Source organism: Arachis stenosperma, chromosome 9, assembly GCF_014773155.1.
Source record: "Arachis stenosperma cultivar V10309 chromosome 9, arast.V10309.gnm1.PFL2, whole genome shotgun sequence".
Taxonomy (NCBI): domain Eukaryota; kingdom Viridiplantae; phylum Streptophyta; class Magnoliopsida; order Fabales; family Fabaceae; genus Arachis; species Arachis stenosperma.
This window is the reverse complement of record NC_080385.1, coordinates 2,747,947-2,820,035: the sequence shown is the minus strand read 5'-3', so window position 1 is coordinate 2,820,035 and position 72,089 is coordinate 2,747,947. Positions and strand designations below refer to the sequence as shown.

Here is a 72,089-nt window from a genome sequence, read left to right as displayed (position 1 = left end):
ACTGAATAGCATAAAGAATTAGTTGCACGTCAAAGAAAATTAGAAGGAGTGAGAATTTATAAGATGAAAGACCATTAACGTGATGCCGTTAAGGTTTTGAGTGTTCAGAATCTCTGAATCTAAATCTATTTTCTTAATTTCTGGATGATGGGTTCAGAAATCAGAATCACAATAGGATGGTTGAAAAAGTTAACTGAAGAGAGATATATAGTAGTCTTTTCTGTCATTATTTGAATTTTACTGTTTGGAATGAAAATGAGTTAACCCTTAATAAACAATACTATACAAGCTTGAATTACAAACATGTTTTTCCATTACATAAGGAATCAAATAATGCCAATGAGTATGGGTCTCACACACACAAATAATAGATAGAAAACAACTCGAGATACACGCTTTTTTTTGTCTAAGATTCTTAGATGCAAATCATGATCAGTGTGGGTCACACACACACATACACGGACCCTTATTATTTAAATGTGGTAACTAATTTTTAGGAGAATGTATGGTATACCATGTTTGAAGAACAGCGAGAATTAATCCTGAAAGTGCAGCCAGAAAGGCAAGCAGAGACCAGGGAGAATTGAAATAAGTACTCCGTGTTTCAGCCAGAAAAGTTCTCCATCTACTCGAGTAATGTTGTTGAATTTGATGCCTCACTTGGATATATTTCTTACGAATGGGGATAGCATCGGTGGTGTATATTTGATTGCACATTTTAGCGGGAAAGTCATGCCCAATATCATTAAAGAATTTGGCCACTTCCTCATCACTTTGAACCAAATTTTGGATAACACCAGCTAATCTAAGCTCCTTCACATCCTCAGCATTATCTATCAAGGAATCCATGAAAGAAAGGTAGTAACCACATTCGAAGCTGTTGTGAAAGTCCGGACACACCTCGTAAGCAATCAAGTTTCGAAAAAAGTAAGGCGTGACACTGCTGAATACCAACAAAGGAAGTGTCAATTCTCCACCAAACCATCTTGAGGTGAAAGTGATGTCATGCCACTTCCATTCATCACTCTTGTTTACCTTAACCTGGATCCCTGATTTTTTCAGATCACGTATGTTCTTGTAAGTTTGCCTAACTAGGGAGGAACGAGGACGAGGAAGAGGAGGAGGAGGAGGATGAGGAGGAGGCATCTGAATACCACCATTTTGGTTTGGGACATTCTGTTCAATCTCTGTATGAAAGTAGGAGGAGCGAAGAAAATCAAGTATATGATTTCTTATAGGGATTGTGATCGTTGTCATTCTACTCCGCTTTCCTTCGCCCATGCTCATAAAATTTGTGATTAAATACTCCAAGTCAGCACCTTGTGTTTTGCTCAGCAGTTGCAGCAGTTTTATTGGAAGTTGGTTTTCCAGCAATGGAATATCTCTGCCAATATACATCAGTTGATCAAGCTTTAGCTTCAGTTCTTCTGGATGCTCAGCATCAACGTGGTCCATGTAATAGAGCAAAGAACATCCATCCTCAAACAGCATCCAAGTCAGTTCTTCATCATTATACCCTTCAATTACATCCTCAGCAAACAGCTCCTTCAGTTCCACAATGTTATCTCCTACAACTCCATACAAATAGTTTCCTGCTTCTTGCTTGTTACCATTACAAGGACCTACTTCTTTACTGTATTCTTCAATGTAGAGGGATGTCCATTGAGATTTCAAGTGTTGTCCTTGTTGCTTCAGATTTTCGTTGCCATGATGAATGGGACCAAATGATATCATTTTGGGTATGCAATACTCGTAGAAGCTGGTTTTTTGACGCCAAAAAAGAGGAACTCTTTGTATCTTGGGAGTTGAAGAAATTTGATTATTATGATCAAATGTTTGATTGAGTAGTTGGGCAAGCTTGGCTTCCCTTGCCACCTTTGCATCCTCTGCCATTGCAAATGATGCAGCAACACTTGACGTTATTTAATTTGTAAGCTGCTCGCACCACAAACAAAAAATCAATTTATTAACACTCCAAATTATTATTTTAGTAAAGTATTTTTTATCAACTCATGTAATCAAACAGATAAGGAAGGTGCGTGTGTATTTAGTTTAGGAAAGAACTTTATTTACATTGCCAAATTCTTATGTCTAATATCATCTTTTATTTTGTTAGTGTATTATGTAAAATCATATTAGATATATTATATATATAAAAATAAAATTGGTCTTACATCAAATAGACAATATTACTTTTAATGAAAATTCAATATGAATTTGTCGTTTGTATAAATATTTTGATAGAATAATTAAAAATAATATAAAATTTAAATTGAGATTAAAACTAGTATTAGAGTTCTAATAGGAGAAGAAAATATACATCTATCGCTAAAAAGTATATATGTACGTCATCGTTTTATAAACAATTAAGGATGCAAATCAATAATTTAATGAAAAGAAAGCAAGGAATGCAAAAGAATGGTTTCTGAGTTAAATAATTAATAACAAAAGAAAAAGATTTATAGGAAGATAGAAGAATAGGGTCATAACTTGCCTTGTAATGACAGGAGAGAGAAGTTTGGACACATATATTATTGGAGAAATTAGTAATTGGAGAAGCATGCATCTATCTGTATAGGAGAGCCTACACACTCATTCATATACTTCATTTTAGGTTGCTCCATTGGCTTTATTTTATTCTCTATATACGGACATCCTTTACCCTTCTAAGCAAGCAATGTGGTGCCATGCTTAATTAGGTAAAAACTTTACACTAGTTTGATTTAAAACTAAGGTTTTGAAAATTGAGCTGGCTATTAAACTCTTTTGGTTATTAATTTATTAGTTTAAAAATTTAATTGTGGTTAAACTAAAATAATCAAATTTTAATAAAATAATATATAAAATTATAAATAATCATATAAAAATGTGATTATATTAAAAGTACGACATCAATTAAAATCTTATAATCTCATGTAAATATAATACAAGAGTCAAATAACAACAAAAATATCCAAAAAAAATATTGAATTATATATATATATATAGATAACAACAAAATATATTTAATTAATTATATATATTAAATTATAATACGAAAATCAAATAACAAAAAGAATATTTAAATAAAATTTTTAATTATATAAAAAAAAGCATCAACTAATTTAATCAAGATTCAACTGTATAAATGTCGGATTATAACAAAATAAAATATTTATATATTTAATTGTATACATTAGATTATAAATAAAGATAAAAAAATCTAAGATAATAAGTTATAAAATAATTAAAAAACTATTTAAATATAATTCTAATGAACTACTTATCTATTTTATTAACGGGCCTGCTACACATACAAGCCTACAAGCAAACAAGTTGGCCCAGTCCAAACACGAATCACGCACATGAAGAGAGATAAGATGGCGCGTCAAAATCACGCGCTCAACATTCGAACGGTTACGTATGGCAGACTCTTCCACTTCTTCCACTTCTTCCATTTCTCAAGGCACTTTCAAAACAACGAAACCCTTTCATTTTCGAGCGAAAATCAAGTTTCAAAATATAGAAATCGTAGTTCGAAAACTGCATCAAAACACCATCAACCTCTCTGTGAAGAATCTGAAGAAAAAACAAACCAAGAATACTCAACGTAAGTCCATTAAAATACTGTATATTTTACTTTTCTTCTACGTCGTTCTTCTAGGGTTTACTATTACTCTTGCTTCTTTGTTAAACGTCGTTCTTCTAAGTTATACGTCGTTCTTCTAAGTTCTACGTCGTTCTACATTGTTATTCTAAGTTCTCCTGCTATTTTTGTTGATTTTTGGGGGTTTATTCCGTAGATTCGGGGGTGTAACCTGCTTAACCTTGTAATGTGGCTTTATATTGAAGCATGGTTGAATGATATCTGTCTGATATCTATATGGATGTATCTGAATAATATCTATGGGTGTATCTCACTGTAATCAATGGGTATATCTTCTTTGACATCTTTGGGTGTATCTGAATAATATTTATGGGTGTATCTCACTGTTGTCAATGGATGTATCTTGCGAATATCTTTGGGTGTATCTGACTCATATATATGGGTGTATCTTACTGTTATCAATGAATGTATCTTATTGTTATCAATGGGTGTATCTGAGTCATATATATATGGGTGTATATTACTGATATCTTTGGGTGTATTTTTAGTTTCAGAGAAAATGGCAGCAAGAAACCAAACTAAAGACCTGAAATGTGCCACACATCTCCTGAATGATAAGTTCAGAAACATGACTGAGGAGAAGAAGGCGATTGTGAGGGATCTTGGATTCGGTGGGTTGATGCACATCCCACCACTGAGGGTGGATCACCAACTCTTAAGGGAGCTGGCAAACAACTTCAAACTTGGGGAGAACAAACTGAAGACAGGATATGGTTCTTTCCATATAACCCCAAAAAAAATAGGTGATGCGCTTGGCATCAATGCAACAGGTATTTAGCTCAAAATTATAGATGTATATTAGGTTGTTGCTTGGGTGTATATTAACCTGATGCTTGGGTGTATTTGAACCGACTTGGATGCTTTGTTGTCTTCCTTTTTGTAGGAGATCTATTTCCTGAGAAAGTTGACTATAAGAAACTTTCTGATGATGACAAAATAATTTATAGAAGATTCCAGGGTAAGACCCTCAAAAGTCTTACCGATGAAATGATGGACATCGGCGTTGGCAACGAAGAGGAACGCCTGATGTTCAAGAGGATATTCATCCTCTACATACAGATGGCGTTCCTTTTGCCAACGACGATAAACAAAATATCGCCCGTGCACCTGGTCCCAATTTTTAAGATGGACGGCATAGAGGAGAGAAACTGGGGGGGCATGTTTTGACCTTCATGATCAAGGGCATAACAGACTATCAAGAGAAGAAGAAGAAGGCAATCAATGGCTGCCTCTTCGCCCTGATGATAATTTACTTTCATCTTTCAAAAAACAAAGGCAAGAACAGGGTTGAAAGACCACCAAAGCCATGGATTGCCAACTGGACTAAGGAGCAGTTGGTGGAAAGAATGAATGCAAAGAGAGAGGAAATTTTGGTGAGTAATCATAATAAGTTGGTGTATTTTATTTACCCGAATGGTGCTAACTAAAATATCTCATGTTTCAGGGGATTCTGAATTTGGCAGAGACAAAAGAAAAAATGAGAAAAAAACAAAAAAAAACAAGAAATAAAAAAAACAAAAAAAAGGAAGGCGAGCTCAACATCGTCTTCGGAGACAGAAACTACTGACAGTGACACTTCTACCTCTGAGTCTGAGGCTCAAGAAGACTCGGAGGATTCGGGAATTAAACACCCCGGCAAAAAGGGGAAAAAGTAAGATACTTGGGTGTAATTTCTTTTTCGGTTTGGGTGTATTTTGTTTGTCCACGTTGGGTGTATGTAGCTTATTAAGCAGGGTGTGTTTCGTTTGCTGTTTTGGGTGTATATTGTATATTTAGTTGGGTGTATCTCGTGAATCCATTTGGGCGTATTTTTAGTATGTTCTAAATGACAATTGTTTGCCTGCAGAATGGACTCAAGAAAAAGAAAGCAGAGGCAAGAGGACTCAGATTCTGATTCAGAATCTGAATCTGAACCAAGTGATGAGTAATGTCCTGAAATTATTACTCCTTTCTTTTGGCTTCTTTATAAAGATTTTGTGTATTAACTGAGGTGTCTTTTATTGACTTATAGGAGCGAAGAATCATCACCTGGGAAGAAGGAGAAGAAAAAGAAAAAAACAAAAACAACACCAAAAGAGTAAGCACTTCTTTCATTAATATTCTGTGATAAAATTAATTTTTTATTTCTGATTGGTACTGTTTTTTTTTCCACCCAAAACACCACAAAAAAAAGAAAAAAGTAGTTGTGGAGGATTCACCTCCTGAAGAAGATCAATACTTTTACGGGTACAGTACCTCGTAAGCTATACTACGGTCTTTCATCGTAATTATTTTTGTTAACGTCTTATTTTATGAATGTAGTGAGACATATGAAATATCAAGTGACGAACTTGATGAATTGCTAGGGGAAAACGTTCATAAATCTGCTGCAGAGGGGTATGTCTTGCTGTGCTGTGTATTTGAGATTTTGGTGTCTTTTGTTTGCTAATAATTGTATCTTGTTTTGCAGGGACAACCAGGCTGACCTGCGATCGACAGAAGGTCGCTATGTGTCCTCTGAAACGTAAGAAGCTTTATTATTTAATAAAATCTTGTTATCATGATTTGGATGTATTCTGTGAAACAATATGCGTGTATTTTGTGGATCAAGTTGGTTGTATCTTGTTTACTAAGTTGGATGTATATTTCGTTTGAATAACATGAAATCTGTTTAGACTACCGGCTGTGAACTTGGGAAGTGATGATCCTTCCTCTCAAGGACGCACAGAACAGAGTAGTGTAAACCAGCCGTCTCAGAGCATGTAATTTCTCTTTCAAATAACCGTTACTTTTGTTCTTCTAATAACTTCTACTTCTAATTCTGTATATATTTTTTTTAGAAAAAAAAGCCCTTTATTATTTTATTCAAGAAAAAAAAGGCAGCAAAAAAAGCAAAAACTGCAATTATGTAAGTTCTCAAAAAACAAAGCCCGTCTTCTTTTTGAATTGTTCGGGTGTATTTTTTGACCTTCTTTGGGTGTATTTTAGGTTGACTCCGGATGATTCGAATATGATGGTTGTTAGGGAACAAACGCCGTCGGAAGCGCTTGCAATGTGAGTTATCCAAGAATATTTCAACCTTATAACCTTATTATTTTCAAATACGTTGTTAACCTTTCATTTTTATTCTTGTTTAGAGTCCCGATCCAGTTTTTTGTGCCGCCATCCCAGCAAACAACCACTGACGCAGATTCCGAACCAACCCCTATGCTACAGATTGAAGGGGCTAGAGAAACGTAAGAAAATAGTATTGGGTGTATATTTGTTTAGGGTTTGGGTGTATATTTGCTAAGAGTTTGGGTGTATACTCTTCCTGATCGATTTTGTGTAACTGTGCAGCACTCCTGAAACCCCCAAACAACTTCAAGAAACAACACCCAAGCTTCCCCCAGCTCCAACAAAAATGTAAGTTAATTAGACTAGAATCAATCTTTGCTTGTCATCCGTATATTCTTATTCTTACTCTTATTCTTATACATAATGATGCAGTCATCCAGACGCCGAAGACGCTGCTGCCCTGCTGATGATGGCATGGACAGCAAGCTATGTTCCTAAAACAGATCCGGGGATGCCATCATTCAGCCTCGGATTGACAGATTCAAGCCAGGAGGGGGCGTCGACGCAGGAGACAGAAAGGGAAAAATCTCCAGAAACTGCAACTATGCTAGAACAATTGGACAGTTTGGTCCAAAAGTTAGCAAGCAGTGCGTCAAAGGGAAAAGACGAAAGTCCACAAATTCAGAGGGAGACTGGGGGAGAAAGTTCTGCAAAGTTTGAAACCCCGGGGGGAATAAATCAAATTCCGGATGATATGAAAGAAAAGTGCTACATCTGGGGGACGAGACTGAAGGAAGATGCAAAGGGCAATACTGACGAGTTTGAGGAGATATGCACTCTGACTGGCCAAGGAGAATACATTTTGATGAGAACGCACCTTGCATCCCTCCAGGCAAAAAGTGATATAGAATCTCAGGTAATTTTAGACTAACATTAATGTTTTTACACCAAAGTCAACTGCAATGTTTATTAATTTAAAATTGATTTCTAGATTGTATCTGCCATCTGCCTCATCCTAAACCAGAAAAAGGAAAACAGGTTTCAGGCACAAATATACTGTCTCCCCCCCGATATTATGGTAAGTGTTACTTCTACGAACTTTGGGTGTATTTTATGGATTGATTTGGGTGTATTTTTTTAGCTTAGATTGGGTGTAAGTTGTTTATTTTCATGTTTTCATGTCTTGTATTGCAATTCTTGCAGAGCATGGCACTTTCGGATCACCCAAGGGGGGAATTCATATCTCCGAAAACGAACAGAGAATTCAGGGTGGAAGCCTACCCGAGTTTCATTCACTTCATAGATAGAAAAAAATTAAGTTCGCATCCATATGTAAGTTTTTGTTTCGTAAATTTGTTAGTACGCTTATTTACTTATATGCCAAATAAAATAACAGACTGTTGAAATGTGGCAATCCTTCAGATTTTTGCTCCTGTTTGCCACTCGGGACATTGGTGGTTATGGCTAATAAATACAAGAACACGGAAATGTCAAATACTTGACCCGCTACACAAAAAAGCTCCAAGCGCTGAGAGAAAGGACATTAATAAATTCACTGTAAGTTCCCTCTGTCTTCTTTACTTTAATAGATAGGTCTATTTTGAAAGTTGAGTTGGGTGTATATTCCATATTCAATTGGGTGTATATTCCATATTAAGTTGGGTGTGTCTTGTCCATTCATTCGGGTGTATTACTGATTTGTTTTGGTATTTAAGGGATATGTATTTTCAAGATTGATAACATATGCCGGCGGGAAACCTCTCGAGAAAGGCGAGAAGGAGAAGGAAATTAAAGCACCATATGTTAAAATTTCAGGCCAAAAAATAAGGTATAAATTTGTGACTCTGAACATTAAACTTTCCTAAATGAGATTTGTAATTTATTTTCTTCGTTTTCAGCTATGACTGCGCTACTACGTAATGAAGTGGCTTGAGTTAATAGAGCCGAAAAACATTAAAAAGGGGAAGTATGAATGGGATAATTGGACACAGGTAACTGTCTTTAGAACTATATAACTCTGTATTACTTTACTGAATTAATATTTCTGTTTAAACATAACATACTTTTTAATTGTAGGAGGAGGTGGACCACTATAGAGTGGAGTATGCTTCCTGGATACTATTCAGTGAGTTGAATACACAGAGAGATCGGGCAATTAGAGAGAGTAGTGCCATAAGGCTGTCAAAGCCATTCTCTGTATTATTGAGTCCGTTTTGTCATATTAATTCTACTGATATAGAAACTGGGTAGTTTGTAAATTGAACAAATGATTTAAATGTTTGCCATTTATCAACAACTTCTATTCCATGTATATTTTTTCCCATAGTTAAACTATCTGTGCTGATAAACTGTCTGTGATGTATTCAAAAACTGTATTACAGGTGGTAAAACATAAAGCAAAAAGTCAAAGCATACGCATATTATAAACTGTTACACCCAACGCAAGTCTAATAATACACCCGAGGTTGAATAAAATATACACCCAATTGTCTGTGCTGTATTCAAAATGAATGAATTACATGTACTAAAATATGAAAAAAAAACATCAACTGAAATATACGCCCATAACCTGTGAATTTTTACAGCTTTTGTTCTATATGTATCTATATATGTGTCTATATGTAAATTGTCAATTAACAAAAATACACCCAAAAGTAACAGTGATTTTACACCCATACTCTTTATAACTATACACCCAAAGAGTTATCCCCTGCTGCTGGTACCCTGAACTGATAATTTATAACTTGTCCCTGATATTGGCTGCAACTTGAATGCGCCGCTGATGCAGCATCAAACAGGTTTATCTGAATATAACACTCACGCATTAGCTAAACTATTAACTAGAAAAATAAACTCAATCGCCACAAATTTAAAGAACATTACATTTACCTCGCTTAAAACTTTCGTCTTCTTCTTCTTTGTGGCATTTGCAATCTGTTTCTCCAGCTTTGAACCTAGCCTGTTTTTTGGACGTCCTCTTGTTCGAATCCTTGGCGGGCTTTGAAGCTCGTTAACGGATTCCAAGTTGGCGTCTTCGTGGGATAAAGAAGATGTCCCCTTCCTTTTGCCTTTTATTGCTTCCATCTCGGCCATGACGTTATCGTACGCACGGTGCAGAATTGCAGTCAGCTCCTCCGATTCGGAGGCAAATTCGCAAATATTTTGCGAACGAAAAACCAATTGGTCGAACCTCTTGCTTCTTGGCTCCATTAGTGGCTTGTCGTGGCTGCTCTTGATGTGTGTGTGTCGCCTCTTTACCTTCTTGCTCCATCGTTCCAGTATGTATCTAGGGGACACTTGGCTTACTTGTTCGAAGCTTAAAACGCTTAGTGCGTGACGGCACAGTATCCCTCTCGACTCGAATAATAAGCATTGGCATTTTACCTCGGCTGCAACTGAGTCGTAGGTAACCGTGAACTTGTCGAATATTGAGCTGGAAACTTGTTCTCCGACTTCGTATACTGAATAGCCTAGAGCGGAATTCTTTAATCTGGTGATGCAATTCGCCTTTCCTCTGAATTGGGCTTGGACTTCCCTAAACTTTGCGTGGGTGTACGCATCTTGAAACTGAGCTTCGATGGAGGATTTGGTTGCACACGGTATGACCGTATGAAAATCTGCAGCATCTGATTCTCTCTCTGCTTGCTCCCTGCTTCCGAGGCAATTATCGTACTGTTTGACGAACTGAATGAGCGAGCTGTTCCGGGTGATGTACTTGTTAAAAAATGAATGCATGCTCTCGCTCCTTTGTGTGCTTCTCATCCCTGCCCAGAAGTTGTGGTCTAGATAGATAGGAACCCATATGTGACGGTCTTCGTACAGATCTGCATAATACACCCAAACACACACAGTAAAATACACCCGAGTGATCCTACAATTTACACCTCTGCTGCAGATTTTAAAAACACATTACCTGAAAGCCACTTGTTGTCCGCAAGACCAAAATTCACCAGAAAATCGTTCCAATTCATATCGAATGAGTCTTTGCTGTGAGAGTTCCAAACAACATGGCTCATTTGTTGTTCGATATCGGCATGTCCCTTGTACCCGTTTAATTTGCTTGGAATCTTCTTCATGATGTGCCAAATACACCAGCGGTGAACTGTTGTTGGCATACAGGACTCTAAAGCCCTTTTCATTGATGCGCACTGATCGGTGAGAAACCCTTTCGGAGCGTTTCCTCCCATGCAACGAAGCCAGCATTGAAATAACCATTTGAATGATTCAATTTCTTCGTTCTTCATCAAAGAGCATCCGAGAAGTGTTGACTGACCGTGGTGATTCACCCCGACAAAAGAACCACAGACCAAATTATACCTGAAACGAATTACCATGGTCCAGAATGCAAAATCATTAGGTACACCCCCAACAAATGCTTCGAATACACCCAATGAGACAGCCAATATACACCTCTGCTGCGGATTCGTAAAAATAAATTAATTTAGCATCATAAACAGGGACATTTTGTTACCTGTTTGTATTGTAAGTGGTGTCGAATGAAATGACGTCTCCGAAATACTCAAACGCGGCTCTGCTTCTTGCGTCGGCCCAAAAAGCCAGCTTAATCGATTGATCCTCCTCGAGTTCGAGCTCAAAAAAGAAATTCGGATTCTTCTCTTTCATTCGTAACAAATATTTCCCGAATTCCTTTGCATCTTCTTGTTCGGAAACATTCCGCACTTCCCTGGTAATGTAATTCCTCACGTCATTTTCGATAAAGTTTAACTCGCGGTGACCCCCGGCAGCCGCAACAAATGATTGGTAGGTTTTGCTTGGTCTGATACCGGCCTCGTCGTTATTCTCTATCGTACGACGAATGGACATGCTTAGTTCCCTGTGCTGTTTGAGCATCTCTGCTTTGCTTGGACAGCAGGGGTGTGAATGATCCAGCACAACCTTTGAAATGATCCAAGCACCGACATCCTTCAATGTGTGTATATAAATTCTTGCAGGACAGTTTAAACCGGCTGTCGGATTGGTCTTCTCGGTTGGAGATATTTTAGATTTCCATTTTCCCTCTCTGCTACATGTAATCAGTTGATTCTTAATCTCGTTTCCCTTCCTATTTGTGCACCGAACTCTTGTAGAGAAACCTGCAGCCTTGGCGTAGTTCCTGTAAAATTTTCCGGCATCTTCAAGGGTCGTAAAGGTCATTCCGACCTTCGGAACAAGCTCGTCATCAACAACAGAGAGAGGCTGCAGAATACACCTGGTCAGAACTGTGAATACACCCATAGATATGATAAAAATACACCCAATCATGTCTAATATGATACACCCGAACCGAAATAATTCAACTACAGAATGACCTTTAAAGCCATAAACTGTCAATACACAGGCTGCAGAATACACCATGTCAAAAAACTAAAAACACACCCAATCATGTCTGATATAATACACCTGAACAACAACAACTCAATTAAAAATAACAAAAAACCAGTAAAGTGTATTTACACCCACACTTATAGCTAAAATACACCCAAAGAAGAATTGATCTACACCCGAGCGTCTGCTATAAATTCCAGGTAATTAAACAATGTTCAGCAATTTTTAAACTACACAATGCTATACAAATTACTGTAAATCAAACCTCAGGAACTTCGTTAGATTCAAATTCATAATCCACATCGCCTGGATTCAGCGCAGAATCTGAGCTTGAAGGATCCATCATCTTCAAAACGAGTTCGAACTTTGATTTCAGAAAACAACAAATCAAAAGAGAAAACGAAGCTGGAGTTGCAGAGAGAGAAAAAGAGAACGTAAACGAAGAACATACCAGTGAGAAAAGAAGAGGAAAAGATCGATGGAGAAGAATGAGGGAAGACGCGCGAGAAGAAGAACAACCAAATCTCAAAATAACGAAAACGAAGAAGGAAACAAATATTTTAAATTTGGAAGTTAGATATACGCGGCATATTATATAGCGCGTGTAATCAACGAAGGTGGAGGAGCGCGTATTTTAAATTTATTGTTTAATAAACTTGTAAAGCATACAAGCCCTAATGGCTTGTATGCAGAACTTTTCCGTTTTATTAATTGTTATAACTCAAATACTATTTTTATATATTTTAATCTACGTCTAATAAAATAAACCAAAAATAAAACAAATAAAAAAAATGTAATTTTCCATTTCTTCTGTTTTTGGTGGTCCGTGGTTTGTAGTTGGACTTTTGTGATTGTCTAGAAAGAAGGGAAGTAATGTCAATAATAGGCATATGCCCCAAAGGCCTAGCAACATAACTTATAACTTTGGAAAATCAGCCGCCCCTTTTCTATTACGTAGAGCTATATATTTAAGTATTTTTAGTAATTAAATTCAATTAAATTAATCTAAATTTAATAAAAATCATTTTTATTATATCAACATGTATCACATACGCGTTTCAATAACACAAAACATATTTTTTTTTTTTTTTTCATCTTTTCTTTTTTCTTCTTTATTTTTTCTTTCTCCTCCTCCTCCTTTTAAATTCGCACACGTAAGTTCTTTTTTTCTTTGCGCACGTAGGTTTCTCTTTTTTTTTCTTTTTTCGTTATTGTCATCATCAACGTAACAACACTAACATTTTGCTAACATCTAGGGCTGAAAGTGAGTCAAACCAACTCATGAGCCAACTCGAACTCGACTCATTAATAGCTCGATAAGCTAAACTCGTGAGCTGGTGAGCCGAGGTTGAACTTGAATTTGAGCTCATAAATTAAATGAGTCGAGCTTGAGCTTGGATAAGCTCAACTCATTAGCTCGTGAGCTGGCTTGATTATATATATAATATTAAAAGTATAGATTAAATGTATATACAATATGTGTATTAATAATTTAACATATATATATATATATATATATATATATATAAAATAGTAATATATAATTTTACATATATTAATATTTTTAATTGTTTAAAATTTTATAGTCTTTTTTTTATATATAATTTTGATGTAGGATATAAATAAAAAAAATTATAATTGATAGATAGACAATATATTAAATTAATTTTTTTAATATTTTTTAATATATATAAATTATAATTTATTGATATAGAATTATAGATTATGTTCCTATTATTTGAATCAGCTCGTGAGCTCGAGCCAGCTCGTAAGCTTTCGTTGAGTTGAGTTTGAGCTTACAAAATAGGCTCAATTGTTAATGAGTCCAGCCGTGAGCCAAGCTTAATTTTCGTGAGCCGAGCTTGAGCTTGATCTAGCTCAGCTCAACTCGGCTCACTTTCAACCCTACTAACATTTTTATTGTTTCTAATTTTTTCTGGTACTATCATTAAATAATTTCGGTTTATTTTTTAGTTTATTTCGATTTATTTATGAAATAATTTTGATTCATTTATGTGTTAACTGAGGTTCAACTGATGCTGCTGATAATTATTATATATCATTAATCACTAATATTACGAAAAAGCACTTGCCAATACGTGGAGAATATGCTTCAATTCTCTCTATAAATTAGACTTCTCACTAGGCTCACATTGTTCATACATACAGAGATATACTAGAAGAGTAAGAGAAATACAGTGTATTAACGAAAAAGTTCCTGAAATTTTCATTTTTTGGTTTACTGCCCACCAACTCTCTTATGTGCTATCATATATGCTTTCTTTTTTTTTCAAATAAACGTCAATTAAATTAAAAAATGAATCCACATTACTTAAAAAATAAAAAATTTTGTCAATACTTGTGAGCAGCATCAAGTGAACAGCTCAATTAGCACACATATGAACCGAAATTAGTTTCGATTTGAACAAACAGTTAAAAAAACTCAATCATTAACAAAAATACATCAAATTCATTTATGGATCCAAATAAACCTCAATTAAGTTAAGAAATAAATCGAAATTACTTAAGGAATAAAAAATTTAGTCAATACTTATCAGCAGAATCAAGTGAACCTCAATTAATACACAAATGAAGCGAAATAAATTAAGAAATAAACCAAAATTATTTAATGATAGCAGCAAAAAAATCAGAACCAATATAGATGTTTGCAAAATATTAGTGTTATTGGTGACGACGATAACGAAAAAAAGAAAAGAAAAAGAAGTCGCAATATTGAAGAAGAAGAAAACGAAAAAGAGGAGGAGAAGAAAAAGGAAAGAAAAAAAACCTGCGTGCGTGAATTTGGAAGAAGAATAAGAAGATTAAGAAGTAGAAAGAAGAGAAGAAAATGAAAAAGGAGAAGAAAATGAGAAACGAGAAGGAAAAGAAAAAAGAGGCGCGTGATTTAAAAAGTTGTTATAACAACTTGGTTAGATTAGTTAAGTATTTTGCTTGGATATAGAATTTTATTCTTTCTATTATAAGTTCAAAATTTATTATAAGTTTAAATGTGCTAAATTAATGAATGGATATATAATCAAAAAAATATTAAAATTAATATCATTAAACTTATAATAAATTAAAACAACTTATAATGTTGGAAAGAGTTTTGAACAAAAATTATTTATGTAATTGAATAAAGAGTGTACTTTTAAATGTTCATATAAATCACGATAATTTATTGCAATCTTATAGTTACGTTATTTATAACACAAAACAAGTAGTACTTATTAGATATTGAGAAAATGTATGTGTATTTTTAAAGGGTAATGTTAGAGAAATAAAAAAAAAAGTCAGAATTATCTTATTTAACATTTATTAATTGCCTTATTAAATCGAAGTGAGTTAACCCTTAACAAATAATACTATACAAGCTTGAATTACAAACATGTTTTTCCCTTACATAAGGAATCAAATAAGGGAGATTTTATGGTGTTTACCCAAAAAATTTTATGTTGTCCTTATGTGTTAATTGTCGAGGATTATTGGAGGCTATTTTTTTTTAAATGAAAAAAGGGAAAAAAGATTAAATTAAAGTAATACAATAAAAATTTTATTATAATAATAAAAATATTGAAAAAAATTTTAAATAAATAAATTAAATATTTTATTTATCAAAATATATTATTATAAAAATATTTATTAATAATGTAATATTATTTATTCTATTTATATTTAAAACAAGATGTATATACATATATTTTATTTATACTATAAATAAAATAATATAAAAAAATATTAAAAAAATTTATTAATATCTGAAATAATAATAATAATAAGTATAAAATAATTAAAATAATAAAATATTTGATATTTTGTTTAGCTATTTTTATGTTTTAACAATTTTATAATAAAAAATATCAAATATTTATTATTTTAATTAATTTTATATTTATTATTATTATTTCAGATATTAATAAACTTTTTTAATATTTTATTTATAATGTAAACAAAATATATGTATATACATCTTGTTTTTAATATAAATAGAATAAATAATATTATATTAATTAATAAATATTTTTATAATAATATATTTTAATAAATAAAATATTTAATTTATTTAAAAAATTTCTCAACATTTTTATTATTATAATAAAAATTTTATTGTATTACTTTAATTTAATTTTTTGTTCTTTTTTATTTTAAAAAAAATTAGCCTCCAATCATCCTCAACAATTGACACATAAGGACAGAGTTTTTGGGTAAGCACCTTAGAATCTTCCATCAAATGGATAATGCCAATGAGTATGGGTCTCACACACATAAATAATAGATAGAAAACAACTCGAGATACACGCTTTTTTTTTTTGTCTAAGATTCTTAGATGCAAACCATGATCAGTGTGGGTCACACACACATACACGGACCCTTATTATTTAAATGTGGTAACTAATTTGTAGGAGAATGTATGGTATACCATGTTTGAAGAACAGCGAGAATTAATCCTAAAAGTGCAGCCAGAAAGGCAAGCAGAGACCAGGGAGAACTGAAATAAGTACTCCGTGTTTCAGCCAGAAAAGTTCTCCATCTACTCGAGTAATGTTGTTGAATTTGACGCCTCACTTGGATATATTTCTTACTAATGGGGATAGCATCGGTTGTGTATATTTGATTGAACATTTTAGCGGGGAAGTCATTCCCAATATCATTAAAGAATTTGGCCACTTCTTCATCACGTTGAACCAAATTTTGGATAACACCAGCAGATCTAAGCTCCTTCACATCCTCAGCATTATCTATCAAGGAATCCATGAAAGAAAGGTAACAACAACATTCGAAGCTGTTGCGAAAGTCCGGACACATCTCGTATGCAATCAAGTTTCGAAAAAAGTAAGGCGTGACATTGCTGAATACCCACAAAGGAAGTGTCAATTCTCCACCAAACCATCTTGAGGTGAAAGTGATGTCATGCCACTTCCATTCATCACTCTTGTTTACCTTAACCTGGATCCCTGATTTTTTCAGATCACGTATGTTCTTATAAGTTTGCCAAACTAGGGAGGAACGAGGACGAGGAGGAGGAGGAGGAGGAGGCATCTGAATACCACCATTTTGATTTGGGACATTCTGTTCAATCTCTGTATGAAAGTAGGAGGAGCGAAGAAAATCAAGTATATGATTTCTTATAGGGATTGTGATCGTTGTCATTCTACTCCGCTTTCCTTCGCCCATGCTCATAAAATTTGTGATTAAATACTCCAAGTCAGCACCTTGTGTTTTGCTCAGCAACTGCAGAAGTTTGATTGGAAGTTGGTTTTCCAGCAATGGAATATCTCTGCCAATATACATCAGTTGATCAAACTTTAGATTCAGTTCTTCTGGATGTTGAGCATTAACGTGGTCCATGTAATAGAGCAAAGAGCATCCATCCTCAAACAGCATCCAAATTAGTTCTTCATCACTATACTCTTCAATTACATCCTCAGCAAACAGCTCCTTCAGTTCCCCAATCTTATATCCTACAACTCCATACAAATAGTTTGCTGCTTCTTGCTTGTTACCATTACAAGGACCTACTTCTTTACTGTATTCTTCAATGTAGAGAGATGCCCATTGAGATTTCAAGTGTTGACCTTGTTGCTTTAGATTTTCGTTGCCATGATGAATGGGACCAAATGATATCATTTTTGGTATGCAATACTCGTAGAAACTAGTTTTTTGACGCCAAAAAAGAGGAACTCTTTGTATCTTGGGAGTTGAAAAAATTTGATTATTATGATCAAATGTTTGATTGAGTAGTTGGGCAAGCTTTGCTTCCCTTGCCACCTTTGCATCCTCTGCCATTGCAAATGATGCAGCAACACTTGACGTTATTTAATTTGTAAGCTGCTCGCACCACAAACAAAAAATCAACATTTATTAACACTCCAAATTATTATTTTAGTATATTATTTTTTACAAAAATACTATTTGTACACCAAAAGCAGTCATTAAAATCAGCTACTAATATATTTATAATGTGTATTTATATTTCAATATATATTTTATACTAGTGACTGACTTTGGTAGCTGATTTGGTGTATAGGTAGCATAATTCTATTTTTTTATCAACTCATGTAATCAAACGAATAAGAAAACTGTGTGTATTTAATTTAGGCAAAATTTTAGGCATTCTAAAAAATAACAGTGTTTTAGTAATTTTAATCCTTTATCTTAATTATAATATATATAATATAAATTAAAATAAATCACTACTATTAGAACATTAAGAAAATGGATTTTTTGAATTGTTAAAAAAAATTAAGAGAATAAAATATAATCTTTAATTTTTTATTGCTCTCTTTCTCATGTTTTTTCTTAGTCTCACTTATAAAATTATTGGTGAGAGATCACACTTTACTCCTTCAATTACCCTCAATTATTAAAAAAAAATTGAAAGAATCTACTCCCGAATATTCTTGACATATTTAAAAATTTTTTCATAGTTTATTAAAGGCTGAATTTTAGTGTTGGGAAAGAACTTTATTTACATTGTCAAATTCTTGTGTCTAATAATGTCATCTTTTATTTTGTTAGTGCATTATGTAAAATCATATTAGATATATATAAAAATAAATTCTTAAATAAATTATTGGTATAAAATTTATATTAAAATATAAATATACATTAAAAATATAAGAAATAAAATATGTATATATACAAATACATAATAATTAATTTAGTCACTGATTTTTTATATACACATGTTATTTTCATCTCATGATCACCTTCTATTTCTAAATTTTATGTTCCATATAAAGTACATTTTACATAAACCTAACATCTTCATCTTATGCATCTTTATTCCCGTCCCATACATTTTTTATTTCTTACTTGAATTTTTTTCAAAGAATTAAACACATATTTTAAAATATATTCACAATGACAATATCAAAATTATAAGATAGAAAAAAAGGATTATAATTCATTATTCATATATATTATTTTGTAAAAATTAAAATAAAAATGGATTAAATATCATAAAATCATTTATCCTAAAAAATTTAAATTGATAGAATGAGATACATAAATAATTATATATTTATCACACTATTCTCTCACAAATTCTTTTTATGGATTTGCATAAATTTTTGTATAGACATTTTTGTTTATACAATTCTTTTCTTTTAGAATAACAACAATATAATTCTAAAATTTTAAATTATCAAAATTTTAATATCATGTTATGAAGTTATTTATTTTAAAAATTAAAATTAAGAGCAACTACAATGACATATTTTTAGAATATCACTTTTAATATTTACAAAAAGTGAACTAATTTGAAATTAAAATTTATATTAAAATTGAGACGATATCATTTTAATGAAAAATCAACATGAATTTGTCACTTATAATATTTTGATAGAATATAGATTAAGTATTGGAGTGATAAATTTTATATTTAATTTTAAATTATTATTTAAAATATGTAATTTCATAAAGACTAAAAATAATAAATTGAAATTAAAATTAGTATTAGAGTTGTTCTAATAGGAAAAGAATATATATATCTATTACTAAAAAGTATATATGTACGTCATCGTTTTATAGACATCAATTAAGGATGCAAATCAATAATTTAATGCAAAGAAAGCAAGGAATGCAAAAGAATGGTTTCTGAGTTAAATAATTAATAACAAAAGAAAAAGGTTTATATGAAGAATAGGGTCATAACTTGCCTTGTAATGAGAGGAGATAGATCAGAAGCGGGAGATCAGGTATTGTGTTTTAAGTTTGGACACATATATCATATTAATTAGTAATTGGAGAAGCATACATACATACATATATATATATATATATATATATATATATATATATATATTTATATACTTCATTTTAGGTTGCTCGATTGGCTTTATTTTATTCTCTATATATGGACATCCTTTACCCTTCTAAGCAAGCAATTAGCAATGTCGTGCCATGCTTAATTAGGTAAAAACTTTACACTAATTTGAGTTAAAAATAAGGTTTTAAAAATTGAATCGGTTATTAAATTTTTATTTTTAATATTGGACATAAATTGGTGTAATCCACTAAAATATTCTAAAACTTATATTTGACGCTATTATGAGATTTTTATGGTTACAGAAAAATGTCATCACCATTTTTTCATTTACGTTACTATCGTTTCAATAAAATATTACTGATATTTTGCACAAAACGTCACTGACATTAAAAAAATAAAAAATATATAAAACGTCGTTTATATATAAAAATTTTATAAAATTCTTTTAACACAAAGCGTCAATGCTATTTTGTTATTATTTAATTAAAAATTATTATTAAGTGACAAAACGTCATTCACGTTTTGTTCTTTTAAAAAAAAATTGAATCAATGCATATCACAAGTTTATTTATAATATAGAAAAAAATGAGCCTCAGCTATTAAACTATTTTAATTATTAATTTATTAATTTAAAAATTTAATGGCGGTTCAACTAAAATAATCAAAGTTTAATAAAATAATATATAAAATTATAAAAAATCATATAAAAACGTGATTATATTAAAAGTACCATATAAAAAATCAAAATCTTACATGTAAGTATAGCATAAGAGTCAAATAACAATAAAAATATCCAAATAAAATATTTAATTAACACGCTAAATGTAAACCCCGATTAATTAGTAGATAATTAGTTAATAAATTAGTTTTTAATAAGGAGGATTAGAAATGTGAATATTATATCAAATTAGGACAGAGCTCATCGAAACGAGAATTTTGACACCAATTTCGAAGAAAACGGTCCAAAATTGGACCGAACGGGCCGGACCGGTTGAACCGGACCCAAACCGGGCCCGTGGGCCCAACCGGCCAGCATTTAAATGAGCCTAAAAGCTCATTTCTCTTCATTAACGTAACAGAAGCAGCAACGCTCCCAGGGAGGAAGAGAACGCCAAACCTAACGGCAACCTTCAACATGCCGTAACTCCTCCGTCCGAACTCCGATCGCCGCACCGTTTGCGGCCACGCGTTCACCGCGTCGAGCTCTACGTTTCTACCGGAACAATTTCATAGGTAAATTGCTATTTCACTTCAGCCTCTCATTTCCCCAATTTTCGAGTTTTGAGAAGGGGTATTGAATTTCTTTGATTTCTGATGTTTTAGGATCCAATTAGCTTGAGAGAAACGTTCACTCTTGCTTATGTGAAGCTTGGGTAAGGTGAGGATACGATAATTCTATTTTATTTTCTTTGAATTTGAGCTTTGAGTATTAAATTGGATATATATGTGTTATGAATGTGTATTAGGTTGTGAATAAATAATTGGAGCTTGAAATTGTGAATATTGGAACTTGGAGGAAGCTGATTAGTTGAATTTTGAAGGGGCTGCCTTGGTTTTAAATAATTTGCTTTGGTCGTTACGGGGAAATCGGCCAAGGTATGGTTTAGGTTTCTTGCATTTAATATATAATGTTCTGTGAAAACTTAGGCTAGATGACCATAGGATAAGTTGGAATGCAGGTGTATGTTTAATGTTTAGTAATTTGTTGATGAATATATTTAGTTGAAGTTTATTGGATAATTAGTTACTAACTTTGGATGGTGAATGTTGTTATGTTAATTTGGAGAGAATTATGGTTGAATATTATTGTTGATGAACATGGTTGGTTTGGTGTTTGTTGATTAACTAATAATTTGGTGAATTATTAATTTGAGGTATTTTATGTTAAAAGCCTAGGATTTGTGAACTATGACTCTTAGTTGAATTTTGGTTGTTGGATTTGAATATTGTATGAGTTTAATTGTTGATCTGAAGTAGATTTTTGTGGAGATTGTTATGATAATGAGGAAGGGTATGTTGAATTGAAAAGAAAGCAGGTTTGGACCCGAAAAGGGTGGCAAAGTCCGAGTTTTAGAGGAGATGCTGCCGAAATTTTATAAAAATTAGAGATTTTGTTTATATGATTATTTAAAAAGATTTAGATTCAAAGGTTATATGGTTTGATTTAGAGTTATTAAGAAAATGAGCATGTTTTAAGTTTGATTCATTTAGAAAAGAATGAATTATATTTTGAATTGGAACTATTGATGGACGGAATGGGAGGTGTGATAATGAAGGATAAGGATTGATATGATTGATGTATGATGATGAATGAGATGTGAATGAAAATGATGTGGTTGTTGATGAATTATAATTGAATTATTTATATGGCTTATGAATTTGAATGATCTGAGATACGAGATTCCCTGGATAAAATGCCGTGGCTTGCCACCACGTGTACCAGGTAGAAAACTCGATACTCTGTTGACCCTACGACGTAAGTGTGACCGGGCACTATATAAATTCCCGGGAATGTTACCCCCATTGAGCAATATTGATTATTTGAGAAAAAATCTATGCATAGACTCTTGGGGATGCACGTCGAGGGACAGTCTAAGGACAATTCAGACTTGTCGGGTTGGCTGGATAACCGACAGATGAGCCTCATCAGCCATAGGACAGGCATGCATCATATGCATATTACTTGAATTACTTGCTTGTGTATTAACTGGGTGTGCCTAAATGTACTTGCCATGTTAAATGTATATTTGTTATCTGCAGTAATTGTAACCTTCTTGTGTTTGCCTTTATCTGTCTATTTGTCTGTGAAAATACATGATGGAACTGGAGGTATGGAGGAAAGGCAGTATGGGACTTAGAGATTTAAGGTTAAGTTAAGTTAGGTTTAAATATCCTTAGTAAACCACCTTTTATGGCTTCTGTTTAATACTTTAAGCTCTATAATCTGAGTGTCGGTGTTCTAGGATTGCCTCTGGCATTCCCAGGACCTTATATATTATGTGTGTGGCACCTTTACCATACTGAGAACCTTCGGTTCTCATTCCATACTATGTTGTTATTTTTCAGATGCAGGTCGAGAGGCATCTCGTTAGGCGTCTGGACTCTTGAGGCGGAGTGGTTACTGGGATATTTTGTTATGCTATGATGTATATATATGTACTTAGCTTTCTCTCCGCATGACTTATTCTTTTTTATCCTCTTAGAGGTTTATGGAGAGGCAGGATTGTGTATATGTACTTTTGGGTTTTTGATATGTATGTATATATGTGTAAATATTCTCCGGCCAGTCTTGACTTCGCAGGCTGAGTTAGGAGCTTGTTATTTTGTATCTTTGGTATTCTACCCCTACTTCTGTTATCTTATGTTTAATAGTTATGGTTTTCTTAGCACGCAGGTTAACTCGTTCCTTGAGTGTTGCGCTTTTATTTCGCGATTTTTGTTTCCTCTATTCTTCAAGGCTCCTAGCATATTATAATTCTTCCGCTATTATATGTACTTATTTTATTCAGAAGTCGTAATACCACACCACCTCTGTTTTACGACTTAAGCGTAAAACTTAGTGTGGTAGGGTGTTACATTATGGTATCAGAGCAGTTCGTTCCTATAGAGCCTGAAAGACGGACTGATTGTACTTCTGTGCATTCTCTGTATATGTGTTTATGTGCTATTAGGATATCTGACTGATATATATGGCATAAACGTTTGTGAGCATGCATTTGGAACTTAAAGCATTAGACCTGCGATATTGAGACTGATCAACTTAATATCACTTGTTTGGTGTGTATAAGGACCAGATGTCGACTCGCAGACGCGGTCGCGGGCGAGGTAGAGGTAGGATAGGCATCGTTACTCCTAGCCCGGTAGGGAATGATCCAGTAGACTTTATGGCTGCCCTGGGAAATATGGCTGCAACTATGCAGGTGACAGCCAAGGCACTGGGTAATAAGATAAACCAGGGTAATCACGGGAACAATAATGATGAGGACGGTCCTATGACACTTGCAACGTTTCTGAAAGTTCACCCTCCTACTTTTAGGGGAACCTCAAATCCCACTGATGCAGATAATTGGATCCAGGCTATGGAAATGGTGTCGCAGGTTCCTGAGGAGCATTGGGTTGAGTTTGGAACTTATCAGCTGCAAAGCGAGGCTCAGCATTGGTGGTAGGGAATACGACGTATCCTGTAGACAGATGATGCTAGGATAACCGGGAGGTTGGTTATCCAAGAATCATGTTTTGCTTGATTGTTCTGAGAAGTTAGTACAGTTTATGCCAGAAGGGTCAGAAGCACCGGTTGTGGTGAATAGTTACTATTTGAATTCTATGATAGTAAACTGTTCTGGAACTGGATGTCAGGGTGTTATGTTATTAACTGTGGGAGTACCAGGTGATGATCAGAGTTTAGAGCAGATTTCGGTTGCATGTGAATTTCCAGATGAGTTTCCAGATGATATTAATGAATTTTCATCTAACCGAGAGGTTGAATTTGCAATCGAGTTGGTACCTGGATCTGGTCCAATTTCAATTACTCCTTATAGGATGTCACCTTTAGAAATGGCTGAACTGAAAGCTCAACTGGAAGATCTATTGGGTAAGCATTTTATTCGACCAAGTGTTTCTCCGTGGGGAGCACCAGTGTTACTAGTAAAGAAGAAGGATGGGAGTATGCGATTGTGTGTCGACTATCGGTAGTTGAATAAGATCACTGTGAAGAACAAATATCCATTGCCTAGAATCGATGATCTAATGGATCAGTTACAGGGTGCCGGTGTGTTTTCTAAGATTGACCTGCAATCCGGGTATCATCAGATAAGAGTTAGAGATGAGGATATTTCAAAAACTGCTTTCAGGACACGTTATGGTCATTATGAATATACGGTGATGTCTTTTGGATTAACTAATGCTCCGGCCGTATTTATGGATTATATGAACAAGATTTTCCGACCGTATCTGGACAAGTTTGTTATTGTCTTTATTGATGACATTCTTGTTTATTCTAAGTCTGAAGAGAAACATGCTGAACACTTGCGAACTGTGCTGCAAATTCTGAGAGATAGGAAGTTATATGCTAAGTTATCTAAATGCGAGTTCTGGAAGAGTGAAGTGAAGTTTCTCGGCCACGTGGTGAGTAAGCAGGGGATAGCTGTGGATCCTGCTAAGGTGGAAGCAGTGATGAATTGAGAGCGATCAACTTCAGTGACAGAGATCAGGAGTTTCTTAGGTTTGGCGGGGTATTATCGCAGATTCATTAAGGGATTTTCACAGCTCGCCATACCTTTAACTAAATTGACTAGGAAGGATACGCCTTTTGTCTAGACTCCGGAATGTGAAGAGAGCTTCCAAGCATTAAAGCACAGGTTGACTACTGCACCTATATTGGTATTACCTGAACCAAGTGAACCGTTTGAAGTGTATTGTGATGCATCTCTGAAAGGTTTGGGGTGTGTTCTAATGCAGCACCAAAATGTTGTAGCATACGCCTCACGGCAGTTAAGGCCGCATGAGATGAACTACCCGACACATGATTTAGAACTTGCTGCTGTTGTGTTTGCTTTAAAGATCTAGAGGCACTACCTCTATGGCGTTAAGTTTCATGTTTTCTCAGACCATAAGAGTTTGAAGTATCTTTTTGAGCAGAAAGAGTTAAATATGCGTCAGAGGAGGTGGATGGAGCTTCTGAAAGATTATGATTTTGAATTGAATTATCATCCAGGAAAAGCGAATGTTGTGGCGGACGCTTTGAGTCGGAAATCTTTATATGCAGCTTGGATGATGCTACAGGAGGAAGAGTTACTGAAGGCATTCCAAGGTTTGAATTTGGGAGTTAGAGAAGAATCTGGAATCCTGTGTTTGAGTCAGTTGTAAATTTCTAGTGATTTTAAATCAGAACTTCTGAAGGCTCATCGAGATAGTGAAGCGTTACGTAAGGTATTACCAGCAGTTGAACAGAAAAAACAGTGGAGAGTGTCAGAAGGTCAGGATGGTTTATGGAGGTTCAAGAACTGGATTATTGTGCCTAATATTGGAGACCTGCGACAGAGAATCTTGAAGGAAGCTCATAAGAGCGGGTTTTCAATTCATCCAGGGAGTACTAAAATGTATCAGGATCTGAAAGCGATGTTCTGGTGGCCAGGGATGAAGAATGATGTGGCATTACATGTATCTAAATGTTTAACGTGTCAGAAGGTTAAGATTGAGCATCAGAGACCATCAGGGACCCTTCAGCCTTTAGAGATTCCACAATGGAAATGGGAGAGTATCGCAATGGACTTTGTGATAGGTTTGCCTAGGACCCGATCTGGTTGTGACGCTATTTGGGTGGTTGTGGACCGATTGACGAAATTAGCTCATTTTCTTCCTATCCGAATAAGTTGCACAATGGAAGAATTAGCTCGAATGTATATTAAAGAGATTGTCAGGTTGCATGGCGTGCCTTCTACCATTATATCTGACAGGGATCCTCGGTTTACATCAAGGTTCTGGGGAGCTTTTCAACGTGCATTTGGAACTCAGCTAAGCTTGAGTACTGCGTATCACCCTCAGACAGATGGTCAGTCAGAAAGAACTATTCAGACCTTGGAGGATATGCTAAGGGCTTGTGTTTTGGATCAGCCTGCGAGTTGGGATCGGTATATGCCATTAATTGAGTTTGCTTATAATAATAGCTATCATGCGAGCATCGGAATGGCTCCATATGAGGCTCTGTATGGCAGAAAATGTCAGTCTCCACTATGTTGGTATGAAACTGGAGAAAGGAGTTTGTTAGGGCCTGAGATGATAGCTGAAACTACTGAATAGATAAAGAAAATTCGTAGTCGAATGCTTATAGCCCAAAGCCGCCAGAAGAGCTATGCTGATCAAAGGCGGAAGCCTTTGGAATTGGAAGAAGGAGAACATGTCTTTCTGAAAGTTACACCAACCACTGGAGTGGGAAGAGCTATTAAGACTAAGAAGCTGAATCCCCGTTATATTGGACCATTTGAGATCCTGAAGAGAATTGGGCCAGTGGCTTATAGAATCACCTTACCGCCATATCTTTCGAATTTGCACAACGTGTTCCATGCATCACAGCTTAGGAAGTACACTCCTGATGCAAGTCATGTTCTAGAACCAGAACCAATCCAAGTAAGAGAAGATCTAACACTTCCAGTAATCCCAGTGAGAATTGATGATACTAATATTAAACGATTACGCGGAAAGGAAGTGTCATTGGTAAAAGTAGCTTGGAGTCGAGCTGGGATCGAAGAACATACTTGGGAACTCAAATCAGATATGCAAAAGGACTACCCACATCTCTTTTCAGGTAACTGAATTTGAATTTTGAGGGCAAAATTCTTTGTTAGGTGGGTAGAATGTAAACCCCGATTAATTAGTAGATAATTAGTTAATAAATTAGTTTTTAATAAGGAGGATTAGAAATGTGAATATTATATCAAATTAGGACAGAGCTCATCGAAACGAGAATTTTGACACCAATTTCGAAGAAAACGGTCCAAAATTGGACCGAACGGGCCGGACCGGTTGAACCGGACCCAAACCGGGCCCGTGGGCCCAACCGGCCAGCATTTAAATGAGCCTAAAAGCTCATTTCTCTTCATTAACGTAACAGAAGCAGCAACGCTCCCAGGGAGGAAGAGAACGCCAAACCTAACGGCAACCTTCAACATGCCGTAACTCCTCCGTCCGAACTCCGATCGCCGCACCGTTTGCGGCCACGCGTTCACCGCGTCGAGCTCTACGTTTCTACCGGAACAATTTCATAGGTAAATTGCTATTTCACTTCAGCCTCTCATTTCCCCAATTTTCGAGTTTTGAGAAGGGGTATTGAATTTCTTTGATTTCTGATGTTTTAGGATCCAATTAGCTTGAGAGAAACGTTCACTCTTGCTTATGTGAAGCTTGGGTAAGGTGAGGATACGATAATTCTATTTTATTTTCTTTGAATTTGAGCTTTGAGTATTAAATTGGATATATATGTGTTATGAATGTGTATTAGGTTGTGAATAAATAATTGGAGCTTGAAATTGTGAATATTGGAACTTGGAGGAAGCTGATTAGTTGAATTTTGAAGGGGCTGCCTTGGTTTTAAATAATTTGCTTTGGTCGTTACGGGGAAATCGGCCAAGGTATGGTTTAGGTTTCTTGCATTTAATATATAATGTTCTGTGAAAACTTAGGCTAGATGACCATAGGATAAGTTGGAATGCAGGTGTATGTTTAATGTTTAGTAATTTATTGATGAATATATTTAGTTGAAGTTTATTGGATAATTAGTTACTAACTTTGGATGGTGAATGTTGTTATGTTAATTTGGAGAGAATTATGGTTGAATATTATTGTTGATGAACATGGTTGGTTTGGTGTTTGTTGATTAACTAATAATTTGGTGAATTATTAATTTGAGGTATTTTATGTTAAAAGCCTAGGATTTGTGAACTATGACTCTTAGTTGAATTTTGGTTGTTGGATTTAAATATTGTATGAGTTTAATTGTTGATCTGAAGTAGATTTTTGTGGAGATTGTTATGATAATGAGGAAGGGTATGTTGAATTGAAAAGAAAGCAGGTTTGGACCCGAAAAGGGTGGCAAAGTCCGAGTTTTAGAGGAGATGCTGCCGAAATTTTATAAAAATTAGAGATTTTGTTTATATGATTATTTAAAAAGATTTAGATTCAAAGGTTATATGGTTTGATTTAGAGTTATTAAGAAAATGAGCATGTTTTAAGTTTGATTCATTTAGAAAAGAATGAATTATATTTTGAATTGGAACTATTGATGGACGGAATGGGAGGTGTGATAATGAAGGATAAGGATTGATATGATTGATGTATGATGATGAATGAGATGTGAATGAAAATGATGTGGTTGTTGATGAATTATAATTGAATTATTTATATGGCTTATGAATTTGAATGATCTGAGATACGAGATTCCCTGGATAAAATGCCGTGGCTTGCCACCACGTGTACCAGGTAGAAAACTCGATACTCTGTTGACCCTACGACGTAAGTGTGACCGGGCACTATATAAATTCCCGGGAATGTTACCCCCATTGAGCAATATTGATTATTTGAGAAAAAATCTATGCATAGACTCTTGGGGATGCACGTCGAGGGACAGTCTAAGGACAATTCAGACTTGTCGGGTTGGCTGGATAACCGACAGATGAGCCTCATCAGCCATAGGACAGGCATGCATCATATGCATATTACTTGAATTACTTGCTTGTGTATTAACTGGGTGTGCCTAAATGTACTTGCCATGTTAAATGTATATTTGTTATCTGCAGTAATTGTAACCTTCTTGTGTTTGCCTTTATCTGTCTATTTGTCTGTGAAAATACATGATGGAACTGGAGGTATGGAGGAAAGGCAGTATGGGACTTAGAGATTTAAGGTTAAGTTAAGTTAGGTTTAAATATCCTTAGTAAACCACCTTTTATGGCTTCTGTTTAATACTTTAAGCTCTATAATCTGAGTGTCGGTGTTCTAGGATTGCCTCTGGCATTCCCAGGACCTTATATATTATGTGTGTGGCACCTTTACCATACTGAGAACCTTCGGTTCTCATTCCATACTATGTTGTTATTTTTCAGATGCAGGTCGAGAGGCATCTCGTTAGGCGTCTGGACTCTTGAGGCGGAGTGGTTACTGGGATATTTTGTTATGCTATGATGTATATATATGTACTTAGCTTTCTCTCCGCATGACTTATTCTTTTTTATCCTCTTAGAGGTTTATGGAGAGGCAGGATTGTGTATATGTACTTTTGGGTTTTTGATATGTATGTATATATGTGTAAATATTCTCCGACCAGTCTTGACTTCGCAGGCTGAGTTAGGAGCTTGTTATTTTGTATCTTTGGTATTCTACCCCTACTTCTGTTATCTTATGTTTAATAGTTATGGTTTTCTTAGCACGCAGGTTAACTCGTTCCTTGAGTGTTGCGCTTTTATTTCGCGATTTTTGTTTCCTCTATTCTTCAAGGCTCCTAGCATATTATAATTCTTCCGCTATTATATGTACTTATTTTATTCAGAAGTCGTAATACCACACCACCTCTGTTTTACGACTTAAGCGTAAAACTTAGTGTGGTAGGGTGTTACACTAAACACGTAGTTTGAATCTATTATAACACTTACTACAAGATTGTTAATCAAAACATCTTTTTCTCATATCCTTCACCCTATCAACACAGCAAATATATGTAAAGTTTTACATTATTATTACTCTTTTCTTTTTTCTCTTTTTTCTTTTTTAAATTACAAGTATTTGGAGGCAATAAAGTATTAAAGATTCTATAAGAAATAAGACTCACGCAACAATATTGATTATTTTATAGTCAAAACTTGAACCGAGACCACCGATTAAAAAGAGATATTATCTTTCCCTATAATCAAATCATGCGTTAGGTTCAAATTTAATTTATATTACTTGATGAACTCCTCCACTAAAAGATCAACAAACTAAACTTAGGTGGTGCGTTGAAACTTCTTAGAAAGTTTCTTAATTTGTATTGTCTCTATTGTGGGACTAAGCGGTGAAATTTAATCCAATAATAATAAACATATACTAATATTTGAGAAACAACAAAAAATTAATCTAAATAATTTAAAATTATTATCATATTTTTAATATCCATTAATTATTTATAGAATAATTATTTAATTTAAATATAACAAATATATAATTATAAATATTATATAAAATAAAATAATTTTAGTTATTGTCTGTTTGACATTACGATAAATATATATTAGATAGTTAAATTTAAAAGACATATTTAGAAGCATTATTTTAAAGTTATGAGATCATTTGAAAAATTCACATTACTTATCCGTTTAAGATAAGATTCAATAATATATATTTATTAAAATTTTATTTTATTTTATTTTTTAGATGAAATTTTTTTATTGTATTTGTTGTTATATCTTATGAGAGTCATGATATTATTCTTTTCGAAAAAGATATATAAATTATCATTTTTTCAATGAAAAATTATCATGCTTCTTTTTTAATCTCTTTTCACAATGAATAATCAATCTTTCAATTTAACTCAGAATTTAACAAATTTTTATTACATCCATTCAAATAAAAATTCTATCTCAGCTTTGGTTACTTATGTTTAAACAAAAAATAACTATCATTCATAAAATAGATCATTTATTATATATGAGTATAATTTTCAAAATAAACTAAAACAATAAGAATTTTTAGATAATTCTATTAAAAAAAATAAGCATAACTAATTTTTAAAAAAATAACATAACAACTTTTATTTTTTTAAAAAAATAACAAATAAAAATAAAATAAAAATTTAATAATATTCAATTAATTATCTCTTCTCATTCACTTTTGGCACCACTAACTTAATTATAGTATTATTTTAACTTTTCAAGTCGTAATGCGTACATACACTAACTTTTCATAAATACCAAGCGATTTCTATTTTTAATAATTTTTCAAAAATACGAAAATATTTTAGTAACTAAAAAATATTAATAAAAAATTATTAAAATTTGTTGTTTTTAATTTTATTTAATATATCTTATTATAAATAAATATTAAATAAAATAAATTTAAATTATTTTAATTAATTATTTTTTATCTTTCTAACTTTACCACAAAAATATTATCTCCCTCCACTCACGCTAACTTGATTACTCTTAACTTTTCATAATGCGTGCTCATTTACTGACTTTTCATAATACCAATCACTGATATTTTTGTTAACATTTCAAAACTGTGTAAGTCACTCTTGAAAGAATTATACTTATTTTATGATTCCACGGTTTTATAATGTTTGAACTATTTAATGATTCTATAATAAAATATATTTTTTAAATTTTTTAATAATTGTTAAATAATTTTTATTTAATTTTAATTATAAATTAATTTTTTATATATTATTTAATTATAAAATTTATTTTTTATTTTATAAATTATTATTTTATTATTTATCTATCATATTTATTAACAATTAAAAACAAAAACAATAATAAAATAAATTTTTCATTAACCCCCATAAATATTTTGATAATTTAAATCAATTGATTTTTTATTCTTGATCTGTTAGTAAAATTTTTTTTTAGTAATTCAATTGAGTGGACGTAATATAACATAATGAATTGAATGTTGAACGATAATATAATTTTTTTAAAATTCAATCGATTGAATTTTAACTAGCTCGTGTAAGAAGTACAAAATTGGATAAAGTTAATTTATACATAACTAATTTTAGGATCAAAATTATTGTATAGATAAATATATAGAACAACTAAATTGATTAAAATGTGCATTTTAAGAACTTTAAACTATGTTAAAAAAACTAATGTAGTATATCATTCGAATCTTATGTATATTTATAAACTATATCTAAAGACTATAATATTTTTAAATGATACAAAATTGTAGAATAAATTGTCAAATTGGTCTTCAAAAAATTATTCATTCTCCAAATTAATTTCCAAAGACATCATCAAAACATGTATGGAGATATGAAAGAAGAAGGTGTTGGAATAATTAATTTTCAATAACCCAGATCATCCATATTGAATCACCAAAAATATAACATAATGCGGAAGCGTACCTGAATTCATAAACATAAATTATGATTGGAAGAGTTTGGATCTTGTAGTTCTTTCGATCTTCCTCAACCAAAGCCTTCTGTATTCCTAGGCGGCTAAACTGCAACTCTTTTGATGGGGAAAGAGCAACAAAGGCGGCTTTGGTATATTGGGGACCGAAACCCTGAAGGTCTATTTATATTTGAGCATGGCACCCATTAAACCCTTAAGCCCAAATAAAATAGTATCTAAAGCCCAAAAGATAATATATCTAAAATCCAAAAAGATAATTATCTAAGGAACAAAAGATAATATCCGGTTTTATTCTCATTTAATTCCAAATCAAAAGTAATAATGACTTATTCAATTAGCATTTATAACAATAAATGAGATCATCATTATATAAGTCATTTAATTTGAAATAGCATTATTTGTGATTATAATTGATATATGTATTGCCCACAAATAAGTTAGGAAATTAAATAATTTCCTAACAATCTCCCACTTGGGCTATACATATATTCTTTCTTGACATAATCACATTTTATAAACTTTATGCGCGCATCTGAATGCTATTTCTTTCATTACTTTAACAATCTGGTCCGTCTCATACATTAGATATGAAACTACCGCAGCTTTTATCACATTAAATGCCGTGACTAAACCACGCCAATCACCATCCTAATATACTTAACGACATAGATCAAATTTGGATGAGTAATATGGAAATTACATGCCAAGTGATCTCATGCATGTCTATTTCCAGCTGGTCCAACTTTATTGAGATCAAACACAATACAAATATTGCAAAATGAACATTTCATATAACATGAAATAAACCATCAACTTAATTCTGCAGAAAATAACTCAATATCTGTCATAGGACATATAGCATGAAATAAACTCCCACTAAACCAAGGCATCATAAATATTGACACCCATCCGAGCAGTGTGCTCATGAAAAACTTTAGGGTTCAATCCCTTGATAATGGGTCTGCTAGCATATACTCTGTTTCCATATGTCCTATGAAAATCTGTTTTTTCTTAAACTTTCTCCTTGACAACTAAGAAACTTGATGTCTATATGCCTCGATTTTGTCAAGCTCTTATTGTTATTGGAGTATAGTACTTACTGACTTATTGTCACAAAATATCTTTAATGGCCCTTTCAATGTCATCTACTATATGAAGCTTAGTGACAAAGTTTCGCAACCATATGCCATGAAATCGGAATCAGAGTACCTAATGATCTCCAAATTTTTCTGATCTCCGATAAATAAGCATGTAATCCTTTGTTCTCTTTAGATAACGCATTATGCGTTTAACAGCTATCCAATGATCCATATCCGGATTGCTCAAGTATCTACCTAACACTCCCACTATAAATGATATATCAGGATGTATGTAGACTTGAGCATACATTAAATTTCCTAGTGCTAATGCATAAGGTTTATCATGCATTGCTGTCATCCCAAGATCATTTTCAGGGCATTGTTTGAGACTGAACTTGTCTCCTTTAGTTACGGGTGTGTCCATTGGTCTACAACTTTCCATACCATATCTACTTAAAATCTTTTTGATATAGCTCTTTTGTGATAATCCAAGAATACCTTGAGAACGATCTCTTAGTATCTCGATTCCTAATACAAAAGAGGCATCACCAAGATCTTTCATTTCGAATTTGTTCGATAGAAATTTCTTAGTTTCATGCAACAAGCCTATATCGTTACTAGCAAGTAGAATGTCATCAACATATAAGACCAAAAGGATGTATTTACTCCCACTGAACTTGCGGTATACACATTCATCTATAATATTTACCTCAAAATCATAAGGTAATGACTTAATTAAACTTGTGATACCATTAACGGGAAGCTTGTTTGAGACCATAGATGGATTTTCTCCTTTTTCTATTAGATCTCCTTAATGACACTTCTTGAGGTTGTTGAGCTTGCTGTATGGATTGGGATTGAGGAGGATTCTCATTACTTTCCTGTGCTGTAGCAGTATCTTGAGCAACAACGATATTCTCATTGTTCTCTTGTACTGTAACTGGATCTACAGTAGGATTCTCATTGTGCTCTTGTACTATAACTGTATCTTGAACAATAATAGGCATAAGGTCCTGATCATTGTCAGTTATAGAATCCTCATCAAAAGCAACATTCCTAATATTCCCTTCCCCCCAAACTCAACATCCTCAAGAAATCTCGCATTTCCCGTTTCAAAATTAGACCTTGATGCAGGATTGTAAAACTTGTACCCCCGTGAACACTCGCGTAACCAACAAAGTAGCAACTAATTGTCCTTAAGTCCAATTTTCTTTCATGCGGCCTATAAGGTCGCGCCTCAGCTGGACATCCCCAAATATGTAAATGCTTTATACTGGGCCTTTTCCCAGTCCAAATTTCATATGGGGTTTTGTTAACTGCTTTGCTTGGCACCCTATTAAGGATGTACACTGCGATCTTTAAGGCTTCTCCCCAGAGTGATTCAGGCAAGGAAGAATGACTAATCATACTTCTCACCATGTCTTTAAGAGTTCGGTTCCTTCGCTCTGCAACACCATTCATGCTAGGTTTGCCTGGCATGGTGTATTGCGGAACAATACCACACTCCTCTAGGAAAAGAGCAAAAGGTCCGGGACGTTGCTCACCTGAACCATCATATCTTCCGTAGTATTCACCACCACGATAAGATTTGATAGCTTTGATTTTCTTTCCAAGTTGAAGTTCACTTCAGCTTTGAAAGACTTGAAAACATCCAAGGCTTGGGACTTTTCATGAATTAAATATAGATACCCATAACGAGAGTAATCATCTATGAACGTAATAAAGTACCGTTGTCCATTCCAAGAGACAGTAGAGAATGGGCCACATATATCGGTATGTATTAGTTCTAAGACATCTTTAGCTCTCTCGGCACCTAATTTCCTTTCGTTTGTCCTTTTCCCCCTTTATGCACTCAATGCAGACTTCAAAGTCCGCCAATTTTAGGGGTCCAAGAATTCCATCCAACACAAACCTCTGAATTCTCTGTTTAGAGATGTGACCTAGGCGTTTGTGCCATAATGATGCCGAATTCTCATTTAGTTTTTGTTTTGTACCCGTTTGCAGTATTTATTATTTTAAGTCAAGCCTATATAGATTATCCACCAAATGACCAGAATAAATATTATTCGAATTATAAAAGAGACTAACTTTATTGTCTCCGAACGAACAAAAATAACCTGATTTGTCCAAACGAGAAACAGAAACCAAATTTCGTCTAAATGACGGTACATAAAATGTCTCTAATAAATCCAAATAAAATCCACTCGTGGAACATAATCTAAAGGTTCCTATAGCTTCGACTTGCAACTATATTGCCGTCTGCCACATAGATGTATCTTTCAGCATCACTTGGCGGTCGGCTCCACAGGCAACCCCTTCTTTACATGCCAAGTGGCATATTTGGTATAATCCTTCTTCATGTGTCCCGCCTTCTTACAGAAGAAACAGGTTGAAACTTGATCCTGTTTCTTAGCCTTTTTCTGCTGAGAAGGTATATCCGCAGTAGTATCACGCTTTCTTTTATACTGAGAAGATGAAGCCATGTGAACACTTTCAGTCTTATCTTGCTGTAGCCTCTCTTCTTCTTGCACACAGTGAGATATAAGCTCATTTAAGGACCAGGTGTCCTTCAGAGTGTTATAACTCACTTTGAATTGCCCAAAGTGTGTAGGAAGGGAAATCAAAATGAAATGCACGAGTAAGTCTTCAGACAACTCTAACTTTAGTGCTTTCAACTTTGAAGCAAGATGAGACATTTCCATAATGTACTCCCTTATGTTCCCTGTACCTTTATACCTCATGGAGACAAGTTTGCTCAAAAGACTACTTGCCTCCGCTTTTTCATTCTTAGTAAAGAATTTTTCAACATCTTTTAGGAACTTTTTGGCATCTTTATCCTCAGTAATTGAGCCCCGAAACGCCTCAGGAATTGACCGTTTCATGATCATAATGCTCATTCGATTGGATCTCTCCCACTTCTCTATTTTAACCTCATTGAGATTTTCCGGAGTGGAAGTGGGTTTCTCCTCTCGAAGAGCTGTGTCTAGATCCATACAACCGAGGACAATCTCCACGGTATCCTTCCAAACTTTAAAGTTTGAACCATTCAGCATAGGAATACTGCTAATTTGTGCAGAAACATTGGTAGCTGAAGCCATAGTTTCTGGATTAGAACAAATAAACATGCAGTAAACATTAGTTAATTAATGGGTAAAAAATCCATATTGAGATATCTAGCACAACATTAATTTTCAATCTTTGGATAGAAAAATTAACTGTAAGTGATACTCTCATTACAGTAATCAAATATTGTCAAAATTCCTGTCACACATTAAGCCTTTCTTTGGACCGACTTAATGCGCACATGGAAACTTAAACTTCGCAACCTATTTATTACCGCATATATTTTCTATTAATTGGCCAAACAATAACCTTCCTTTGGGCCGATTATTGACCGCATAATTAATAGAAAATAAACAAAAGTGTGCAATGCTTATTATTTGGCCAAACAATAAACTTCCTTTGGGCCGATTATTGTTCGCATAAATAATAAGTATTACTTTATTCTTAATCAGTTATCCAAATATTTATTTACCATTAATATGTGTATGTAATTCGGCCAAATATAGGCCTTCCTTTGGGCCGACCAATATTCGCATGAATTACATATCACCATATTCCTAATGTTTTGAATAAATCAATTTTCACAAAAGAGGCTACTTTAGCAGCATAATGTTCAATCAATTTATTCCAAAATCAAATCTTTATAATAGATGGGTATAATAATCCAAATTGTTACTAGTTTCCTCGTGTAACAATTAAAAAAAAAATTTTTTTTTTGTGCTAATGTTTCAGAATAAATCAATTACTATATAAAAAAAAAGTTCGATACGGTAAAATATATATATCTAAGCAGCCGAAAGTATATATATATAAAGCAATCCAAATGGCAGTAATAACATGTAATCTGAAACAATGCCAAAATCATATATATATATAGGCACAATCGTATATACATAATACACACATATATTGATTAAGGAACATAAATATATATTCCTTTATATTCCTTTATATGCATTGTCATAATGTAAAGAACACAGGAGGGCATATCCATATATACACAGTGACGCACACATACAAACTCAAACAACTTCATATATATGCGTGCAACAATTTATATCGTAAACAACATACATATATATATATTGAATCGATAATAGAAAAATAAAAATCGAATAATGCATATATATGTATAAAGTTATAAATGGCCGAAACTCTAAAAGCAATCCAAATGGCCACAATGATATGCCTTGTGGATCGGAACAATGCTAAATTCATATATATACGTGACGCACGACGCTGAAAACAATTTCACGAAGCGCGCAACGATTTTGTATGTGATGTAAACTGTGCGTATGTATATATATATATTGACCGAATGAAATAAAATTAAATATTTTTGATGATTAAATTATGGATGGATCTGATACCACTTGTTGGAATAATTAATTTTCAATAACCCAGATCATCCATATTGAATCACCAAGAATATAACATAATGCGGAAGCGTACCTGAATTCATAAACATAAATTATGATTGGAAGAGTTTGGATCTTGTGGTTCTTTCGATCTTCCTCAACCAAAGCCTTCTGTATTCCTAGGCGGCTAAACTGCAACTCTTTTGATGGGGAAAGAGCAACAAAGGCGGCTTTGGTATATTGGGGACCGAAACCCTGAAGGTCTATTTATATTTGAGCATGGCACCCATTAAACCCTTAAGCCCAAATAAAATAGTATCTAAAGTCCAAAAGATAATATATCTAAAATCCAAAAAGATAATTATCTAAGGAACAAAAGATAATATCCGGTTTTATTCTCATTTAATTCCAAATCAAAAGTAATAATGACTTATTTAATTAGCATTTATAACAATAAATGAGATCATCATTATATAAGTCATTTAATTTAAAATAGCATTATTTGTGATTATAATTGATATATGTATTGCCCACAAATAAGTTAGGCAGAAGGAACCTTAAAACCAAAATACACAAGTGAAAAAAAATGTTTACTAAAGTTATCAACTCATTTCACAGATAAAGTAAATAATTTTAGAATTTAATTGATATTTTGTTTCTTTATTCTATATCTTGATGCACACGTAGTCACGTATAAACTTTTTGTATAGTAAGAAAAATAAATCACAAAAATTTAGTTTAATAAATTAAAATATGCAATGAATGATAAATCATAGACATAAAAATGCATGAGATTTGAAAATGACATTTTTAAAAGAGTTGTTTAAAAGATATGAAAAGGTTAAAAGCATAATATGTATTTAATATTATTGAAAATTTTAAAATCTTACCTTTTAAATAAAAACTCATTTTACTATTTTTAAAAATTGCTCTTAAAAAGTGATCTTAAATATATTAAAAAGACTAATCATCAGAATTTTACTATTTAATATTAACCTTTTATAAATACCAAGCGGGACAAATTCATCGTTATAACCTTTCATAACTATTAGGTTGTGGTTGTTGAACATATCAAAATGCATAGCTTCGTTAATTAACCTTTCATAGATACTAATTGGTACATACTTTCATAACCTTTCATAAATGCCAAGTTTTATAATTCTTTCGTTTTAATAAAGGTAATTGTTATGCTGCCTAAAAGGTGGTGTCTATTTACTAAAAGAGGTTAAAAATTATTATTTAATTTAAAAGATATAAAAATAAATAATTTTTAAAAAATCAAAACTTACAACAAAAAGAAAGTTAAGCAAAATTTAGGCAAAAATTCATAAGCACCATAGAATTAGCCTTCAATAAATGACTGACTATTTAAATAAAGTGAGACATTGAAAATTGTTTGCATAATGTTTTCACCGAAAATTTCTTAGGACTAATTTAATAATATTGGAGTTTTCACTATTTTCAAAATCTTTTAATCTAGACATAAAATAAATGACTCTCCACTATATACAGTAGCCCTCTCACTTAATGTATTTGCAAGCACAAAAGTTACGCTATTTTAGTAGTTGATTCACTAACTTCTTCACTAAATTTAGTGATTATTTTAGGATTTTTTACACTCGGGAACATTTTTGCCATTTGACAACAGCAGAAAAAGCAGAAATAAAATAATAAAGTAGTATTTTAATTATCCTTAAATTAAAATAATAAGACTAATAAATAATAAAAATTATAGAAAATTTTTTAAGCATATCAATATATTGGTATTTTAGTAATTAAAATTGTTGATGTTAATTATAAAAAATATATATTTAAAATTAACAATTAAAACTTACTGAAATATCTACGTACCAATATACTTGAAAAGTTTCTAAAATTATAAATTGAAAGGTAATTAAAAACATTACTTTCTCACTTTATTTTGAAACGCACTAGTATTTGTTATACTTCTTTTAAGCTAATAAATAGGTTTTGAAGTTTTGATTGTGGGTTTGGTTCAGGGAATAATGGTGAGCCTAACAGGGTGGGCTAATGCTGCAACAATAGATGTGGTATATGACATAATGCATAAAACTTGGAAGATTTTGTGCATAAAACTCGAAGAAAGAAAGACAAAGATTAGAGATTGGTTTTGCTTTGACCAGTGAAGATTGCTGTAGGAAAGAAATGATTTGTAATGCAAAGTGCAGTCAATGTCGAAAGAAAACTCCAACAAAAGTTGGTGGATCATCTTTTAATTTCTACCATTTATTCTTGTTCATAAAATTGAAAGAGCAGTAGAAATGAAGATAAAATAGAGTACAAGATATTGAAAGCATGATTATGCAAATACACAACAAAATGAAAAGAAAATAATGAATAAGCTGTGTATAAACTAAGAATACAATAAATACATACAATGATTACCAGCTGCTATCTACATGGGGAACATGTGCTATCTTGTGCCAATCCTCCCCTGTTCCTTTCTTACACCGCTCTTTCAACATTGGGCAGCCAACAATACTCAAATATTGAAGTGAAGTTAAGTGCCGGACACCATCAGGCAACGATCCCAAACTCTTACAGTTATCAATTGACAGTTCTCGAAGTGAAGATAAGCCTTCCCAACCCTGTTCTGGTAAGCACTCCAGCTTTCCACAGTCACTGATGGTTAGATCAGACAAAGCAGTGAGTTTTGTGATGTCAGATGGCAGTTCCTTCAATTCTCTGAACTTTGATATCTCGAAAGTTGCAAGAGAGGTCATGTTGTCCATCATTCCTTCTGGGAAGCACCACACTTGATCATTTAGATCAAGATATGGTGCGTTAAGACTGTTGAGATTAGAGATTGACTTCAGTTGCTCATTGCTACATCCCCAAACACTGAGGTCCTTAACATGTGGAAGGCACGGCAATTGCAGTTTAGGGCATTCATAGATATAGAGTTTAGAAAGAGAGGGGAACATGTGTGTTGTTTCCCGTTTCATCAACCGCTCCACGTTTCGCAATGTCTCCACGAGCAAGTACTCCAAAGATGGGAATGGGCTTGCTTCCACATTATCATAACTTTCATCTTCCTCAATGTACTGCACATCATTCATGGAGTATATCTCAAGCTTTCTAAGACACGGGAGTCTCCCAAGTGCGGGAAGGTGTCGGCAATGTTGACATCTGCTAAGTCGAAGATAAGTTAAACTAATGAGGGCTGAATTGTTTCCCATCCAAGTTGGCAAATGTAATCCGCCATAGCCGAATATTTGCAACCGCTTGAGATTTGAGTGAGGTTGAAGAGCTTCAAGTATTTCTGCTCCAACAACCGATTTGGTCTTACCACTGCTGCCCCATGACAAGCATAATTCTTGAAGATCTTGTTTACACTTCAAATTGGCATCTTTGGCTTCAGATATACTCCCAACATTTTTTAGGCCTTGGATGTTTAACTCTCCTCCCAGATTCAAATCACTTAACTCCGCCAAACTATGCCCTTTCTTTGATTTCACAATGGATTTCACTTAACTCTTTTTTCTCTTTTTTTCTTTTTTAAACTACAAGTATTTGGAGGGAATCAAGTATTAGATATTCTATAAGAAATAAGACTCACGCTACAATATTTGATTACTTTATAGTCAAAACTTGAACCGAGACCACAGATTAAAAAAGAGATATTATCTTTCCCTACAATCAAATCATGCGTTAGGTTCAAATTTATATTACTTGATGAACTCCTCCACTAAAAGATCAACAAACTAAACTTAGGCGGTGCATTGAAACTTCTTAAAAAGTTCCTTTAATTATATTGTCTATTGTGAGACTAAGAGCGGTGAAATTTAATCCAATAAACATACACTAATATTTGAGAGACAACAAAAAATTAGTCTAAATAAGTATCAAATATTAAATAATAATGAGTCCTGTTAGGGAGTCAATGGTCTAAGCATACAATATGTAATTTAAGCTGATTTTGGAGTTCACTAAGGATTGAACTCTATGAAATCACTCATCCCAAAAGCGTAACCTGATAGGACAATGTAACATTAATGGTCATATCTCTAATACTTCCTAAACCTCAATTATACACATTGTATGCTTAGGTCATTAGCTCCCTATACTTTCTCATAATAGAAATATCGTTTTGAACTAAATAATTTAATTCTGATTTAATATCTAAATTTTGTTTAACATCAAATTAAACACAAACTTTTAAAATTTTTAATTTATTAAAACGAATTTCCAATTATATATAGCCCCTTCATTTCCTTGGAGCTGCTGACACTGCACTTATAATAGAAAGATGGCTAAATTAATTATAGCAAAAAATTTGTTTCTTCTTCTTTTGGTTTCACGTTCATCATTGCTTTATTAGTATCTTAACTTTTTTTCCTTATTGGAATATATAATCGTTTTCAAGTTCTATATAATATAACCCATTGAAATATAAAATATATTGATATTATGTAGGGGTGTTGATAACAATTTAAGTGATTGGAGATAACTCGGATGAGGAGTTAATCCATACTTTGGTCTTTTTTTTTTTTAACCACAAATAGGAGATTCGAACTCGCAACCTCTTAATTAAGTATGGGGAGACTATGCCATTTGAGCTATTACTCATTGGTCATACTTTGGTCTTTGAAATTAGTGAGTTGTACTAATTTAATCCTAAACTTCTTAATTGCTATAATTTAGTCCCTAAGATTCAAAAAGTGCATAAATGTAGTCTTTTGTATATTTTCTATCGTCTTGACGTTAAAAAAGGTACTAAATAACGTCGTTTGAGGGTTTGAAGTTTGAACAATACTAAAGGATTATACTCCTTCCTTTTGAACAATACTAATTATTCAAACCCTCAAACAATGGTGTTTAGTTCCTTCTTTAGTACCAAAATGCATATGATGTCGTTTTAATATGTCCAATGTGGCAAGACTTGAGCCACGTCACTAATGGCGTTGGACTCCGGTAATAAAAAATACATGATAGACTATATTAGTACACTTTTTAAATTTAAGAGACCGAATTGTAATAATTAAAAGAGTAAACTACCATTTCTACCCATGAAAATTGAAAACGCTGACAAATCTACCCACAAGAGACGGAAACTACCAAATGTAGCCATCACTCATGAGTTCCGTGGGACGAAACTAACCAATCCATATTCCGGCGTTGACTCCGACAGTAACACTCCCTACGTGGCACTTCACGGTGTGACATGGCTTGGTGGGCTGCACACGTGGATTGGTGACATGTTTGACCTTTATAATGTACCCTCATCCCCAAAATTTTCCAAATTCAAACCTTCTTTCATCCAAAGCACGAACCCTAGACCAACAATAATCTTCGAAATTATACCAATGTCGAGGCAAAGACTTTTTACTCCACCTTCGAATGGCAGCGCTAGTGTGTCTGGAAGCTCAATTTCAGAAGGGGTGCATGATAGGAAGTTCAGTGGCAGATGTTTCTGTGGTCAGGAGGTGACACTGTTACAGTCGGGGATGGCGATGAATCCTAGGAGGTGGTTCGTCCGTTGTCCTAATTGGAAGGTAACCCGTTGTACACCCTGTTTTGATGAGGCTGAGGCTGAAGTGAACATGCTCACCAGATTAGGGAGCTTTGAAGCTGAATTTAGCAAAATTAGGTTTTGGCTTTTGGTGATATCAATGGCTCTGGTTTGTAATGTTGTGTGCACCGTGTATCTGATTTTTAGGAGGATTTGATCCTTGTTAGTTGTTAGTCTAAGATCATGACAAAATTACCCATGATTGATTCTAAATATGTCAATTGTGCACACATGGTTTCCAATTAACGTTAGATGTAGTCTTATAAATTATGTAACATGCACAATTTATCTGGAACTAATTGCAAATATTGTTTATTTTCTGGTCCAAAATAACATCAAAGACAGGTCATATGTACTAATTGACTTACAGAAGTGTGCAAGATACTGATAAGAGTTATCAAAACATAAATAAAATGAGGCAAAGTATGTGACATGTCCAACAATTCTAGGATAAAATGCCATAATAAGGATTACAAAAGAACATACTATTTTTATATATTTTAATCTACGTCTAATAAAATAAACCAAAAATAAAACAAATAAAAAAAATGTAATTTTCCATTTGTTCTGTTTTCGGTGGTCCGTGGTTTGTAGTTGGATTTTTGTGATTGTCTAAACAACAATGCTAAGAATCAAGAGGGTACTAGTTAAAATTTAGCTAAATATCTCTAAATGAATCTAAAATTTATATGTGGATGGTGATTATGCTAGGTATTAGGATATTTTTTCTACTAAATATTAGAATGTTTCTTTTTCATACTAAATGGATGTTCTTTTATATATTTTTTGAATTTTTTTGTATTGCAAATGTGAATGTTTCGATTTCTTTAAGAATTTCATAATTTTTTTTATTTTTATAGATATCTAATTATTTTTGTTAAAATATAACTGGATATTTTTTTTTGTTAAGCATTAAGATGTTTTTTTTCTTCATATTAAATGAATGTTTTTTTCTATATTTTTATAATTGTTCATGATCTCAAATCTTCATTCACTTGAAATTATGGTAGATTATTTCGGCTGCTTGAAACCTTCACTTGCCATGGAGGAGTCAACGTCTTTATTATGAAGTCTTTTATATTTCAACCTATCTGCAATGGTGTATCTTCTAGCTAGTTTCAACAAACAATTCCTGTAAATATGTGAAGAGAACAAGGTTGAATAAATACAAAATAACCTTCATTGTTGCAAATGAACATATGTATATGATGCGATCAAGTACGGTGGAGGAGTGACGACGGCGACACAGCTTGAGTTATTGGGTGAAGACGGTGGAAGGGGTAGGCGGCTATGCTTTTTGGGTGAGAGAAAAGGAGGACGGCGCTAGTTGGAGAGGGAAGGAGGGTAGTGAGATTGAAAGCTCATTGGATTTAATTTGTTCCGTGATTTTCTTCTGGAATATCACTAGCGTATCCCCCATTTAAATTTGAATGTGGTTAACAATAATTTAAAAAATATTTTAAATTATAAATTAATAAAATTAATTATAATTAATTAAGTTGTTCCATTTTTGACTGATTATAAGTTAGTTTCATATATTTTTTTGTCTAAAAAGAAGGGAAGTAATGTCAATAATGGGCATATGCCCAAAAGGCCTAGCAACATAACTTATTAACCTATAACTTTGGAAAATCAGCCGTTCCTTTTCTATTACAGCCTATACATTTAAGTATTTTTAGCAATTAAATCTAATTAAATTGATCTAAATTTAATAAAAATTATTTTTGTTACATCAGCTTCATCACATGTGTATTTTAATAACACAAAATATATTCTTCTTTGTTTTCGTCTTTTCCTTTTCCTTTTCCGTTTTTTCTTCTTTTTCCTTCTTCTTCTTCTTTCAAATTTGCACACGTAAATTCTTTTTCTTTTCTTTTTTTTCTTTTCCTTCTTCATGCACGCAAATTCCTCATCTTCTTCTCTTTTATTATTGTCATCACCTACGTAACAGCACTAATATTTTGCTAACATCTAGGGCTGGAAGTAAGTCAAACCAACTCATGAGTCAGCTCAGTAAAATTCCTATAATACCCTTACTCATCTTTTTTTCAAACCAAACTTTAACCCTAACTTCCTAAATTACCAACACACACCCACTCCCCCAAATCAGAGAAGAGAAGCAAAGAGAGTGAGGATCGAAAGGGTGCAAACCAGAGAAGAGAGGAGAAGGGGGAGATCGCGCCAGCAGGAGTCGCGGCCGCTTGCTGCGCTGTCGTCGTACTGATGATGGAGGACCGAGGAGAGACTGTCGCGGAGAAAGGGGAACTCGCACGAGTGAAGAGCGCCGCCATCGCCGCCAGCCTCGTCGCGCTGGTCCTTGTCGCCATCGGGTCACCTTGCCATCGCGGGAGAGAGGAGATGCGTGAGCTGAAGGGAGCTGGTATGCCTCCGCTGTTGCTGCAGGCTGCGCCACCACGCCTCTGGTCGCCGGGAACCGAACTGACGTCACCGGAAGCCACAGCCAGAAACTTTACATGTTTGCCCTAGCTCCGCTTTATTTCTGCCGGTTTGTCCTTGCCAGTGAGGATCACCGGAACTGCTGATGCTCCATCCTCTTGTTTCTTTTGGTAAGACTACTCTTGTTCTGTCCTGTCTTGCCGTAAAGCTCTATTATTCACTTTGTCCTATCCTGCTTGATGTCCTTGTCTGCCTTTGCTCAATTTTAAACCACCGTAGGCTGTTGGATTCGTTGTTGCCCCTTGCTACTAGGGCTGTTGTTGATGTTACTGCAGTGAGAATTGAAGTTATTGCTACTACCCGAGTCCAAATTTTGTGCAGTTTCGTACCCTTTAATTCGACACTCCGAGTTTGGTCTCTTCGGTCCGTTAGGACTATGCTGTGAGTAGGCTTTACATTTATAATCGTTAAGCTTTTGGTTTAAGCTAATATGAGTTTTTAATTATATTTATAAAACTATTATTGAAGAATTTTGATTTGATTAGAATAATTGATTTATTATAGCTGAATAAGTATTTTTATGAAATTTATACTTTAAAAAATTTTACATGAGACTATATATAAATTTGATAAAATTTTATATTAATTTAGAATATTGATTTTATTCGAATATATACTTTTGAAATATTAAAGTATTTGTTGGCACTCACTTTTAAATTATGAAATATGTTTTTATGATTGAGAAAATATGATTTGAAAAGATTTCTGATAAGAAAATATTATTTGATTGATTTGATTCGATACCTATATTTGAGAGATTAAAGATTTATTGTATTTAAAACTATAGATTTTGAATTGGTTTGGGAGGCTCGTATTAGAAAACCGTAGTTAACGACGGTTATGACGTTAATTTAGATGCATCTGACTCAGATTCCAGCTAGCAGGGGTGTTGCTAGCCTAACGTATAGGCCACACGTTAGATCTGTTATTTTGTTAGGACACACAAGAGGAAAGGGCTACCCATAGAGGTGGAGCCACCCATGTGTGGACTTTTGATTTGATTTTTGTATGAGAACTCTCTTATTGATTCACCTATTATTATCAACTATTACTTTCTAATTAATATTATTTTGATAATAATATTTATATGGTCTCATGTGGATTATAGATGTATTTTCTAGTCATTGAGTTGCAAAACTCACCCCATTTTCTAAAAATATTTTTCAGGAACAAATATTTGACTATGTGAGACTTTCTATTCAAGAGTAACGGTCTGCAATGAGTACATATTCTTTGTCGATTTGCTAGAAGTATATGCTCCATATGTCACAGGCACGATCCAACCATTCTTAGTTATTTTAATTTTTTTGTTAAAAATATATAACTATTTATTTTTGAGCTTGTAAAATATTTGTAACTTGCTTATTCAATTTATATTTGAGTATGTTAGGCTTGCTATAGGATTATTTTCCTGAGCGCCGGTCATGACTCATTTTGGGTCGTGACAAAGTGGTATCAGAGCCTGATTTAATCTGTGTAATATGGAGCAAGTGTCCTATAGTAGGATCACAATTGTATAAATAGAAGCGCGCCTATTTGTACAAATTGTGACACTATCAAAGGCCTATAGGAATGTCACGTCCTCTATGTCATTGTTGTCTTCTGATTATTGTGATCGTGCGTCCTCTATCGCTTTTGCTACTCCTATCTTTTTCTTCTACCAAATCTTCGGTTATCCTTTAGTAGATTTCTTGAACATGTTTTTTTTCAATGGCTTCAGTTTTGGCTTTGGTTTACAATTTCTCTCGTAGCCAGTTCTAATCTTTCTCGTTTTTGTAAATGCATGCTTTAATCTTCTTCGTCTTCGTGTTCCGTACGATTCCTGATGACAAGGTTTTATGCATTATTTAAAAGATTCGATTAGTGTTTGATGTGCATCATTATCTATTTCCTTTACAGAACTTTATTTGAATTTACGGATTGCATATATTTGCTTAGTTGTTGATCGAGATGCTTTGTTCTAGATATTGGAGTTTGTTCTTCTTATATTAATAATATTTGAAGTTATGAGGTTTGATTTGTTTGTGATTCTGTCTTTCTTTTGAATCAATAATTTTAAAAATTGTTATTCAGTTGCTCAAGGAGAAGAATTATGCGATAAACATATGAGTGAATCGTTATTATTGTTTGTTAGATTGATGATTTTCTCTATTTAGGTGTAGTGAATTATTTGGGTGATTAATTGGCTGGATTGAAAATATTTTTCAATCTAGAAATTTGGTTGAGTTTTTTTTTTTATTTGCTGATCTGGTTCTATTATGGTACTATGTTGTCAAATATGGCTTTTTTGTTATGGAACTATTTTTCTGATTGTTCAGGTGATATCTAGATTATGAACGCTTGCTTTTTGTTGGTGATTAGATAATGAATTTTGCTCTTGGCTAAGATCTAAAATTTGAGAATTTTCTCAATTTTAGTTTTTTTTTTTTGAAAATTTTTCTGCTCTCAGCTAGTTTTTATTCTCAGAAGTCTAGAGAGATTAATTTTCTTGGTTTGTAGTGCCTTGTGAAATTGGGATTATAGATCTTGCATATTGAAAAGAATTTTTATTGATTTTCAATGGAAAAGACTATATATCTAAATCCTCAAAGCTGAACAAATTTTATATACAAGTTTTTTTCTTTGTTATATTCTAATAATTATAAAGCATATGATGTTTATTTTGAATATGTGTTAAATTGTAGCTTACATGTGAGTGTTAGCTACTAATTTAGATAGTTGTTTGCTGATATATGTTGCTTGATTAGTGATTATTACAGTAACTAACATAGCAAATAAGTAATCTGAATTAATTGCTTTTGAGGGATACATGAGGTTATTGGTTGCTGTCGTAAAGTAGTTTAGTAATATGTAATTATTGCTGAATTGGTGATTGATGTGGTTGTAACTTAATGAATCTTGGTTGAGAATTGTTAAAATCAGTTAATAGTGAGCTAGGAGGTTCTCATGTCTTATCTTATTTATAAAGCTTTTATGGTTTAAACTTGACTTTCATACTTATGCGATTATTTATTTATTTATTTTGTTATTCTTCCATGAACAAAGAGTAAAAGAACTAAGTTCTAATTGCTCAACTTATACGTCATTGACTTTATGATATAATGATGGCTCTCAATTAGTTGATGCTATTTCCTTTAGATATTTCACTTTTAAGATATCAAGGAAGAATTTTTTTTTGCCTTCTAAATTCATACGATTAGTATGGTAATACTCACTTGAGAATCATGTGTTTGTATAACAAATACTGTATTGTAGTATAAACCCCTATATGTTACATATGTTTTCTTTTATTATTATAAAATTATGTCGGAAATATTTTAAATTGCCAGCCCATCCATATTTGACACCTTGCACAAAAATTGTGGACGATGGAGATTGGAAAATTTTTTGTTTACAATGTATGAAAATTGAAGATGTCTAAATTTTAAATAAATTGATGAATGAATTTTTGTACTGTGAGTTTTTTTTGAATCATTGGGTTTGATCTTGAGCTTTTCCATCATAGCTTGTTAACCTAAGAAATAATGGGTATGGATTGATCATAATTTGATCTTGAAGATGTAAAATTTATAAATTTTTTCTTTCTTTTCATGAGTTTCCTATTTTTAATTGGTTCATTTATTTCGAATTTTATCATATATTGCATTTGCTTGTTTTGAATCTTTTCCTTATCTGTATGCTTTGATTGATTGTATTTAAATATTTCATTTTGTTATGGTTGTTGATGTTTAGAAATAAAAAATTTCAAGTGATACTATTTTTTTATATATGCTAGCTTCGTTTTGGATGCAACATCTATGTCCTTTTCCTAATCTATTCTCAATTATTTGTAATACTCTCATTATTTTTGACCTTTTTAGAGTCTTGATAATGATGTTGATGAGGAATGGTTATGGAATAAGGAGTATGGTGAAACTTTTTCGGTGATTTCAACATTTGCTTATGCCCTAAAGTCTCTTATGCTATGATGATATTGTTCTGCTAGACTTTGTTTTGTTTTGTTCGCTTTCTAGTTTTGTTGAAACAAAAATCTATATTCTATCTAACATTGTCACATTTTGTAGTATGATTGTTGAGCATGGTGCATACAGAGGACTAGAAATTATAACTTGCGAGAAATAGTTCTTCTAAGACTCTTTCATTTCTTTTATTTAAGTAATGGTAATCGTTAAGTTTGGGAACGTTAGGTGTTCTTCTTGGGATGGTTTGTGTTGAAGTATGCGCTATAATCGTGCCGCGTAATTTTATTTATCGTTCATTCCGCTATATTTCATATCGGGAGTTCCTTGTTTTAATTCTTGTTGAAATGAAATTTGATTATTTTGTTTCATATCCTACATCTTATGCATATCTCGATCTTATCATGCTTTTGGCTATCCCATAGATTCTCTACAACATAGGTGTTGACGTTGCATTCCTTTACGTGAATTATGTAACTCCTTGATGTAATCTGAACTTGCTTTACTATGATACATCATATCTTTTAGTATTCTCGAATTCTTATTCCAGATCTTCTTTGAAAAAGTTTTTGATTTGATTCTTTTCTTGCCTTATTGTGTTCCTAATCATTCACTTAAATCTTTCAAACAAAAAAAAAATTTGCCATTGACTTTGGTTATCTTCTTTTGGTAAACTTTGTACTTCTTTGATTCCACTTAAAATTGTTTTGACCTAATGCACTATCTTTTCTTTTATTGTTTCTATCAAAATTTCTTAATTCAGATTTTTTCGTTAAGATTTAATTGACTCTCTTTCTGGGACACTTCATTGTTTCTGTACATCATTGCTTAATTGCAGTCTTAAGCATCCTTCCACGTTCGTGAGAACACCATCTGCGAGGTTTGCTCTTCTCTTTCTAAGTTTTGAATCCTTTTGAGTAAACTCGTGCTTGTTTCGGTGTCACGTGCGCCTCCCAGATAGCAAACGAGTTCATTAGCACACAGCTTATCGATGCTAAAGTTTGAAAGTCGTAATTCTAAGACATGACGTAAGACCGGTTGCTTCCATGGATATATACTACAGAACCAAGGAGAGTATGAAGTAAGATTGTATTTTGAGGAGAATGACGAACGAAGTGAAGAGTGCTATGTACATCTGAGCTATCAAGAAAATGTGAGTCGGTGAATGTCAACCGCATCATTTTTTAACAGAAACCTATCTTGTAACTTTTGTACCTCCTTATACTTCTTTCTCATGTTTGGTAAAGTGCTAAAACCATGTAAAGTCTTGCAGATTATATCAATTTTTGAGGGCGAAAATTTTTATAAGGAGGGTAGAATGTAAAATTCCTATAATACCCTTACTCATTTTTTTCCCAAACCAAACTTTAACCCTAACTTCCTAAATTACCAACACACACCCACTCCCCCAAATCAGAGAAGAGAAGCAAAGAGAGTGAGGATCGAGAAAGAAAAGAGAGGAGAGGGTGCAAACCAGAGAAGAGAGGAGAAGGGGGAGATCGCGCCAGCAGGAGTCGCTGCCGCTCACCGCGCCGTCGTTGCTGATGATGGAGGACCGATGAGAGACTGTCGCGGAGAAGGGGGAGCTCGCACGAGTGAGGAGCGCCGCCATCGCCGCCATCGCCGCCAGCCTTGTCGCGCTAGTCCTTGTCGCCGTCGGGTCACCTTGCCATCGCGGGATAGAGGAGATGCGTGAGCTGAAGGGAGCTGGTATGCCTCTGCTGTTGCTGCAGGCTGCGCCACCGCGCCTTTGGTCGCCGGGAACCGAGCTGACATCACCGGAAGCCACAGCTAAAAACTCTACATGTTTGCCCTAGCTCCGCTTTATTTCTGCCGGTTTGTCCTTGCCCGTGAGGATCACCAGAACTGCTGATGCTCCATCCTCTTGTTTCTTTTGGTAAGACTACTCTTGTTCTGCCCTGTCTTGCCATAAAGCTCTATTATTCACTTTGTCCTATCCTGTTTGATGTCCTTGTCTGCCTTTGCTCAATTTTAAACCAGCGTAGGCTATTGGATTCACTGTTGCCCCTTGCTACTAGGGCTGTTGTTGATGTTACTGCAATGAGAATTGAAGTTATTGCTACTACCCGAATCCAAATTCTGCGCAGTTTCGTACCTTTTAATTCGACACTCTGGGTTTGGTCTCTTTGGTCCATTAGGACCATGCTGTGAGTAGGCTTTACATTTATAATCGTTAAGCTTTTGGTTTAAGCTAATATGAGTTTTTAATTATATTTATAAAACTATTATTGAATAATTTTGATTTGATTAGGATGATTGATTTATTATAGCTAAATAATTATTTTTATAAAATTTATAAAATTTTACATGAGACTATATATAAATTTGATAAAGTTTTATATTAATTTAGAATATTGATTTTATTCGAATATATACTTTTGAAATATTGAAGTATTTGTTGGCACTCACTTTTAAATTATGAAATATGTTTTTATGATTGAAAAACTATGATTTGAAAAGATTTCTGATAAGAAAGTATTATCTGATTGATTTGATTCGATACCTATATTTCAGAGATTAAAGATTTATTGTATTTGAAACTATATGTTTTGAATTGGTTTGGGAGGCTCGTATTAGAAAACCGTAGTTAACGGTGGTTATGACGTTAACTTAGATGCATCTGACTCAGATTCCAGCTAGCAGAGGTGTTGCTAGCCTAACGTGCGTGTAGGCCACACATTAGATCTGTTATTTTGTTAGGACACATAAGAGGAAAGGGCTACCCATAGAGGTGGAGCCGCCCATATGTGGACTTTTGATTTGATTTCTCTATGAGAACTCCCTTATTGATTCACCTATCATTATCAACTATTACTTTCTAATTAATATTACTTTGATAATAATATTTATATGGTCTCATGTGAATTATAGATGTATTGTCTAGTCACTGAGTTGCAAAACTCACCCCGTTTTCTAAAAATATTTTTCAGGAACAAATATTTGACTATGTGAAACTTTCTATTCAAGAGTAACAGTCTGCAATGAGTACCTATTCTTTGTCGATTTTCTAGAAGTATATGCTCCATATGTCACAAGCAGGATCCAACCATTCTTAGTTATTTTAATTTTTTTGTTAAAAATATATAACTATTTATTTTAGAACTTGTAAAATATTTGTAACTTGCTTATTCAATTTATATTTGAGTATGTTAGGCTTGCTATAGGATTATTTTTCTGAGCGCCGGTCATGACTCATTTTGGGTTGTGACAAGCTCGAACTCGACTCATTAATAGCTCGATAAGCTGAACTCATGAGCTGGTGAACCGAGTTTGAGCTTGGATTTGAGCTCATAAATTAAATCAGTCGAGCTTGAGTTTGAATAAGCTCAACTCATTAGCTCGTAAGCTGGCTCGATTATATATATAATATTAAAAGTATAGATTAAATGTATATAGAATATGCGTATTAATAATATATATATATATATATATATATATAATTTTACATATATTAATGTTCTTAATTGTTTAAAATTTTATAGTAATTTTTTATATATAATTTTGATGTGGGACATAAATAAAAAATTTATAATTGATAGATAGATAATATATTAAATTTATTTTTTAATATATATAAGTTATAATTTATTGATATAGAATTATAGATTATGTTCCTATTATTTGAGCCAGCTCGTGAGTTCGAGCTAGCTCGTGAGCTTTCGTTCGAGCTTGAGCTTACGAAATAGGCTTAATTGTTAATGAGTCGAGCCGTGAGCCAAGCTTAATTTTTGTGAGCCGAGTTTGAGTTTGGTCTAGCTTAGCTCAACTCGGCTCACTTCCAGCCTTACTAACATCTTTTTGGTTCTGATTTTCTCCAGTTCTATCATTAAATAATTTCGGTTCATTTTTTAGTTTATTTTAATTTATTTGTGAAATAATTTCAATTCATTTATGTGTTAATTGAGGTTCAATTGATGTTGCTGATAATTATTATATATCATTAATCACAAATATTACGAAAAAGTACTTACCATACGTGGAGGATATGCTTCAATTCTCTCTATAAATTAGTCTTCTCACTAGGCTCACATTGTTCATACATGCATAGATACACTAGAAGAGTAAGAGAGATACAGTGTATTAACGAAAAAGTTCCTGAATTTTTCATTTTTTGGTTTACTACCCACCACCTCTCTTATGTGCTATCATATATTCTTTTTTTTCAAATGAACATCAATTAAACTAAAAAATGAATCGACATTATTTAAAGAATAAAAAATTTGTCAATACTTATCAGCAGCATCGAGTGAACCTCAATTAGCACACACACGAATTGAAATTAGTTCCAATTTGAACAAACAGTCAAAAAGAGTCAATTATTAACAAAAACATATCAAATTCATTTCTATATCCAAATAAATCTCAATTAAACTAAGAAATAAAGCGAAATTACTTAAGAAATAAAAAATTTAGTCAATACTTCTCAGTAGAATCAAGAGAATCTTAATTAACACACAATGAAGTGAAACAAATTAAGAAATAAACCAAAATAATTTAATGATAACAGCAGAGAAAATCAGAACCAATATAGATGTTTGCAAAATATTAGTGTTATTGGTGATGACGATAACGAAAAAAAAAGAAGAAAAAGAAGAAGACGCTACATTAAAAAAGAAGAAGTGTGTGTGAATTTGGAAGAAGAAGACGAAGAAGAAGAAGAGAAGAAGAAGGAATGAAAAAAAACTGTGTGCGCGAATTTGGATGAAGAAGAAAAAGAATAAGTAGAAAGAGGAGAAGAAAATGAAAAAGGAGAAGAAAACGAGGAAGAAGAAGGAGAAGCAAAAAGAAACGCGTAATTTAAAAAGTTGTTATAAAAGCTTGTTAGACTTGGTTAAGTATTTTGCTTGGATGCAAAATTTTATTCTTTCTATTATAAGTTGAAAATTTACTAAATATTAAAATTAATATCATTAAATTTATAATAAATTAGAACAACTTATAATGTTGGAAAGAGTTTTGAACAAAAATTATTTATGTAATTGAATAAAGGTTAAATTATACAGTCAGTCCTTATATTTTCAGTAAAATTATAAATTGGTCCTATACTTTAAAAGTTTATAATTGAGTCTCCAAAGATAATGAAAATTTGTAATTTAGTCTCCGTCATTCAAAAAGTATTTGATTTAACAGAATATTATCAATATATTCTCTATTTTAATAGAATATTCTCGACATATTATGAGAATATTCGGTTAAATCAACATTTTTTGACCAGTAGGAACTAAATTGCAAATTTTAATTCTCTTTAGGGACCCAACCACAAACTTTTAAAGTGTAAAGACCAATTTATAATTTTACTGAAAATGTAGAGATCAACTGTGTAATTTAACCTTGAATAAAGAATGTACTTGTCCAATTTTAAATGTTCATATATATCACGAATAATGCTAGGGAGACAAAAAAAACAGTCAGAACTTGTCTTATTTAGTATTTATTAATTATCGCAACAATTAATAAATACTAAATAAAGCAAATTATGACTATTTTAAGCTAATTTTTTTTGTTACCAAACATTTCCATAAATCACGATAATTTATTGCAATCTTATAGTTACGTTATTTATAACACAAAACAAGCAGTACTTATTAGATATTGAGAAAATGTATGTGTATATTTAAAGATCAGAGGCTTAGTATCAGTCATTTTGTTAATTAACACGCTAAACACGTAGTTTGAATCGATGAGCTCGTTTGGATGGATTCATAAATGACTTTTTTTAACTTTTAACTTATAAAAAAGTGTAGTATTAATGTTTCGTATAATTTTTAAAATAAAATTGTAACTTTTTAAAAATTTATTTTATTACTTAAGAAAAAGTTAAAAAAAATGACTTCTCTCATAATAAAAAGCTTTTTTATCACTTTTCTTTTAAAATAAGTAATTTTAGAATTAAAAAATCAAACACAAAATAACTTATTTATAAATTACTTTTAATATAAACATTTACTATTTAACCTATTTCTTTAAAAGTAACTTAATTAAGTTGTTTACCTAAACTATAAATTTTCTTTTTATCAAAACATCCTTGTTTATTAAGTTATATTATAGTACTACATATATCATTTGTTGTTCCTTAATACATCTTTTCTTAGAGGCAGTTTTGTTTGAAATTATTTCCAATTATTTTAGCCACAATTCTCTTGATACCTTTTTTTTTCTTCTTTAACACATATTTATAAGTTATAACTCAACTGAGATATCACTAATTAAAGTAAACGAGTCTCTGTCCAACTAATTAATTATATAATTTTTTTCTTCTTATTATGATATTTCTATATATCCATTTGTGAAATTTATGTTGATTAACAACAAAAAGATTATCAATCTATAAAAATTGAAAAGAATAGATTAAAGAAGCTGGATTATTGCAGAATAGTTTCGCTCAAACAAAGAATCACATCCTTGAGAAGCTCCATAAAATAATAAGCATCTTTTCCTCATATCCTTCACTCCATCAACACAACAAATATATGAAAAGTTACATTACTCTTTTTTCTCTGTTTTTTCTTTTTTAAACTACAAGTGTTTGGAGGCAATAAAGTATTAGAGATTCTATAAGAAATAAGACTCACGCAACAATATTGATTACTTGATAGTCAAAACTTGAACCGACACCACGGATTAATCATAGGAGGAGCGATGCTGCCCCTTTCAGCAAGAAATATATTGAAGTCAAGTTTCAAATAGAAAGACATTACTCAAACAAATGGAGGACTTGGTTGGCTGAAGCACGCAGCACTTATTTCAATTCTCCATGGTCTTTGCTTGCTTTTCTGGCTGCGTTTACAGCATTAATTCTCACTTTTATTCAAACATGGTATGCCGTGCATTCTAAAGATCAGTGAAAACTTGTTCGGTAACGCAAGCTTTTTCCATATGTAAACGAAAAAACAATTACAACCTCTTGTTCACTGCAAAGATTACAACACTACTATTTTAATTTAAGTCCCTATTTGTTAAATAGCAAGTGTTAGTAGTCTATTTTATCATCATTTGAATTTTGCTGTTTGGAATGAAAATGAGTTAACCCTTAACAAACAATACTATACAAGCTTGAATTACAACCATGTTTTTCCATTACATAAGGAATCAAATAATGCCAATGAGTATGGGTCTCACACACACAAATAATAGACAGAAAACAACTCGAGGTACACTCTTTTTTTGTCTAAGAGTTTTAGATGCAAACCATGATCACTGTGGGTCACACACACACATACACGGACCCTTATCGTTTAAATGTGGTAACTAATTTGTAGGAGAATGTATGGTATACCATGTTTGAAGAACAGCGAGAATTAATCCTAAAAGTGCAGCCAGAAAGGCAAGTAGAGACCAGGGAGAACTGAAATAAGTACTCCGTGTTTCAGCCAGAAAAGTTCTCCATCCACTCGAGTAATGTTGTTGAATTTGACGCATCACTTGGATATATTTCTTACTAATGGGGGCAGCATCGGTGGTGTATATTTGATTGCACATTTTAGCGGGTAAGTCATGCCCAATATCATTAAAGAATTTGGCCACTTCCTCATCCCTTAGAAGCAAATTTTGGATAACACCAGCTGATCTAAGCTCCTTCACATCCTCAGCATCATCTATCAAGCAATCCATGAAATAAAGGTAACAACAACATTCGAAGTTGTTGTGAAAGTCCGGACACATCTCGTATGCAATCAAGTTTCGAAAGAAGTAATGCGTGACATTGCTGAATATCCACAAAGGAAGTGTCAACTCTCCACCAAACCATCTTGAGGTGAAAGTGATGTCATGCCACTTCCATTCATCACTCTTGTTTGCCTTAACCTTGATCCCTGATTTTCTGAGATCACGTATGTTCTTGTAAGTTTGCCAAACTAGGGAGGAACGAGGACGAGGACGAGGAGGAGGAGGCATCTGAATACCACCATTTTGGTTTGGGATATTCTGTTCAATCTCTGTATGAAAGTAGAAAGAGCGAAGAAAATCAAGTATATGATTTCTTATAGGGATTGTGATGGTTGTCCTTCCACTCCGCTTTTCTTCGCCCATGCTCATAAAATTTGTGATTAAATAGTCCAAGTCAGCACCTTGTGTTTTGCTCAGCAGCTGCAGAAGTTTGATTGGAAGTTGATTTTCCAGCAATGGAATATCTCTGCCAATATACATCAGCTGATCAAGCTTTAGCTTCAGTTCTTCTGGATGCTCAGCATCAACGTGGTCCATGTAATAGAGCAAAGAGCATCCATCCTCAAACAGCATCCAAATAAGTTCTTCATCACTATACTCTTCAATTACATCCTCAGCAAACAGCTCCTTCAGTTCCACAATGTTATCTCCTACAACTCCATACAAATAATTCGCTGCCGTTTGCTTGTTACCATTGTAAAGAGGTACTTGTTTACTGTACTCTTCAATGCAGAGGGATGTCCATTGAGATTTCAAGTGTTGACCTTGTTGCCTCAAATTTTCGTTGGCATGATGAATGGGACCAAATGATATCAGTTTAGGTATGCAATACTTGTAGAAGTCGGGATTTTGACGCCAAAAAAGAGGAACTCTTTGTATCTTGGGAGTTGAAGAAATTTGATTATTATCTTGGAATGTTTGATTGAGTAGTTGGGCAAGCTTTGCTTCCCTTGCCACCTTTGCATCCTCTGCCATTGCAGATGATACACCAACACTTGACGTTATTTAATTTGTACCTGCTCACACCACAAACAAAAAATCAACATTTATTAACACTCCAAATTATTATTTTAGTATATTATTTTTTACAAATATGCTACTTGTCTAAAATCAGTCACTAAAATCAGTCACTAATGTATTTATGTATAAATATATGTGTAGTTTAATTTATTTTTAATGTGTATTTATATTTTAATATGTATTTTATACTAGTGAGACTGACTTTGATAACTGATTTTAGTATACATCTAACATAACTCTATTTTTTATCAACTCATGTAATCAAACGGATAAGGAAGCTGCCTGTGTATTTATTAGTTTAGGCAAAATTTAGGCATTTTAAAAAATAATAGTGTTTTAGTAATTTTAATCCTTCATCTTAATTATAATATATATAATATAAATTAAAATAAACCACTACTATTAGAATATTAAGAGAATGAATCTTTTTAATTGTTAAAAAAAATTGAAGGAGTAAAATGTGATCTTTAACTCTTTATTATTCTCTTTTTCATGTTTTTTCTTAGTCTCACTTATAAAATTATTAGTAAGAGATTACACTTTACTCCCTCAATTATTAAAAAAAAATTGAAAGGATCTACTCCCAAATATTCTTGACATATTTGAAATTTTTTTCATAGTTTATTAAAGGCTGAATTTTGGTGTTGGGAAAGAACTTTATTTACATTACCAAATTCTTATGTCTAATGTCATCTTTTATTTTGTTAGTGCATTATGTAAAATCATATTAGATATATATAAAAATAAATTCTTAAATAAATTATTGGTATAAAATATATATTAAAATATGAATATACATTAAAAATATGAGAAATAAAATATGTATATATAAATACATAATAATTAATTTAGTCACTGATTTTTTATATACACATGTTATTTTCATCTCATGATCACCTTCTATTTTTAAATTTTATGTTCCATATAAAGTACATTTTAAATAAACCTAACATCTTCATCTTATGCATCTTTATTCCCGTCCTATACATTTTTTATTTCTTACTTAAATTTTTTTTAAAGAATTAAACACATATTTTAAAATATATTCATAATGACAGTATCAAAATTATACGATAGAAAAAAAGGGATTATAATTCATTATTCATAGATATTATTTTGTAAAAATTAAAATAAAGATGGACTAAATACCATAAAATCACTTATCCTAAAAAATTTAAATTGATAAAATGAGATACATAAATAATTATATATTTATCACACTATTCTCTCACAAATTCTTTTTATGGATTTGCATAAATTTTTGTATAAACATTTTTGTTTATACAATTCTTTTCTTTTAGAATAACGACAATATAATTCTAAAATTTTAAATTATCAAAATTTTAATATCATGTTATAAAGTTATTTATTTTAAAATTAAAATTAAGAGCAACTACAACAACATATTTTTAGAATATCACTTTTAATATTTACAAAAAGTGAACTAATTTAAAATTAAAATTTATATTGAAATTGAGACAATATCATTTTAATAAAAAATTAATATGAATTTGTCACTTATAAATATTTTGATAAAATAAATAAAAATAATATAAACTTTAAATTGAATTGAGATTAAGTATTGGAGTGATAAATTTTATATTTAATTTTAAATTATTATTTAAGATATGTAATTTCATAAATACTAAAAATAATAAATTGAAATTAAAATTAGTATTAGAGTTGTTCTAATAGGAGAAGAATATATATCTATCACTAAAAAGTATATATGTACGTCATCGTTTTATAAACATCAATTAAGGATGCAAATCAATAATTTAATGGAAAGAAAGCAAGGAATGCAACAGAATGATTTCTGAGTTAAATAATTAATAACAAAAGAAAAAGGTTTATAGGAAGATAGAAGAATAGGGTCATAATAACTTGCCTGGTAATGAGAGGAGAGATATCAGAAGTGGGAGATCAAGTATTGTGTTTTGAGTTTGGACACATATATCATATTAATTAGTAATTGGAGGAGCATGCATCTATCTATATATGTATGTCGTATTTTCAAATTAAATATATAGGAGAGCCTACACACTCATTTATATACTTCATTTTAGGTTGCTCCATTGGCTCTTTATTTTATTCTCTATATATTGGACATCCTTTACCCTTCTAAGCAAGCAACGTCGTGCCATGCTTTATTAGGTAATTAAAAACTTTACACTAATTTGATTTAAAAATAAGGTTTTAAAAATTTAATGGCGGTTCAACTAAAATAATCAAAGTTTAATAAAATAATATATAAAATTATAAAAAATCATATAAAAACGTGATTATATTAAAAGTACCATATAAATCAAAATCTTACATGCAAGTATAGCATAAGAGTCAAATAACAATAAAAATATCCAAATAAAATATTTAATTGACACGCTAAACACGTAGTTTGAATCTATTATAACACTTACTACAAGATTGTTAATCAAAACATCCTTGTTTAATAAGTTATAGTACTATATATTATTCGTTGTTTCTTAATACATCTTTTACTAGAGGCAGTTTTGTTTGAAATTATTTCAGATTACTATAGCCACCAATTCTCTTGATATCTTTCTTTTTTTTCTTCTTTAACACATAAACTCAACTCAGCTGGTATCAGTAATTAAAGTAAAAGAGTATCCGTCTAACTAATTGTTAACTATATACTTTTTTCTTCTTATTATAATATTTCTATTAGCAACAAAAAGATGATCAATCTATAAAATTGGAAAAGAATAGACTAAAGAAGCTGGATTATTGTAGAATAATAGTTTCGCTCAAACTAAGAATCACATCTTGAGAAGCTCCATAAAATAATAAGCATCTTTTTCTCATATCCTTCACCCCATCAACACAACAAATATATGTAAAGTGTTACATTATTATTACTCTTTTTTTTTCTCTTTTTTCTTTTTTAAATTACAAGTATTTGAAGGCAATAAAGTATTAGAGATTCTATAAAAAATAAGACTCGCGCAACAATATTTGATTACTTTATAGTCAAAACTTGAACCGAGACCACGGATTAAAAAAGAAATATTATCTTTGCCTATAATCAAATCATGTATTAGGTTCAAAATTATATATTACTTGCATTGAGGAACTCCTCCACTAAAAGATTAACAAACTAAACTTAGGTGGTGCCTTGAAACTTCTTAGAAAGTTACTTATTTGTATTGTCTCTATTGTGGGACTAAGAGCGGTGAAATTTAATCCAATAATAAACATATACTAATATTTGAGAAACAACAAAAATTTAATCTAAATAATTTAAAATTATTATCATATTTTTAAATAAAATAATTGTAGTTATTGTCTGTTTAACATTACGATAATATATATTAGATAGTTAAATTTAAAAGACATATTTAGAAGCATTATTTCAAAATTATGAGATCATTTGAAAAATTCACATTACTTATCCGTTTAAGATAAGATTCAATAATATATATTTATTAAATTTTTATTTTATTTTATTTTATTTTTTGGATGAAAAAATTTTATTGTATTTATTATTGTATTTTATGAGAGTCATGGTTTCCTTTTTAAGGAAGTTATATAAATTATCATGTTTCTTTTTTAACTTTTTCTCATAATGAATCTTTCAATTTAGTTTAGGATCCAACCCATCTTTATTACTTCTATTCAAGTAAAAATTCTATCTCAATCTTAATTACCTCTGTTCAAACAAAAAATAAGCTAAAATAATAAGAATTTTTAGATAATTCTATTAAAAAATAAACATAACTAATTTAAAAAAGATATGCATAACAACTTTTATTTTTAAAGAAAAATAACAAATAAAAATAAAATAAAAATTTAATAATTTTCAATTAATTTTCTCTTCTCATTAACTTTTGGCACCACTAACTTGATTATAGTATTATTTTAACTTTTCAAGTCGTAATGCGTACATAATACATACACTAACTTTTTACAAAGGAAAAATATAGGAAACCAAATCTAACTAACAAAAAATTGAACAATTCAATTAATTATAATTATTTTAATTTCTTTTATTTAATTATAATTATGAATATTAGATATTAATTGCTTGATAGTTGATATACTAAAATAGAATTATTGTGATACGTTCATCCATCCATAACACAACGGAATCACGGAAGAGGGTTTCAACTTCCTTTTCTTCACCTTCTCACTCTCCACGGCTGTGAGGATTGTTTCACTATTTATCACAGCTACGGTGCCGACATTCTCCAACCAACCATCCTTCCCGTGTCACCTTGCTTGGTTCTTCGCCGTTCGTACCGTCATTAGTGGTGCCGTTCGTGAGTTGGTGCAAGTGTTGTTCATGGTTGCAGTGCATCCTTATTTCGTCAACGATACCGTCCACAGTCCCGACGCATTCGCATCGTCGCGGCCTCCCATCCGTTGCATCGCAGCGTTACTAGACCCCATTCGCAACGCGCGATCAACTACTCTGATCCATGGCGATTCCTTCATTCGCGATGCACGGTCTCTGTGATTTTTCCTTATAACGCGCCACCGCAAGCCCCCACCGTATACATAATGTAAGATCCCGAATTTTAAAAAAAAAATAATAAATTATTTATGATCCATTATATTTATTTAAGATAATATTTTTGAAAATTTCTATATATAAAGGTTGAGTAAATTCTTATTTATTATTTAGAGTCCTTATAATTGAAAAATAATGAGTATTTCATGTCTTAATTTTAATATATAAATTTTAACCTTATTTTATAAATAAAGGAGGATTAATTTACTTATCTCTAATTTTCACTAAATTGGTATTTAACCGAAAATTATTTAAAGATTATTAATTAGAAGATATTTTTTTAAAAGATGGATACTTTATATTTAATTTAATTTTTATTATTATCCTACTTTTTATTTATTTCATAAAATTACACTACTATCTCTATTGTTCACAAAAAAAAATACCTAAACCTAATTTTCTATCCTAACCCTAACTAAACTACACTCACCTCACCCCACACCCACACTCACGGTTAGCCCACACAACCCACTATCCAGCTCACCAACACTCAAAACAAACAAAAAAAAAAGAGAGAGAAACGAAAGAAAGGGACGAGAGGAGAGGGGAGCTACGGTAAGGGAGAAGGGGGAAGAGAGGGAGAGAGCGACGGAGAGCTGTGCCCTGCCGCCGATCCGCCACCGAACTCGCCGCCCAGCCGTCGTCACGTCACTACCCAGCCACCATAGCATTGCTGCCTGCTGCCGCCGAACCTATTCCGCCGCCGAACCGATTATCGCGTTCTGCTGCACGCCGTCACGGAGGAAGACCAAAACCCAGGGAGAGGGCCGCGCAAGGAGAGGTCGGCGTCGCCGTTCCCTGAAGCCCGTGTCGCCGTCGAGCCCAGATGAGAGAGGAGAGACCGAGCCTGAACCCCGAAGAGCTGGGAAGAACCAGCGCCGCCGCTGTGCCATCGTCGTGGACACCATCGCCGCCATTCGTGCCTCTGATTCGCGCCGGTGTGACTTCTGTCGCCGTTAGGCTGCCGCTGACGTCACCGCCGCCATAACCGCCGTTGCTGGTGACCGCCAGTGGAACCCTGATCGTCTTGGTAAGCATTTCGTTCCGGAACCTTTGAAATCAATATTCTGTTATGTTTGGCTAGAGATTCTGAGATCTTGGTTACCGTAGGGTCGAGCTCCGAGGTTTGCATGTCAAATTTTTAGGTCGCCGTTGAACCACTGGAGTTTCTAGCCGTTGTCGATGTAACACCCCACCACACAGGGCCTTACGCTTAAGTCGTAAAGCAGAGGTGGCAAGGTATTACGACCTCTAAAAGAAAATGATATCTACATAGATATAGTTGGGTGAAATCATATCTAGGAGCCTTGAAGAACAAGCTAAAAAAATCGATAAACAGAAAATCGTGACACACTCGCATGGATATTCGTAAAACGGACAGGTAAAATCGAAAGATAACTGAACATATATATATACATATCAGAGTTTCAAAACTCAGATAGCAAGCTCCAGACTCGACCTGCGAAGCTAAGGCCGACCAGAGTATATAATTATGTATATATACAACCCAAAATAAAACTCAAACCACAAAATAAACCCCTGTATCTCCAAGTCGACCTCTAGGAGGGACAAAACACAAAATATACATGCGGAGATTCTATAAACATATATACATAGCCTAAAACAAAATATGACAGTCCAAAAGACAGTTCTTCGCTCGTAAGGAGGATACCCAAACGCTCAACGAGGTGTCTCTCGACCTGCATCTGAAAAACAACAACATAGTATGGGATGAGAACCGGAGGTTCTCAGTATGGTAAAGGTGCCCGCATAGTTAATATAAAAGGTCTCGGGAAAGCCAGAGGCATTCCTATAACTCCGACACTCAGAATCATTCTTAAGGAAAATAAACTAAACCAAAAGTTAGGTAAGCTATCTAAGGTATTCTAGTTCTGAATCTAACTTTAACTTAATAATTCACGTTCTGTCTCCTCTAATCCTTCGAATCATTGGTGGAACAATCCTCTCTCCTCACACCTTCGCCAAGAAAGATTTCTCAGAAAACATACACATATAGTTCAAGCAAGAAAAGCACAGGTAGAGAAGCATTTACAGCAAGTAGAACAAGTAGCGGATAAGCAGAATTAAACAGTTAAGCAAACCAAAACAATGCACACTCAAGCAAACAAACAAATGCATATGATGTATGCCTGTCCTATGGCTGATGAGTCTCATCTGTCGGTTATACAGCCAACCCGACAAGTCCTGGTAGTTAACCATTGGACAGTCCCTCTGTGTGCGCATCCCCAAGCTCAATAATATTCCATGGAGTTAAACTCCAAGCTCAAATATAATATTCCATGGAGTTACACTCCAAGCTCAATAATATAGTATTCCATGGAGACGAACTCCAAGCTCAATAATATAGTATTCCATGGAGACGAACTCCAAGCTCAAATATAATATTCAATATTAATATATATATGCATGCCCATGGGGGAATCCGGGGAGTTAAAGTGCCCGGTCACATCTTGCGACAGAGGGTCAACAAATAGTCTCAAATATACAAGCCACATAATAATCTCTTTCCCTTTTAAAATATTACCTCAAATCAAACTCCAATTCTTAAAGAAATTTTGGCAATATCTCCTCTAAGACTCAAATTTCTGCCACCCTTCAAGGGTCCTAACTATCAAACCAAACACCTCTCAGTCACTCAAATCATTTCCAATAACAAATTATTTCATAATCAAACAAATACCAATATTAAATCTTTTTCCAAACCGACCAACTTCAACAGCAAATTATTGACAACAGCTAAACCTCACATTTTATACCATATACACAAACCACCAATTATTCACTCAGTTCATCCCTATCTTAAGGTCTTCTAGCCTAAGTTTTCACGTGACATTAAACATTAACTACGAGAAACCAAAACCATATCTTCGTACGGAATCAAAATATTCAAAGCTCTGGAGAAGCTTTCTGACCGAGCTATCGAAGAAGAAAACGTCCAGAATCGTCTTTGCCTCCTAAAACTCTCGTTGGCCAAATCCAAAGAAAAGAGGAACTACGTCATTGTCAACTTTCACTAATCAAAAATGGTGTCAACGTGTAGAGGAGAAGGTTACGAATACTTTCACCGGATTAGATTTTTTATTGGAGTTATGGATTATAAAAAATGGAAGCCGGATGTTTGGAGGGATTTACGTTCTCACGTTTCTCTCTCGGTCACTCTTCTCTCTCGCCACTCATTCCTTCATATACTATATATATGTATATGACGGCAGATAATCATAACTAGATATTTCATATATGTGTATACGCATACAATAGCTTTCCTTAAATAAATGGCTACCGCCTTTTATTTATATATATATATATATATATATATATATATATACATGCGCATATAATAATAATAATAATAATAATAATAATAATATATGCAATCATAATGCGTAATGATAGTAATGATATATATGTAGCTTAATGTAAAACATAAACCGCCTTTTGTTTTCATACTTTATAATTAATAATGATAATAATATTATAATAATAATAGCAATAGTAATAATAATAATAATAATAATAATAATAATAATAATAATAATAATAATAATAATAATAATAATAATAATAATAATAGTAATAATAATAGTCACATAGTGAATATAATAACAACAATAAATACATAATACTAGGGAGTAAAACTATATAAACTTATAGTACATATAATACTCATGAGAATTATATCCAATGTTTATAATAATAATAATAATAATAATAATAATAATAATAATTTGATTAAATTTAAATTATTATAAAATCAGTTCAATTACTGATAATAAAAATAATTTTTTAAAAATAAGGAACTCTAATTTTATAAAATAAATTATAAATTATTTATATTTATATTTTTAAAATTGAGGGTTGCTACATCCTATCCACCTTATAAAAATTTTCGCCCTCGAAAATTGATATAAAATGGAAGAGACTCATACTAACGTAAATTCCCTTCTTAAACATGTCAAAGAAAAACAGAAAGATTTGACATGTTTAGTTTGCAAATTCAGGATATTCTTATGGCTTAAAAGTCTACGCAAAGCGGAATATACAAGATAAACTCGATGCAGAAAGGTTATAAGGCAGGTTGGTATTGGAACGACGTGTTTATCGCTTCTAATACTCGCTTCATCTAGCTCCCAGGTTCTGCTGATTCTAATGGTGTCACCTTTCGTAATTCAATCGAAACTGGTTCAGCCTCTGACACTAAATCTATCACAACTTACTCTTTCTCTTGACACATAACCGATTATCAATTACGGGTTCAACCTATGTCATGTCTCTTCCTCATAACTTACCATCTCTGGGTTTCAGGTAACTGTCCCACACAACTCTCAACATTTTCGGTTCTTTATGTATAACTTAAGTTGTATACTCAAAATAATTCAACCCACTACTGCTGCGCCACTCTTATTATTATTCTTCAAGAATTTAATCACTTTTCTAGGCTGACCAACTATCGTTCTGTCTCAACATTCGGAGGTTTTTAGTCGATCGCTCAATTGAAAATCACAAGGCTCACAACTCGGTAATGTACTACAATAAATGCTACGTGCTATTTACTACGCAAGGCAGTCAGAAATTTCGATTATCAGTGCGTGATTACCTCTAATCGAAGTATCTGCGGTTCCAGCACCATCCGCTGTCATAGTGAACATGCGTCCCTGATGTTGTGCCTTTCCAGCTTCTTGATTCTTCTTCTTTTCTGGACAATTCCAAGACAAATGCCCAGCTTCACCACAGTAATAGCATACACCTAAACCAGCCCTGCACGGAGTATTCGGGTGGTACTTTCCACACCTCCTACAAGTTAAATCATTCGGTGGGGTCTGAGCTTGCTTTCATTTGCCTCTTCCCTGGCTGTTATTATTTCTGAATCTCTGGAAGTTATTTTGACCCAAATGTGGTTGTGGGGTGTAACCGCCTCGCTTAAAATCTTGTCCTCTAGGGGCGAAGTTCCTTCCCTGATCTCTCCTAACAAAAATTCGCTGATCACTCTTATCTGATGTCGCCTTTCTCAGACAATCCTCAGCAACTCTACTTTTGTTTACCAGTTCTGAAAATACTCTGATCTCCATTGGTGCAACGAAGCTCAGAATATCACTTCGAAGACCTCCCTCATACTTAATACATTTCCACTCAGCAAAATCATCAGGCGCACCTTGACAAATACGAGAAAAGCGACATAACTCCTCAAACCTGCTAGTATACTCAGCAACAGTCATCTGTCCCTGCTTTAACTGCATCAATTCAAGTTCTTTGGCATTTCTGGCTGAATTAGGAAAGTATTTCTTATAGAACTCTGTTCGGAAAACCTCCCAAGGAATCACAGCGCCATCTGGCTGCAGGATACGTCGTGTCCCCTGCCACCAATGCTGAGCCTCACCCTGCAGCTGATAAGTTCCAAACTCAACCCATTGCTCCTCAGGAACCTGCTGAGCCTGCAGTGCCCGTTCCATAGCATGAATCCAATTATCTGCATTTGTGGGATTTGAGGTTCCCCTAAAGGTCGGAGGGTGAACTTTCAGAAATGTAGCAAGTGTCATGGGACCGTCCTCATCATTATTGTTTCTGTGATTACCATGGTTTATCTGATTACCCAGTGCCTCGGCTGTCGCCTGCATAGCCGCAGCCATATTTCCCAAGGCAGCCATGAAGTCTACTGGATCATTCCCTGCCAGGCCAGGAATAACAGTGCCTATCCTACCTCTACCTCGGCCGCGACCGCGTCCGTGAGTCGACATCTGGTCCCTTCACACACCAAACAAGTGATATTAAGTTGATTAGTCTCAATATCGCAAGTCTAATGCTTCAAGTTTCAAATGCATGCTCAAGAACGTTTATGCCGCATATATCAATCAGATATCCTAATAGCACATACACACCCAGAGTATGCCCAGAAGCATAATCAGTCCATTCCTCAGGCTCTATAGGATCGAACTGCTCTGATACCATAATGTAACACCCCACCACACAGGGCCTTACGCTTAAGTCGTAAAGCAGAGGTGGCAAGGTATTACGACCTCTAAAAGAAAATGATATCTACATAGATATAGTTGGGTGAAATCATATCTAGGAGCCTTGAAGAACAAGCTAAAAAAATCGATAAACAGAAAATCGTGACACACTCGCATGGATATTCGTAAAACGGACAGGTAAAATCGAAAGATAACTGAACACATATATATACATATCAGAGTTCCAAAACTCAGATAGCAAGCTCCAGACTCGACCTGCGAAGCTAAGGCCGACCAGAGTATATAATTATGTATATATACAACCCAAAATAAAACTCAAACCACAAAATAAACCCCTGTATCTCCAAGTCGACCTCTAGGAGGGACAAAACACAAAATATACATGCGGAGATTCTATAAACATATATACATAGCCTAAAACAAAATATGACAGTCCAAAAGACAGTTCTTCGCTCGTAAGAAGGATACCCAAGCGCTCAACGAGGTGTCTCTCGACCTGCATCTGAAAAACAACAACATAGTATGGGATGAGAACCGGAGGTTCTCAGTATGGTAAAGGTGCCCGCATAGTTAATATAAAGGTCTCGGGAAAGCCAGAGGCATTCCTATAACTCCGACACTCAGATTTCAACCTAAGAATTCAACTAAACCAGAAATTAGGTAAGTTGTCTAAGGTATTCTAATTCTGAATCTAACTTTAACCTAATAATTCACGTTCTGTCTCCTCTAATCCTCCGAATCACTGGTGGAACAACCCTCTCTCCTCACACCTTCGTCAAGAGGAATTTCTAAGAAAACATACACATACAGCTCAAACAAGGAAAACACAGATAGAGAAGCATTTACAGCAAGTAGAACAAGTAGTGGATAAGCATAATTAAACAGTTAAGCAAACCAAAACAATGCAAACTCAAGCAAACAAACAAATGCATATGATGTATGCCTGTCCTATGGCTGATGAGTCTCATCTGTCGGTTATACAGCCAACCCGACAAGTCCTGGTAGTTAACCATTGGACAGTCCCTCTGTGCGCGCATCCCCAAGCTCAATAATATTCCATGGAGTTAAACTCCAAGCTCAAATATAATATTCCATGGAGTCACACTCCAAGCTCAGTAATATAGTATTCCATGGAGACGAACTCCAAGCTCAAATATAATATTCAATATTCATATATATATGCATGCCCATGGGGGAATCCGGGGAGTTAAAGTGCCCGGTCACATCTTGCGACAGAGGGTCAACAAATAGTCTCAAATACACAAGTCACATCATAATCTCTCTCTTTGTAAAATACCACCTCAAATCAAACTCCAATTCTCATAGAAGTTTTGGCAGTATCTCCTCTAAAACTCGAATTTCTGCCACCCTTCAAGGGTCCCAACTATCAAATCAAACACCTCTCAATCCTTCAAATCATTTTCGGTAACAAATTATTTCAAAATCAAACAAATACCAATATTAAATCTTTTTCCAAAAACCAACCAACTTCAATAGCAAATTATTAATAACAGCTAAACCACATATATTATACCATATACACAATCCATCAATTATTCACTCAGTTCATTCCTATCTTAAGGTCATCTAGCCTAAGTTTTCACGTGACATTAAACATTAACTACGAGAAACCAAAATCATACCTTCGTACGGAATCAAAATATTCAAAGCTCCGGAGAAGCTTTCTGACTGAGCTATCGAAGAAGAAAATGTCCAAAATCGTCTATGCCTCCTAAAACTCCCTTGGCCAAACTCAAAGAAAGAGGAGTTACGTCACTGTCAATTTCCACTAATCAAAAATGGTGCCAACGTGTAGAGGAAGAGGTTACGAATACTCTTACCGAATTAGATTTTTATTGGAGTTACGGATTACAAGAAATCGAAGCCGAAAGTTCAGAAGGATTTACGTTCTCTCTCGGTCTTCTCTCTCCGTTTTCTTTCTGTTCTTTCCTCTCGCATACGTTAATGATATATATATGTATGATTAGTACGCCGCCTTAGCTTCCTTTATATTATATACACTTTATGAAAGGGAATTATAATAATAAATTATACTTATAGAAGGAAGCTAAGAATGAATTATAATAGCATAATATTATATTACAAAGCTTAATATTATATGTATACGTATACATAACGATAATGATAAATTTTAGTATATATATATATATATATATATATATATATATATATATATATATATATATATATATGATTGAAGTATTAGGTTAAATAGTGAATAATAATAATAATAATAATACATGAACAAACTTTAGTGAATAATAATAAGGTATATTATATATATATAAACGAAAGCATAGGTAATCAAAATAGGAAAGTCAGATAATAATAATAATAATAATAATAATAATAAAATAATAATAATAATAATAATAATATAATAACAATAATATAATAATAATAATAATAATAACATGAATTTGATTAAATTAAAATTATTAGTTCAATTTTTGATAATTGAATAATTTTTCTAAAAATAAGAAAATTCTAATTTTATAAATAAATTATAACTTATTTATATTTATATTTTTAAAACTGAGGGTCACTACATTCTACCCACCTTATAAAAATTTTCGCTCTCGAAAATTGATATAATATGGAAAAGATTCATACTAACGTAACTTTCCTTCTTAAACATGTCAAAGAAAAACAGAAAGATTTGACATGCTTTGTTTGTAAATCCAGGATATTCTTATGGCTTAAAAGTCTATGCAAAACGGAAGATACAAGATAGACTCGATGCAGAAAGGTTATAAGGCAGGTTGGTATTAGATCGACGGGTTTATCACTTCTAATACTCACTTCATCTAGCTCTTAAGTTCTGCCAATTCTATTGGTGTCACCTTACGTAATACAATCGAAACTGGTTCAGCTTCTGATACTGAATTTATCACAACTTACTCTTTCTCTCGACACCTAACCGGTTATCAAACAGATATTTCTATCGGCCTAAACTCCTAGTCCGTATCTAAGTTCAAAACTATGTCCAGTCTTTCCAATCCTAAACTTCTCAATTCGATT

At 33.1% G+C, this 72,089-nt stretch overlaps 5 protein-coding genes and 1 long non-coding RNA gene across 6 annotated transcripts; 1 reads left to right on the top strand and 5 right to left on the bottom strand.

The window, feature by feature from the left end:
* Positions 1 to 486: 486 nt before the first annotated feature.
* LOC130948387 (uncharacterized) lies at positions 487 to 1,893 on the bottom strand. The gene has a single exon (XM_057877105.1). The coding sequence runs from the start codon at positions 1,891 to 1,893 to the stop codon at positions 487 to 489; it is 1,407 nt and encodes a 468-aa protein (XP_057733088.1).
* A 14,506-nt stretch (positions 1,894 to 16,399) lies between these two features.
* On the bottom strand, positions 16,400 to 17,794 carry LOC130948385 (uncharacterized). Its single transcript, XM_057877104.1, has one exon. The coding sequence runs from the start codon at positions 17,792 to 17,794 to the stop codon at positions 16,400 to 16,402; it is 1,395 nt and encodes a 464-aa protein (XP_057733087.1).
* A 2,841-nt stretch (positions 17,795 to 20,635) lies between these two features.
* LOC130951333 (uncharacterized) lies at positions 20,636 to 29,701 on the top strand. Its single transcript, XR_009073933.1, has 7 exons — positions 20,636 to 21,011; positions 21,102 to 21,156; positions 21,245 to 21,374; positions 22,845 to 27,541; positions 27,632 to 27,686; positions 27,775 to 27,904; positions 29,375 to 29,701. It is a non-coding gene; the product is annotated as an uncharacterized LOC130951333 (long non-coding RNA).
* A 10,578-nt stretch (positions 29,702 to 40,279) lies between these two features.
* LOC130948381 (putative disease resistance protein RGA1) lies at positions 40,280 to 41,901 on the bottom strand. The gene is made up of 2 exons (XM_057877097.1): positions 41,872 to 41,901; positions 40,280 to 41,344 (listed from the first exon to the last, which is right to left on the bottom strand). Exons 1-2 carry the CDS (start codon positions 41,899 to 41,901, stop codon positions 40,280 to 40,282), a joined length of 1,095 nt encoding a protein of 364 aa, XP_057733080.1.
* Positions 41,902 to 57,095: 15,194 nt separating this feature from the next.
* On the bottom strand, positions 57,096 to 58,487 carry LOC130948379 (uncharacterized). Its single transcript, XM_057877095.1, has one exon. The coding sequence runs from the start codon at positions 58,485 to 58,487 to the stop codon at positions 57,096 to 57,098; it is 1,392 nt and encodes a 463-aa protein (XP_057733078.1).
* A 9,423-nt stretch (positions 58,488 to 67,910) lies between these two features.
* Positions 67,911 to 68,813, bottom strand: LOC130948378 (uncharacterized). Its single transcript, XM_057877094.1, has one exon. The coding sequence runs from the start codon at positions 68,811 to 68,813 to the stop codon at positions 67,911 to 67,913; it is 903 nt and encodes a 300-aa protein (XP_057733077.1).
* Positions 68,814 to 72,089: the final 3,276 nt, after the last annotated feature.

Coding starts and splice junctions, on each gene's coding strand:
- LOC130948379 (XM_057877095.1), bottom strand. CDS start 58,487: ATGGCAGAGGATGCAAAGGTGGCAAGGGAAGCAAAGCTTGCCCAACTA.
- LOC130948387 (XM_057877105.1), bottom strand. CDS start 1,893: ATGGCAGAGGATGCAAAGGTGGCAAGGGAAGCCAAGCTTGCCCAACTA.
- LOC130948378 (XM_057877094.1), bottom strand. CDS start 68,813: ATGTCGACTCACGGACGCGGTCGCGGCCGAGGTAGAGGTAGGATAGGC.
- LOC130948381 (XM_057877097.1), bottom strand. CDS start 41,901: ATGACCATTAATGTTACATTGTCCTATCAG. Junction 41,345..41,871: donor ATGTTACATTGTCCTATCAG/GTTACGCTTTTG, acceptor GTGAAATCAAAG/AAAGGGCATAGTTTGGCGGA.
- LOC130948385 (XM_057877104.1), bottom strand. CDS start 17,794: ATGGCAGAGGATGCAAAGGTGGCAAGGGAAGCAAAGCTTGCCCAACTA.